The 72089-nt window shown below is 44.3% G+C and overlaps 1 long non-coding RNA gene across 2 annotated transcripts; it reads left to right on the forward strand.

Annotated features, from left to right (window-relative positions):
* The first annotated feature begins 428 nt into the window (after window positions 1–428).
* On the forward strand, window positions 429–39306 carry LOC140472390 (uncharacterized). Of its 2 annotated transcripts, none has more exons than XR_011957608.1 (6): window positions 429–529; window positions 3403–3507; window positions 20072–20644; window positions 25541–25647; window positions 31480–31664; window positions 38701–39306. It is a non-coding gene; the product is annotated as an uncharacterized lncRNA (long non-coding RNA). The 2 variants fall into 2 exon arrangements; XR_011957609.1 differs by having other exon boundaries at window positions 31480–31597.
* The last annotated feature ends 32783 nt before the right edge of the window (window positions 39307–72089 follow it).

The following is a 72089-nucleotide window of genomic DNA, read 5'->3' on the forward strand; positions in this document are numbered from 1 at the left end:
CCAGGGAGCACCGGGCAGTGTGAAGCATGCTGAGTTGCTGTCTTTTCAGAGAGACTCTTTGGAAGGATTGGGAATATCTTGCTGCCCATTGGTCAGAACTTGCCCATCAAGCTGCATGAGACTTTCACCCTCCATGTCTTATTGATGAGGCACAGCGGCAGCACGGAAGGAAAGAAAAGGAAGAAAATCCTGCTGTCCGCATCTCACTGACTCTTGGAACATTCTCTCCCATGTGTCAAAGATCTGCCCTGTTCAGTCACATGAAGTCCCAAGGTGGAAACTCATAGAAACCCACACAGATTTCCCCCTGAGCTGACTACTGGTCTCCACAAGGGGTGATGTGTACAGTCATCCTGGACCAGGAGGAGGGGATGGTGTGAGTTTCTAACCTGACCTGACAGTGACAGATTTTATAAACTTGTATTACAGGATACTACAGGTGGATATTCAGATGTCAATCTCAGTAATTGTAACGCCAAACTCTGATTGAATTACTCCATTCATCAGGACCTGGATATTTGCACTGTGTGTGAGTATTTTGTTCCAGCTCAATTCCATTTTCTGCATAAAAATTCTCCTTTGAATCAAACCGTCCTGTCAATCGATCTCCCCGAAATCTTCAATATGTGTCCAGTAATCCATTTATGATGAATTGATGAGTGTAAGGTTTAACATCCTGATGTATATGTTTTGTAAGCACTTGTCTCTCAGCTCCCCTCAATTTCCTTTGCTACAAGGAGAACAATCTCAGTTTTCCCAAACCCCTGATTCCCCAGTGTCTGTTTGCTCTCTATAAGGCACGCATCAGGATCGTGTTGGAACATTCTCCACTTGCCTGCATCAGTGCAGCCCTCAACAGTATGAAAGAAAGTTTTCTTTCTCACAGACCCAATGTACCACTAGAGCGTTTTTCTGTCTTGTAGACCGCTGAGATGTTTATTATAGGAATATGACAGGCTCCATTGGACATCAGGTCAGAAAAGGTGATACTAGAATAGATGGCACGTGATTGGTCAATGTTTTTGGGAGAAACGTGAGATGCAGAGTTTTAAGAGGAAATTCAGAAGCTCAGCGCAGGAATTGGAAAGGGCCATCATCAAGTGAGAAATAAACATTGGGCATCCTGAAAGCTGGAAATAACGAAAGGCAGATATAGCAGAGCTTTGAGAGACTGGAGGGGATTAGACATGGGGATGATAATGAAGCTGGAGGAGATGCAAGTTGGAAAGGATTGTGAGGATGGGGGATATTACAGAGATAGAAATATTTGTGATAGAGGTTTTTGGATTTTGAGGCTGGAGTGGAATTATAGAGATGTGGAGGATTTGTAAGGCTGGATGAGGTGGCACTGATAGGGAGAGTTCCAAACATAGAGGAATTTACAGAGATAACGAGTCATAAAGTTACACAGCATCGACACAGACCCTGTGGTCTAACCAGTCCGTGTCGACCATAAATTCGAACTGAACTAATCGCACCTGCCTCCACTTGGTCCAAGTCCATCCGAGCACTCCCTATTGATATACGGGTCCAAATGTTTTTTTTCCTATTAGAATCCCATTCCCCTACCCTCTTGCTCTACATTTACCCCTGACTAATTCACTCAACCCAATCATTCCTGAACACTATGGGCAATTGAGCACGGCCAGTTCACCTACCCTGTACATCTGTGGATTGTGGGAGGAAACGGGAGCACCTGGAGGAACCCATGCTGTCATGGGGAGGAATATGCAAACTCCACATGGACAGTCACCCAATACAGGAATTGAGCCTGTGTCCCTGGCGCTGAGAGGTAGCAGCACGAACCATTGAGCCACAGTGCCACCCTGAAATTGTAATTGTATTCACATCTATCACGTCCTCTGCAAGTTTGTTCCACATGTGAACCACTCTCTGTGCAAAAACAAAATATAAATCCGGAACTTCTTTTTAAACCCTTCCTTTTCTCACGTTAAAAAGTATGTCCCCAGTCTTGAATTGCGTCCCCTCCTGGAAAGGGCACCTGCTGTTCACATCACCGAAACTCTTCAGGATTTTATAAACCTCTAATCAGGTCACCCCTCAGCCTCCTGTGTGCTCCAGTGAAAAGGGACCCAGCCTATCAGGACTCTGTTTATAATTCAATCCCTCTGTTCCCATCACCATTCTGGTAAATCTCTTCTGAACCTGCTCCAATTTAATAATATCCTTCCTATAACAGCACAACCAGAACTGGGCACAGTATTCCAGAAGAGGCCTCCCCAACATCCTGTAATACCTCAACATAACGTCCCAACTCCTATATTCAAAGATCTGAGCAATGAAGGCAAATGTGCTAAAGCCCTTCTGAACCACCCCGTCTGCATGTGACACATACTTCAAAGACCTGAACCCCTCGGTCTCTTTGTTCCATATCACTATCCGAGGCCCAACTTTTAATCAGTGTAAGTCCTGCCTTCGTTTGTTTTACCAAGATGTAATATTTTGCATTTATTCCAATCCAACAAATCACAAACATCCTTCGAGTATAAAGGCAAGAGGAGTATACTTAAGGGTAAAATCAGTAAGGCTAAAAGGGGACAGGAGACCGCTTTGGCGAATAGGGAAAGGGTTTTTACAAATACATTAAGAGCAAATGGGTCACTAGAGAGAGAATAGGCCACCTCAAAGATCAGCAAGGCAGCCTATGTGTGAAGACGCAGGAGATGGGGTTGTTGGGGGGATACTAAACGAGTGGCATCAGTGTTTACTGTGGAGAAGGACAGATTTGTGGAGGTTGTCAAGATTAGAGATCGTGAGGGTGATGAGACAGGAGGAGATTGGAGGATGTTATAGAGATTGACATGTTTGTGATACCAGAGATAGTGATGGTTCTGAGGCTAGAGAGGACTTCTAGAGATAAGGAAGAGTTAAGTCTGGATGAGGTGACAGAGATCTGGGGAGTTGTGAGGATGGAGGAATTCACAGAGATAGCGAGAATTAGTCATAAAGTGATACAGCATAGTAACAGACCCTGTGGTTAAACCAGTCCGTGTCGACCATAATTCCCAACTAATCTAATCGCACCTGCCTCCGCTTGGTCCACATTCATCCAAACATTTCCTATTTATGGACTTGTCTAAATGTCTTTTAAACATTGTAATTGTATTCACAGCTGCCTCTTTTTCTGGGAGTTCACTTCACACATGTAAAAGTAAAAACAAATCCCCAATTAGTTTTTCAAACCTTTCTCATCTATTTTCAAATTGTATGCACCCAGGTCTTGAATTCCACCCCCCCCCCCCCACCACCTCTTACGCTTGAGTGAAAAAGCATCCCAGCCTATCCAGCTTCTCCTTGTGACACAATCCCTCCATTCACAGCAACATCCCGGTTAGTCTCTTCCGAATCCGCTCCGATTTAATAATATCCTTCCTATAACAGCACAACCAGAACTGGACGCAGTATTCCAGAAGAGGCCTCCCCAACATCCTGTACAGCCTCAACCTAAATTCCCAACTCCGGTACTCAGAGGTCTGAGCAATGAAGGTAAGTGTGCTAACCACCTTCTTAACCACCCTGTCTACATGTGACACAGACTAAGAAAACCTGAACCCCTCGGTCTCTTTGTTCCATATCACTACTCAAAGCCTTACTTTTAATTAGTGTAAGTCCTGCCCTTGTTTGTTTTATCAAGATGCAATATTTTGCATCAGTATTTACTGTGGAGAAGGACACGGGAGATGTAAAATGTGGGGAAATAAATGGTTACATCTTGAAAAATGTCCATACTGCAGAGTTCTGGATGTCTGGAAATGCATAAAGGTGGATCTATCCCCAGGCTTTGATCAGGTGTATCCAAAAAATTCTGTAGGAAGCGATGGAAGTGATTTCTGGGCCTCTTGCTGAGATTTTTGTATTATTGATAGTCACAGCTGAGGTGTCAGAAGACTGCGGGTTGGTTAATATGGTGCTACTATTTAACGAAGGTGGTTTGGACAAGCCAGGGAACTACAGACGCTGTGCTAGACTAGGTGTTGGAGGGAGCCCTGAGCGATAGGATTTGCGTGTATTTGGAAAAGCACGGACTGATTAGGGATAGTCAGCATAACTTTCTGCATGGGAAATCATGTGTCACATACTTGATCTGGTTTTTAAGAAGTAACAAAGAGGATTGATGAGAGAAGAGTAGTAGATGTGATCTATATGGACTTCAGTAAGGCATTCGACAAGGTTCCCCATGGGAGACTGGTTAGCAAGGTTAGATCTCATGGAAGTAGCCATTTGGATATAGATCTGGCTCAAAGGCAGAAGACATAGGGTGGTGGTGATGGATGATTATTTTTCAGATTGGAGGCCTGTGACTAGTGGAGTGCCACAAGGATCGGTGCTGGGTCCACTACCTCTCATCATTTATATAAATGATTTGGATGTGAACACAGGAGGTATTGTTAGTAAGTTTGTAGATGGCATCAAAATTGGAGGTGTAGTGGACAGTGAAGAAGGTTACCTCAGATTTCAATGGGATTTTGATCAGATGGGCAAATGGGCTGAGAAGTGGCAGATGGAGTTCAATTCAGATAAGTGCGAGGTGCTCTATTTTGGAAAAGCAAAGCTTAGCAGGACTGATACACATCATGGTCAGGTCCTGGGGAGTGTTGCTGAACAAAGAGACCTTGTTGTGCAGGTTCATAGCTCCTTGAAAGTAGAGGCGCAGGTAGATAGGATCGTGAAGGTGTTTGGTATGATTTCTTTTATTGGCCAGAGTATTGAGTAAGAGAGTTGGGAGGTCATGTTGCGGCTGTTCAGGACATTGGTTTGGCCACTCTTGCAATATTCTGCGCAATTCTGTTCTCCACCTGTCAGAAGGATGTTGTGTAACTAGAAAGGTTCACAGAAGATTTATAAGGATATTGCCAGGGTTGGAGGGTTTGAGATATAGGGAGAGGCTGTACAGGCTGGGGCTGTTTTCCCTGGAGTGTCAGAGGCTGAGGCGTGATCTCCGAGATTTATAAAATCATGAGCATGGATCGGATAGATAGACAAGGTATTTTCACTGGAGTGGGGGAGTCCAGAACGAGGGGGCATAGATTTAGCGCGAGAGGGGAAAGATATAAAAGGGACCTAAGGGGCAACTTTTTCATGCGACAGTGGTGCGTTTATGGAATGAGCTGCCAGAGGGAGTTGTGAAGGCTGGTACAATTGCATCATTTATTAGGCTTCTGAATGGGTATATGAATAGGAAGGGTTTAGAGGGATATCGACCAAGTGCTGGCAAATAGGACGAGATTAGGTTCGGATATCTGGTCGGTATGGACGAGTTTGATTGAAGGGTCTGTTTCCGTGCTGTATGTCTGTGACTCGCAGCCGGGGATCAGCTCAGTGGGTTTCAGTCTCTTAAAAGGTAAATCTTACTCTGTTGCGGATTGTAAAAAGTAAAACATTCAGTAGGGTGAGTGTTTACTAGTTTAAATGCCTCTGTTATGATCTTTTGGTTGAATGTTTTAAATATAAAATACAGGTACCAATGTATTCGAGAGTAGTCTTTTGTAAAGCTGTAAGACTCTGCCTTTTTCTGGATCTACAGATTAAGGTGCAGAGATGGCCATTCGTACAGTGATGTGCACTTCCTGGAGGAGAGTAGGGGGAGTTTGAATGATCCTGATGATAGCCTGCAGGAAGTGATGCAAGTCCTCTTGGATCACATGGATCAGATGGAGCAGTACTTAATGGTAATGAAGAATTTACAAGAGTCAGGATGTGTGATAGGTGGCAGTTTCAGGCCGGAAAACTGCCGATACAGTCAGGTAGATGGGTTACCTCTCGGAAAGGTAGGAGAGGGAGGTAGGTAGAGCAGGAGTCTCCTGTGGAGAAAGTGAGGACTGCAGATGCTGGAGAACAGAGCTGAAAAATGTTTTGCTGGAAAAGCGCAGCAGGTCAGGCAGCATCCAAGGAGCAGGAGAATCGACGTTTCGAGCATAAGAAGGGCTTGTGCCAGAAACGTCAATTCTCCTGCTCCTTTAATGCAGCCTGACCTGCTGCGCTTTTCCAACAACACATTTTTTCAGCCATGAGTCTCCTGTGGCTATCCCCATCTCAAACATGTTTACTGTTTTGGATAATGTAGGTTGTCATAGACTTCCAGGGAATGTTGCACTGACAGCCAAGTTACTGTTACTGAGATTGGCTCCACTATAATGAGAGGTCTATCAGATTCCAAACGCTCAAGGATGATAAGGGACTTTCTAGTCGGGCACAGACTGCTGTTTCTGCAGCTAACAGTGAGACATCAGAATGGGGTGATACCTCCCTGGTGCCAGGGTCAAGGATGTTTCGGACAGGTAGCAGAATATTCTCAAAGGAAAGAATGACCAGTGGGAGGTCATTGTACATTGGTACCAATGAAAAAGGAAGGGGAAAAGATAAATGGCCTGATGAGAGAATATAGCAAATTAGCCTGGAGTATAATAAACCAGGTCCTCGGTCATAATATGTGGATTACTCCAGGTGCTCCATGCTCGTGAGACTAGGAATAGCAGGATGGAGGAGATGAATGATTGGCTAAGGAGCTGGTATAGGGCAGAAGGATTCACATGTTTTGATCATTGTAATCTCCTCTTGAGTAGAGTTGATGTGCATAAGAAGGATGGATTGTACCTGAATTGGAAGGTGTCTGATATCCAAGCAGGGAGATTTGCTCGTGCTACTCAGGAGTCATTAAACCAGTGAGGGAGTGTGGGTAAACTCAAAGAGATAGTGAGAAAAGAGGTAAGTCTGAGGCTGGTACAGTTCAGAAGTCAGGCGGTCAAGGCAGGCAAGGGCAAGGCACAGAACCAGGTAGAACTGACAAGTTTCACTGCATTTACTTCAATGCAAGAGGCCTGACAGGGAAGGCAGATGGGCTCAGGGTATGGTTTTGAATGTGGCACTGGGATATCATGGGTATTACAGAAACGTTGCTCAGAGATGGGTAGGACTGGCAGCGTAATGTTCCGGGGTATCGATGCAAGAGGAAGGATAGAAAGGGGGACATGAGAGGGGGCGGAGTGGCCTTTTTGATTAGGGATAGCATTACAGTTGTGCTGAGGGAGGATATTCTGAGATTACGTCCAGCGAAGTTACTTAGGTTGACCTGGGAAATAAGAAAGGGATGATCACCTTGTTGTTATTACCTGCGTGGGTTTCGTCTGTTTGCTGTGGTTTCCTCCCACTATCTAAAGATATACAGGTTGGGTGGATATTCCAGGCTGAATTGGCCATATTGTTCAGGGATGTGCAGGCTAGGTGGATTAGCCGTGGGAAATGCAGCGTTACAGGTTTAAGGTAGGAGGCTTTGAGGGTCAGTGTGGATGTGATGGGCCGAATGGCCTGCTTCCACACTGTCAGGATTCTCTGATAATTCTACTAGTTTTAAAATAGTTACAGAAAATAATAAACCAGATCTAAACGGTGTTCTAAATTGGACAAAGGCGAATTTTGACGGTACAAGGCGAGAACCTTCAATATTTCTTTGCTATTCCCAGGTAAAGGGATGGCTGGAAAGTGGGAACAAAAGAACAGAAGGAAGAGGAGCAGGAGTAGGCTCCCTGGCCCCTCGGGCCTGCTCTACCATTCAATAAGGTCAGGGCTGATCTTTTCATGGCCTCAGCTCCACTGTCCTGTTCTCTCACCATCACCCTTAATTCCTTTCCTGTTCACAAATCTACCTTTTGACCTAACGATAGTCAAGTTGATAACGTCAACTGCTGCACTCAGCAGCAAATTCAACAGATTCACAGATTTATCTGAAGAAGTCCATCCTGATCTCAGTCCTAAATCTGATATCCCCTTATTTTGACTCTCTGCTCCCTAGTTTGCTCTGTCCCCAGTGGAAATCACCTCCCTGCTTCAAGTTTATCTACTCCCTTAATAATTTCAATTTTTTTCCTATCCAACCCCCCGATACTTCGAAATTCCAATGAGTATAGAACTAGTTTTCTCAATCTCTCTGCATACGCCAACCCTCTGAAATCCTGACTCAAACTAGTGATCCTCCACTGCACCCTCTCCAGTGCCAGTACATCCTTCCTGAAGTAAGGAGACCAAACCTGTACACAGTACTCCAGGTGTGGCCTCTCCAGCACCCTGTACAGCTGCAGCATAACCATCCCTCTAGCAATGAAGGACAATATTCCCTTCACTGTCTTATTTACCTGCTGCACCTGCAAACCAACTTCCTGTGAATCATGCACAAGAAAACCCAGCTCCCTCTGTACAGCAGCCTGCTGCAAGTTTTCACCATTTCATCAGTTAGCTGTTAGTCCGACCAAAATGGAGGACCTCACATTTCCCAACATTGTCCTCCATCTGTTCGACCCTTACCCACTCACTTAACCTATCCGTATCCCTCTGCAGACTTACAGTGGCCTCTGCACACATTGCTCTACCACTCAGCTTAGTGTTGTCTACCTTTCATGAATCGATGCTGTGTCTGCTCTGAGACAATTTCTATCCAGATAGCTCACTATTTCTTCCTTGAGAGATCGAGCATTTCCCCCACTACAGATGTTATGCTAACAGGTCCATTTAAAAATATTGGCATCACATCTGCAGCTATCTAATCTGTCAGAACCGTCCCAGAGTCCAGCACATTTTAGTGAATTATCACGAGTGCGTTTGCTATTTAGCCTCTGCCATCTGTTATAGTCTCCTGGGATGCACTCCATCACGGCCAGACGACCCATCTACCTTTCGGCTGTTATCTTTCCCAACACTACCTCTTTACTGAGAATGCTTCTATGTCCTCATCTGCCATTGCATCCATAGGCCTGCAACAACGAGAGTACACAGACAGTATGTTCCTGTTAAGGCCAAGGCTGGGAGGTGTAAGGAATGCTGCCTGTCGAGAGAAATTGAGGGCCTGGTCAAGAAAATGAAGGAGGGATATGGCAGTTACAGGGTTTGCGTGAATCCCTCCAGGAGTAAAAGGGCAGTAGGAGTATAGTCGGGGGAAACCATGAGGGCTAAAAGGGGACATGAGATAGCTTTGGGAAATAGGTTTAAGGGAGAACCCAAAGAGATTCGACAAATACACCTAGGACAAAAGAGTAACCAGGCAGAGATTAGGGACCCTCAAAGATCAGCAAGGCTGTCTGTGGAACCATCGGAGGTGGCAGGATTTCATGTCAGCTTTTACTTAGAGGATGTGGAAGTGAGACAGTTTGGAAAAATAAATAGTGATAACTTGACAAGTGTCCATATTACAGAGAATGAGGTACTGGATATCTTATAATACATAAAGCTGAATAAATCCCTGGGACCTGATCAGGTGTGTCCCAGAACTTTGTGGGAAGATAGGGAAGTGATTGCCGGGCCCCTCGCTGAGATATTTGTATCACCAATAACCACAGGTGATGTGCTGTAAGACGGGTGCCATTATTTGAGAAAGGTGATGAGGAAAGTCCAGGGAACAATACACCGATGAGCCTGAAGTCAGGCAAGTTGCTGGAAGGGTTCTCAGGGACAGGATTTGGATGTAATTGGAAAGGCAAGAAATAATTACGGATAGTCAGCATGGCTTTGTGCATGGAAATCACTAACTTGGTCTTCAGAAAGACGTTCAACAAGGTTCAACATAACAGACTGGTTAACAAATTATACAAAATTGGCTGGAAAATTGGAGACAGAGGATAGTGGTGAAGGGTTGCTTTTCGGACTGGAGATCTGTGATGAGCAATATGGTGTAAGGATTGGTGTTGGGTCCACTGCTTTTCATCATTTATATAAATGATTTCTATGTGAATATAGGAGCTATGATTAGTGACTTTACAGAGACACCAAAATTGGAGATGCAGTGGACAGGGAAGAAAGTAACCTCAGAGAACAATGAGACTTCAAACAACTGGGCTGAGGAGTGGCAGATGGAGTGGAATTCAGATAAATGTGAGGTGCTGCATTTTGGAAAAACAAATCAGGGAAGGGCCTGGGGAGTGTTGCTGAACAAAGAGATGTTGAAGTGCAGGTTCATAGTTCTTTGAAAGTACAATAGGCAGGGTGGTGAAGAAGGCATTTGGTTAACTTGCATTTATTGGTCTGTGCATTATGTATAGGAGTTGCGACATTATTTTGCAGCTGTACAGGACATTGATTCAGCCATTTCTGGAATTCTGATTTTAGTCCTAGGCTCCCTGCTATCGGAATGATATAATAAAACATGAAAGGATTCAGAAAAGGTGTGCAAAGATGTTTCTAGGGTTGAGGGTTTGACCCATACAGAGAGGCTGAATAGGCTCGGGCTGTTTTCACTGGAGCATCGGATGCTGAGAGGTGACCTTCGAGGTTGATAAATCGTGAAGGACATGGTTAGGGTGAACGGCCAGGGTCTTATTCCCAGGTTAGGGGAGTCCAAAACCAGAGAGCACAGACGTGAGGTGTGAGGGAAAAGATTTAAATGCGATCTAAAGAGCAATGTTTTCAAGCTGAATATGGTACGTGTATGGAATGAGCTGCCAGAGGAAGTGTGGAGGCTGGTAGGATTACATTTAAAAGGCATCTGATTGGGTACGTGTTTAGGAAACGTTTAGAAGGATATAGGCCGAGTGTTGGCAAATGGGACGAGATTAATTTAGGATATCTGGGCGGCATTGACTAGTTGGACCCAAGTGTCTGTTTCTGTGCTGTGCATCTCTATGACACTAATAAATTCAAATTAAGATAGATTTCTCTTTTATGGAGAGCTAGCAAAAGACCTGACAATTCTCCTTGGAGCTGAGAAGCTTAATCAGTCATTTCAACCAGAAACAGATTTGTTTCCAGGATATTTAATTTACAGAAACACTGAGAGAATTTATTGTCACAATTTTTAGTAACTACTTTCAGGTAATTGGCAAATAATGCAGGTTAAAAATGTGAAGGTTATTTTACTCAGTAGGTTCTGAGCATCTGGAAAAGCTTGAACCACAGCTAGATGCAGCTTTTGTTATTTTCAAAAAAGATTTGGAATTTAACTATTTGAGGATAAATGTGGAGGACTGGTAAATGGGAGTGGAGAAAGGGCAGATTGGCAGCATCTCCAGATGGAGAGAGTACAGCCCCAATGGGCTGAATAACCCCCAGGCCCTGGGCTCTGTGATACTGCCCCATTCACTGAATGATGAAGCTCATCCCAGGGCAGAGCCACAGTCATGTACAGCAAGGAAACAGCCCCTTTAGTCAAACCTGTCCACACCGACCAGATATCCCAATCTAATCTAGTCCTATGTGACAGCAGTTAGCCCATATCACTCTACGCCCTTCCCATTCATATACCCATCCAGCTGCCTTTCAAATGGTGGAACTATACCAGCTGTCACCACTTCCCTGACAGTAGATTCCATACACGCACATGAAAAAAGTTGCCCCTTGGGTCTCTTTTATATCATTCTCCTCTCACCTTAAACCTATGCCCCCTCGTTCTGGACTTCCTAACCCCAGGGAAAAGGCCTTGTCTCTGTATCCCATCCAGGCCCCTCATGATTTTATAAACCTCTGAGGTCACCCCTCAGCCTCCTACCACTCAAGTCACAAAGGGACCCGGCTGATTGATGGCAGCTTCAGACCAATAGGGGAGTTGGTGTAATCCTCCCGCCAATGGGAGTGAATGAGGGGTGTGGCCAGCAGGCCAACACGTGACCATGAGCTGTGCAGGTGCAATGTCACTGTGAGGGGGGACCCAGTGAGTGTGAAGAGAGTGGGAGAGACAGCAGAGACTGGGAGAGAAATTGAGTTTGTGTACTGGGTGGGTTGATAAACCCACGATGCAGGCTGCTAGACCTGAATTATAAACTCCCAGTAAATGAAAACCAAAGGAATTGCGGATGCTGTGAATCAGAAACAACAACCAGAAGATCCTGAAAATGCTTAGCAGGTCTGGCAGCATCTGTGAAGAGAAGTCAAAGTTAACATTTCTGATCCAATGACCCTTTGTCAGAACTGATGTTCCTGAGAAACAATGTTGGTTTATATGCAGAAGGTAGGGTTTAAGGTGTAAATGATAGGTGGTGATAGATTCCAAAGAACGTGATGGGAGCAGTTGGACAAATGAGTGCATAACGATCTGGCTGGGGGAGGGTGAATAGCTGTTTATGGAGACTGTTAGTGACTAACCATAGGTAGTGTGTAATTGCAGGCGATGTAATAACAGGGCCTGGTCTATGGGATGGGGGCTAGGACACTAGTACGTAGGAGGCTTAGGACTTAAAATTATGGAATCCAATATTGAGGCCAGAGGGCTGAAGGGTCCCCAGGTACAAGATGAGGTGATGTTCTTCCAGCTTGTGTTAAAGTGTGGCGCTGGATGTGCACAGCAGGTCAGGTAGTATGCAAGGAGCAGGCGAGTTGACATATTGGGCCTAAGCACTTCTTCAGGAATGTGAGGGTGGGGAAGAGGACAGATAATAGGATGGGTGTGTAGGGCTGGTGGGAAGGTCGTTGGGAAGGCAATAGGGAAATGCAGGTGGAGGTAATGGTGAGAGGGTGGAGTGGATATTTGGGAAGGAAGATGGACAGATGGGACAGTTTGAGGGCGGTGAAAAGTTGGAGGGTTGGATCTGAGATAAGGTCGGGGAGAGGAGATGAGTAAATGTTGACAAGTTGTTGAAGGGTCGCTCCATCCCACCTATTATTTACTCTTTTACCCCTATCTCCTGCAGTCCAAAGACGTGTAGGTTAGGTGAATTGACCAAGCTAAATTTCCCGTCGTGTTCAGGGATGTGTAGGTGAGGTGCGTTGTTCAGGAGAAATTTAGAGTAACAGAGTAGCGGAATGGGTCTGGGTGGGATACTCTTCGGAGTGTCAGTGTGGATTTGTTGGACCGAATGGCCTGTTTCCACACTGTAGGGAGTCTAATTTTCCCAGCTGCCATCGGTTCTGAGGAAGGGTTACTGGACCCGGAATGGCCCTTGTTGTGTGCAGGAGCCGGAAACTGGGAAGGGGGATTGGCAGCGGAAACCGGGAGAAAATGATTCAGTTTAGACTGGGAGGTTTTATTTACACGTCTGTACAGGATGTTAGTCCTGAATTAGAAACTCTTGGTCCCATGTTTACAGCAAATGGGAAAACGGTTGTGGGCCTCAGTCAGTGATAGGTCCTGGGTTATGGCCGCCATTTTTACTGGGGGCACGGTACAGCAAGGTGCATGGACATGTCCTCTTCCTGGGTGGGGGAGGGGTGATTTGAAAGAGGAGCATTTACACATCAGACACATACCGGAGAAATATTTGTCTTTCCAATTCATCCTGCACTGGCTGAGATTTGTTTTGTGAATTCTCTTTATGGGATATTAAATGAGAATAATTGAGGACGGGATTTCAAAAAAGCAGATTTCTGCACTCAGCGGAGTCATCAGGCTCTGAATATCATGAGCATTTTACTGTGGAAGGAGAAAGGGTTGTCTGTTCTGTCTCTGGTAAAATATCTTCAATACTTTTGTAAAGCAAAATGCAGAAAGATGTTCACATTTGTGGTTGAATCCCCCATGGGCGATTTGGCCTGAGTGGGAGCACAGAATTATCTAAATTATACCTAGTCTCTTTGCAGGAACTGTCAGATTTAGTCCCAATCACTCACTTCATGATGTTAACCTGTAAACTCCTAATTTTCAACTCCCTGCAAAATTCTCATTAAAATTCTTTGTGAACTCAAATTCCAGCACATTTTCAGGTGGAATGTTCCAGGTTCTGACAACTGTCTGTTCATCCAGAAATTGCTGAGGTCCATGTTGACGCTGGGGTTACAAAGGGCTGAGCTGAAAGATGAGATGCAGTTCCTGAGCTCCCATTGCGATGCATAGGGACAGGACAGGATGCTGAGGGCAGTGTAGGTGTGAGCAGACAATGAAAATGACAGGGCTGCACTGAGTGTTGCTTGACTTAATGAGTGCGTTTTGGAGTTGGGTGTAAACAGAGGGAGGTGAGACAGGGAGAAGTTGAAGCTGAAACTCTGGTTTAGTTCAGGCCATTGAGAAATTCACATGGTCCCAATGGGAACAGCCAATTTGTAAGTGATATCTGCAGAGTATTTGTTAAGTTTTTGAAATATGATGTATGAGCTTAAATAAAGATCGGGGCTTTTGATGTATAATGGAAATGTTTGAAGTGAAGGAAGGTTGAAAGTTCTTTTAAATTCTCTTAATGGGAGTAATTAGCTGAATCTAGAGAGACGTTGTGACAGGAGCCCTCAGACCTGTGGTGTGCTCCTCTTGTACAATGTGGGAAATAAGGGATACTTTCAGTGTCCCTGATGGCTATGTGTGCAGGAAGTGGGCCCACCTACAGCTGCTGGGAAACTGCTTTTCAGACCTGGAGTTATGAGTGGACTCATTGTGGAGTCATCTGAGAATATTATGGACAGCACGTTTAGTGAGTTTGTCACACTGTAGGTGAGGGTTACACAGGCAGAAAGAGAATGGGTGACCATCAAACCAAATAAAAGGCTCAGGAAGGCAGTGCAGGAATCCCCAGTGATCATCCACTTCTCAAAAAGATACTGAATCCTGCTTGGGATTCTGTTGGGGGTGAATGCGTGGAGTGGCTTCTCGGGAAATCAGCAACAGCCAGGTTCATGATACCACAGATAGCTCTGCTGTACAGAACCGGAGGAAAGACAGTGGCAGGGCTATAGTGACAGGGGATTCAATGGTCAGGGGTACAGGCTGGCACTTCTGTGGCCACAGACATGAATCCAGGATGGTATGTTACCTCCCTGGTGCCAGGATCCGCGATTATCATGGAGCAGCTGGAGGGTAAAGTCAGTGGTTGTGGAACACACCGATACCAATGACATCACTTAACAAAGGGATGAGATCCTGAAAGCTGGATATAGGGAGATCAGGGATACAGTAAAATGTAGCTCCTGAAATAAAATAATGTCAGACTTACTCACAGTGCCATGTGCTCGTGAGAGCAGGAATAAGAGGACAGATCAGTTGGACGTGTGACTGGCGAAATGTTGGACCAGAGAAGGGTTTAGATTCTTCCGGCACTGGGACCGTTTCTGGGTGGGTCCTGTACCAGCCTGACCGGTTACCCCTGGGCAAGCTCGGAGAAATCTCCTGGTGGAGTGTTTTGCCAGTCCCATTGGTGTCGTTTTAACGAGTCTAACAGGGGGATGGGAACTAAAGTGTAGGCTTAGATGGGTCAGATTCAGGACAGGGAATGGGAGGTAGAAGATTAGTGATGTAGTCAGCAGCTCAGAAAGCCAAAGGAAAGGAGGATGAAATGAAGATTGAGTCCCTCTTCATCCATCAGTCCTGACATCCCAGGAATTATAGTCAGCAAAATATGGAGCTGTACAGCTCTCTGACTCGAAGTGCTTGAGCAAAATGGGGGAAATCCACAATAAAAATAAAAAGTGCTGGAGATCCTCAGCAGGTCGGGCAGCATCCGAAATGGTGACAGATGCAGGAAACATTGCAGCCTTGAAGAAGTGTTGAGATGATCACACCAGGCACTACAATATCGGTTACACGCTGAGTGCCAGAACGTGGGACGAGAATTAATAGGTGCTTGATGACCAGCATGAATAAGATGGGGCTGGAAAGGTGACGTTTCAGGTCAAGACTATTCATCAGGGCTGACAAAGGGTTCCGACCCAAAACATCAACCATCCTGCTCCTGTGATGCAGCCTGACCTGCTGCACTTCCCCAGATCCACATTGTATAAACTCTGACTTCCAGCATCTGCAGCCCATAACTATCTCCACATCCCAGGACTCAGGCTGGTGACCCTACTTTACTGTCTCAATAACCAGGAGAGCCTTCCTTGCGAAAGGGGAACAAAGGTATACACTGTACTTCAGGTGTGGTCTCACCAAGGCCCTTCCAGAAAGGGATCCCTGCTCCTGTACACGAATCCTCTCACTGGGAAGGTCACCCATCATTTACATTCTCCACTGCTTCCCACTCCTGCCTACTTCCGAAAAAGAGGGAATCGCAGAGAAACATGGAATCAAATGAGGTCAGAGTCTCTGGTATAAAACTGTTGAACACAATGTCCCCATCTTCTACATACTGGCCACCAAGCGCACATGCCTGGTGTGATAATCTAACCACTTCTTCAAGGCTGCAATGTTTCCTGCATCTGTCAGCGTTTCAGATGCTGCCAGACCTGCTAAGGATTTCCAGCACTTTCTGTTTTCACTGCTGTAGAGTACTGAAAGGGGGGATTTGCAGTTGAGAAATTCAAATTGAACTTCATGTTCAGTTTTGATAGTTACTTGATCCGTGCTGATCTGAATATCATTGGCCTTTTCATCTGGATGGAAAGGTGGTGCATTCTGTCCGTGGGCGAATATTTCAAATCTCAGTGTGATTGGGGAAAAAAGTACTGAGACAGTGAAGTCTATGTTAGCGTGGGGATTGTGGAGAGAGATTTCATTGGTTCTTGAAAGTCTAAAAAATCATGGCACATTTCCCTGGAAGAGGTAAGCCATAGATTGGTTTTGTATGAGGGCAATTAACCATGAAACCAGAAAGACAAAAGAATACCTGCATCATGGAAAAAGCTATGAAAATGGGATTGTTGTAACGGGGTAAGTTATTGATCATTGATTGTAATCCATTGGCGTTGTCATGTCTGTTCCAGCGCCATGGGGAAACACTGGAAAAGTGATGAACGCAATGTTATTAAACTATTATTATTCAGTTATTAAACTGAAAAAGGTGCAGAAGAAATTTACAAGGGTGATGCCAGGGCTCAGGGATCTGAGTTACAGGGAGAGGTTGGACAAGTGAGGGCTTTTTTGTTTAGAGCAGAGGAAACCAAGGGGGAATATTTTATAGAAGTGTATAAGATCATGCGAGGCGTGGGTAAGGTGAATGCACTCAGTCTTTTTCCCAAGGAACCAAGGACTGGAGGGCATCAGTTTAAGGTTAGAGGAGAAAGAATAAAAGGGAAGCTAAGGGGCAACTGTTTTATACAGAGGGTGGTACGCATATGGAATGAGCTGCCAGTGGAAGTGGTTGAGGCGGGTACACTAACAACATGTAAAAACATGGACAAATACATGGATAGCAAAGTTTCAGAGGAAGGTGGGCCAAGTGCAGGGAAATGGGGTTAGCATGGATGGGCATTCTGATCGGCATGGGCCATTTTGGGCCAAAGGGCCTGTCTCTGCTGTAGGATGCAGTAAGTAAGTGCATTTGCTATTTGTCCCCCTAACTCTGTTGGTATCCTGGGATGTATTCCATCAGGGCAATGAGACTTGTGTACCTTTAACTCCATTAGCTTGCCCAGCTCTAACTCTTTCACGATAATGGTTATTATCTAGGTCCTCACCTTCCTCAGTTTCCTTATCAATTACTGGCATGTTCTTCGTATCCTCCATTGTGAAGACTGACTGCTGTGTACTCATCTTCCTGAACCCTGCTGGATAGGAATTACAAGGCACAGAACTCTGAGAGGTCTTCTTTGAGTATTTATTGATGAGACGTGGTCGTTACCTGGGTATTTTACGTGCAAAACGCCTTTAGGCAGCATCAGGTCCGATGTACGGCTCCCATTCTTCTTCCTTTGTGATTTGTGACTTTACATAGAGACTGTCTCTCAGGATTATCTCCATGGCAACAACAGTTAAAAATTCTAGTTCAGTTCAACTCTGTGGTTAAACCACACACCACTCCACCCCATCCCCCCACACCCCCCGTGGCTCCCTCAAGTACCTGACAGGCGCTTCAGTTTCAGTGGGGCTGTCTGTCAGGATTCTGATGTGGAGGAGCCGGAGTTGGGGTGGGGTGGGCAAAGTTAAAAACCACACAACACCAGGTTATAGTCCGACAGGTTTATTTGGAAGTACAAGTTTTTGGGGTGTGCTGTGATTTTTAATTTGATCAGGATTATCTCTCTGGTAACTGTTAAATGCTTCAACAATTACAGAGGCCATATGTTCCCCAAACAATAGGTTTCCCTCTAACAGTGTAAACTGCTATTCTGGCCCTGGGCATAGCTACTCATCACTATTTATACCCAATCCCATTAAGCTTTCAGTTGACCTTTGAAGTTTTTCTAATCTCCTAATTTCTCCTTGGTTTTGCCAATTTGTATGCCTTCTATTTCAATTTGATAGACTCCCTTATTTCCTTAGACACCCCCGGCAGATTACTCCTTTTCCGACAGTCCTTCCTTTTCACTGATATATACTTTTGCTGAGCACTTCGAAAAATTACTTTGATATTCCTCCACTATCTGTAAACTATCTCACCGTAAAGTCTTTGCTCCCAGTCTACATTACCAACTCCTGCCTCGTCCTATTGTAGTCTTCTTTGTTTAAGCACAGGATCTTAGTACTGGATTTAATCTACCCGCTTTCCATCTGTGTTCTAAATTCAACCAGATATATCACGCGTCTTTTGTTAGATTACGAGGTGAGGCGATGTTTCCTGGGTGTTTTGGTTTTCATTATCAGTGACCTTGGCTTTGTAATAAATTGCAGAATAGATATTCACAAAACAGTATTCTGGACAGTGTGAATGTACCACACAGTCTATAACCATAAATCACTGTTACCCCTCAGTTTAAAATTGCAAAATCATTATCTTCTACACACTTCCTCACTATCTCAGTTTTGAATACTATTCCACTTGACTATCCGACATTTTCCGAAAATCTCCTTTGGTGAAGTTGGTGAGTTTTGATTCCGCTTTCCAGTTATTACCGTAAGAAGATAAGCCCTGGGCACAGGAGAGGCAATGCAGCCCTTCGAATCAACTCCACCATTTAATACCATGATGATTGAGCTCACCTCGGTCTCAGCTGGATTTTCCCGCCTTCTCTCTGTCTCTCTCACCCTTCAGCTCATTGCAAATTAAAAATCTGTATCTGTCCATTAAATTTGCTCATTGTCTTGGCATCCACTGCGTATTGAATAGGGAATTCCACAGATTCACAACACATCGAGATAGGTACATTCTTCTTCATGAGAATAGAATAGAATCCCTACAGTGCAGAAGCAGGGTATTCATCCATCGAGTCCACACCAATCCTATAATGAGCATCCCATTCAGAGTCACCCATTCCCAGTATTTCCCATGGTTAATGGCTTAACCTGCACATGCATGGACACTGTGGTTTAGCATGGCAAATCCACCTAACCTGCACATCTTTGGACTTTGGGAAGAAACTGGAACACCGAACAAAACCATGCAGCCACTGGGAGAACGTGTAAACTCTACACAGTCACCTAAGGGTTGAATCAAACCAGGATCTCTGAAGCTGTGAGGCTGAGGTGCGAGTCACTGAGCCACCTCTGCCTAAAACTGCTTCCCCGTATTGACCCCTCCACCCTGCAATTGACTGAATCTATATTCCTTACGTCAGAAATTGGGATGTCTAACCAGATGTCTCAGTAAAACCCAGTGACAAGCCATATGTCCTTGTCTGTCTGAATGGGGATCCTATACATAACACCCTTCCACCCCACACATTTCATTCACTTTCCAGAGACAGGCCTCCAGTGACTTCATGGGGACTGAAACTCCCACAATCCCTGAGGCAGGGACAATACATGTGTGGGGAAACCCGGCACTGTACATGTGCAGAATGTTGGCAGGTTTTGGAGCACGTGTTTTGGGGTAATTAGGGGAAAGTATTTCACACTGTGATTGGCTAGAGGAGGAACGTATCTGCTTGTAGTATTGATCAGTTGGGGGGTCAGAGTGTCACTACACCCTCGTGGGACCACTCTCCATCCCCAGTTCATTGTAATGCTGGGAATAAACTAATGGGAAACAAGGAAGAATCTGACTCATTCTCCCAGACTTAAGGTTCCTCTTCTGTCCAGGATGTGCCACCTCCCTTTCTGTTTCTGTCTGTTTCATTCTGTTCTTATATTATTGTCTTGCAACAACTGAAGGGAAAGGAAGTGAACCCAGAAAGGGTGCAGAGTCTAACCAGGGACAGGAAGTGATGGCATGGATCTGTTTATCAGTAACTCCATGAGAATGGGGAGGGTGTTCATTAGGGGCAGCAGAGTCAGAATGGTAGGAGAGAGTAAGTGGACTGGAGGGTTACAGCTTCGGGGGAAGAAAGGGGAAAAAGATATTCCAGAGAAACTAGAATAGTCTGTTCTGAATTTCTAATCTGTGCATATTCCTTTACACAGGGTGCGAGACGGTGAAGATTTGCAGACTGAAATCTCAAAATCATGTGCAGATTGTGATTAAGTTGACCAGTATTTGAAGAACCAAAGATGGAGAATCACTGGACCAATATCCTGCAACACTCTCCCTCCCAGCATTGTCGGTCTATCTGCGCCAAATGGACCGTGAATGGTTCAAGACAGCAGCTCACGACCATCTTCTCAATGGTACCTAGAGATGGGGAATAAATGCTGGCTGAGCAAGTGATGACCATATCCTGGAAATGGGTTCTATCTCTAATTGCTGAAACCCAGTTGATGTTACTGCAGGATGATGAGGGACGCTGAGTGTGTCCTCCAGGAAGCAGCACCATCACATTACCCCTGCCTACACCCAGCAATAACACAGCAACATCACTGGTATATAAGGCAGTGAAGCCCAAGGAGGACTGAAATATAGTTCTTCGTGGTAAAGTCATGAAAGGGGATTGGAACAGAGCAGGAACAGGAGACTGATCTGGATGGTCAGCTGTTTCCCATTGAATGGTGGAGCCAGATTCAAAGGTCGAATGGCCTTCTCCTGCTGCTATCTCCCAGGTACGCATATAGCCAATGGCCCCAGGTAGGAAGAAGTAGTCAGGGCAGGGATTCTGCAGGAGATTGCACTTCCACATCTGTTTTCAGTGAGGGATAGTTTGATGGATTTTATTTAACATTTGTCTTTAACGCCAGGTTTGTGAATTTGTTTTTTTTTAAAAGTACAAGTTTATTCCATAATAAATAAAACTTAAAGAATCGAAACTATCTGCATATAACAGTTTTTAAAATTTCAAATGCCCTTTAAACAAAATCCTGCCTACTCCCGGACCCCATCACTTTTCAGTTACTCAAACTCCAGGGAAATATTCCTTCCTCTCTGGTTTGATTTAACTACTTTCAGTTCTTGTTCTGTGAGCTGTAAAGCATTTTTCTCCCATTTCTCTTACCCAGAAGTGTTATCTCACACAGCTGAGCAACTTTCCCACCATCAACATCATTATTCCATTATTTTGCTTTTTGTTAACATATAATCACCATCAGTAGCACACCAGTGTCGTCAGTTGAATATTTACAAACAAAACCCATTATGGGCAAAGCAAACCATTACAAGTGACAGAGTGGGAAGGGACTAAATCAATGTAGAGTTGGGGGTGAGGGGGTGGCGGTGGCGGTGGAGATAATGCACTGTATCCCCTGCGGTGCCCACCTCTATCTAATGGCATAGAGAGCATTGATACACTCCACATGCTCCTCCTCCAAGGAGACCCTGAGAATATTCTTTATCCTCAATCATAGAATATAATCCCTACAGTGTGGAAGGAGAGCATTGGCCCATCAAACCCCACCGACCATTCGAAGAACATCCCGCCCAGAGCACTCCATCCCTGTAACAGTGTATTTCCCATGGCTGATCCACTTAGTCTGCAAATTCTGAACACTGTGGACAATTTATGACGACCGATCCACCTAACCTGCATATCTTTGAATTGTGGGAGAAAACCAGCGCACATGGAGGGGACCCACACTATTATGGGGAGAATGTGGATACCCCACATAGGCCGTTGACCAAGGCTGGACTCTAACCTTTTACCTGGTGCTGTGAGACAGCAGTGCTATGATCACAATTTAAATCAATACAGATGAACCCTGCTCCTTGTCACATTGCTGTTTGTGGTGACCTACTGCCCAGAGAGACACCCAGAGGTTCAGAAAGTGGCAATATAAATTCAGTCAACTCCAGCCCAGTTAATGTGGTTAACAACAACATCAATACTCCAGCAGTGTCATCATGTACAAGGTCCACTCCTGACTCTGATGGACAGTAACATCAGAATCAGAGTCCTGCAGTCCACACGGAGCAGGGGGATGACCACTTCCCTGTGAGCACTCACTGGGCCCTCAGTCGTGTTGAGTCTCAGCAAATCCCTTGTCACACAGAGAGGGAAACAGCTCCTACCCAGTGTGAACCTGCTGGTGTCTCAGGGAGTCAGGATGAATCACAGAATCCCGTCTCACACACTGACCATCTGAATGGCCTCTCCCCCTGTGTGGGCTCACTGGGGTCTCAGCAAGTGGTCCATTTGAGTGAATCTCTCCCCACATTGGGAGCAAGTGAATGGTCATTCTCCAGATTGAGCTCGCTGGTGTTTCAGCAGATCAGAGGACTGAGTGAATCCTTTCCCACACATGGAGCAGGTGAAGGATCTAAATCCATTGTGCCCGCTCTGGTGCCTCAGCAGATTGTAAGATCGAGTAAATCCCTTCCCATACGTGAGGCAGGTGAACAGCCTCTCCCCAGTGTGACTGTGTCAGTGAGTGTCCCACTGGGAAGGGTAAGTAAATTTCTTCCCACAGTCCCCACATTTACACAGCTTCGCCCTGGTCCCGTTACATTGGTGTCTTCCCAGATCACATGACCAGTTAAATATTCGACCAGCTGCCTAACATGGGAATGATTTCTCTGAGCTAGGAATGCTGCTTTCCCTTTTATATTACTGATAAGGACCAGGACCTGCAGAATTGGACGACTCTGCAGTTGATGTGATGTTAAAGCTGAGTTTTCCATCTGTGAACTCTCTCTGTCTGTGAAACAAGTTTTTCCCTATCATTACTACAACTGCCAACACCAGCTCTCCCTTCAGCTCTCCTGAATTTCTAAATTTTAACTAATGTAAAGGCCTCAGTAATGTGCTTTTCTCTCACTTGTTTCTGAAAGTAAATTGGAGCCATTTTGAATAAATTTATACACTTTACCAGCAGAACTCATGCCTACTCTGTCATTTACGATTTGTAACCTCTGGGAAATTTGTTACCATCTTTGATGACCGTTATAATGCTCTGACCACTTCTCTGGAGCCAGGATAAGTCAATTCTAACAATTACCAATAGATTGTATCCAAACAGAATGTCCCCACAACAGTAGGCACTCTGACACTCAGTGCCCATCATTTAAGTTCTTTTTCTAAAGCCCCTCATGTGTCTGGCAAGCTGGCAATACAATTGAAGATATTTTATACAGTAACCTTTCAGTCTCAATTGCCAGTTCCAGTCCTTGAAGCAGCCAGTAACACACCATAGCGACTTGAATTCTAACAGCAGCATTGCCTTGGCAGAAGACATTGAGGAGAATGAAGCTGTCTTCTCTGGACTATCTAAACATGAAACACTTCAAATGAACAAAAATCTTAAAGAGATCAATATGGTAGACACAGCACGGAAGTGTGCCCTGGCCGGTGTGTCTGGAATGAAATCAGCACTAACTGTGGTATCTTTACCCAGTATCCCCTTTAGCTGCATAAATGTTTAAGATTTATTTGCTGCTCTAATTCCACTCTCTTGATCAGTCCCATTTGTAACTTCTGTAATGTTGGCAGCCGTGCAAATTGATAACATTTGATTCAATCCATCCCAAAACCTCTCTGTATTTGTGTCTCACTTTTGTTCACTGAGACCCTCATTCAATCTGACCTCTTTACAAACCCTGCCCTGATTTTCCTTCGAGGGCTCAGAATGAAATGTTCACAGAATTGTAAATGCTGAAAGGAGGCTGCTTCACTCATCAGCTCTCCAAAAGTAAGAGGGCTGAGAGGTAAATAAGAGGGGTGTGTGGGGTTGGTGGGATGGGAACTCGGAAGGCAATAGGTCGATGTAGATGGGAGGTAATGATGAGAGGTTGGAGTGGATAATTGGGAAGGAAGATGGACAGGTGGGACAGTTCAAGAGGCCAGTGTCGAGTTGGAGGGTTGGATCGGAGATAAGGTGGGGGGAGGGGAGGTGAGCAAACCTTGATGCCGTGTGGTTGAAGGATCCCAAGGTGGAAGATCAGGTGTTATTCCTCCAGACGTCGGGTGGCTGGGATTTGGCGATGGAGGCAGTCCAGAACCTGCATGTCCTTGGTGGAGTGGGAGAGGGCGTTGAAGTGGTCGGCCACAGGGTGGTGGAGTTGTTTGGTGCATGTGTTCCAGAAATGTTCTCTGAATCAAGTTGGCGTTCTGATTCCCCAATGTAGAGGAGACCACATTGAGAGCAAAGGATAAAATAGGTGAGGTATCTGGACGTGCAGGGAAATCTCTGCTGGATGTGGGAGAATCCTTTGGAGCCGTGGATTGACGTTGAGGTGAAGGTGTGGGCACAGGTTTTACACCTCTTGAACTGGCAAGCAAAGGTGCTGGGAGTGGAGGGTGGAGGGTGGGTTGGTGGGGAGCATGGATCTAATGAGGGAGTCGCAGAGGAAATGGCCTTTGTGGAATGCTGAAAGGAGTGGGAAGAGAAATATATCTCTGGTGCGGTCTGATCGAAGGTGGTGGAACTGTCAGAGGATGATGTGTTGTATCTGGGTGGAAGGTGAGGACTGGGGGGTTCTATCCTTGTTGCGTTGGAGGTGTGGGGTTCAAGAGTAGAGGTGCAGGAAGTGGAGGAACTACACTGGAGAGCATTGTTGACCACATGGGAGGGGAAATTGTGAATCCTTGAAAGAGGAGGCAATTTGGTATGTTTTTGGAGGGTTCTGCCAGCTTGCATCAAGTTTCACTGGAACACTGCAGTAAGCTTGAGATAGAGATGTTGGCCAGGGAACAGGCTCGTGTGTTAAAGTGGCAGGCAACTGGAAGCTCAGGGTCTGTTTTTGCAGCAGAACGTAGATCATCAGCCACCATTTCCACCACCTCCACTGAGATGCTGCCAGACACAGGTTCCTGTCCCCTCCATTAACAGCTGTGCACCCTTCCAGCAAGATCATTATCCACTCTTTTGTCTGTCCACATGTTCCTGTCTCTCTTTGCACTCCATCTCAACCTATTATTTACTCTTTATCCCCTATCTCCTGCAGTCCAAAGATATGCAGGTTCGGTAAATTGGCCCAGCTACATTTCCCGGAGTGTTCTGGGATGCATAGTTTAAGTGCATTAGTCAGGGGAAATGTAGAGTAATAGGGTCGTGGAATGGGTTTGGGTGGGATAATCATCGGAGGGTGGGTGTGAGCTTGTTGGGCTGATGGCCCTGTTTCCACACGGGAGCTGGGAAAATTCAGAATTCCTACAATCGGATCTAAGGACGGGTCACAGGTACCAGAATGACCCTTGGTGTGTGAAGGAGGTGGAAACGGGAAAGGGGAAGTGTCGGCGGAAATCGAATGAAATGTATCAGTTTAGACTGGGAGAGGTTTAATTACACTCTGTACAGGTCGCTAGTCCTGAATTAGAAACTCCTGCTCCCACGTTTGCAGCAAATGGGAAAATGTCTGTGGCCCTCCGGCAATGATCGGTCCTGGGTTATGGCCACCATCTTTATTGGGGGCAAGGTACAGCGAGGCGCATGGACATGTCCTCTTCCTAGGTGGGGGCGGGGCGATTTGAAGAGGAGCATTTACACATCAGACACATACCAGGGAAATATTTGTCTTTGATATTCATCTTGCACTGACTGTGACCTTTGTCTTGTGATTTTTTTTATCAGATATTAATTGAGAATAATTGAGACCGGGATCTCAAAAGCAGGTTTCTACAGTCAGTGGAGTCATCAGGATCTGGATATCATTGGCATTTCACTGTGGAACGAGAAAGGTTTGTCTGTTCTGTCTGTCGAAAAGTAGCTCATATTTTTAGGTAAAAACAATGTCCTGTGGCCCAACACTTAAACTCCCCTCCCACTCAGCCGAGGACATGGAGGTCCTTGGCCTCCTTCACCGCTGCTCCCTCACCACCCGACGCCTGGAGGAAGAACGCCTCATCTTCCGCCTTTCAACACTTCAACCCCAGGGCATCAATGTAGACTTCACCAGTTTCCTCATTCCCCCTTCCCCCACCTCACCCCAGTTCCAAACTTCCAGCTCAGCACTGTCCCATGACTTGTCCTACCTGCCTATCTTCCTTTCCACCTATCCACTCCACCCTCCTCTCTGACCTTCATCATCACCCCACTCACCTATTGTACTCTTTCCTACGTTTTCTTCCTCTCATTTATCTCTGCACCCTGCAGGCACCCTGTCTCTATTCCTGATGAAGGTCTTTTGCCCGAAACGTCGATTTTACTGCTCCTCAGATGCTGCCTGAACTGCTGTGCTTTTCCAGAACCACCCTATTCCAGACTCTCATATTTTTGTCAAGCAAATAGCAGAAAGATGTACAAATTCATGGTTGGTTCACCCTTGGGGTACGTGCTCTGTTCTGGGCCGTGCAGCCCGGGAAGGAGATATTGGTCTGAGAGGGAACATAGATTTATCCAAACTACACCTCGACTCTTTGCAGGAACTGTTATGTTTAGACCCAGTCAACCACTCTATGACTTTCACCTGTGAACTCCTTACTTTCAATTCCATGTAAATTTCCCATTACAATTTCTTATGGACTCAAATTCCAGTAACTTTTCAGGTGGAATTTTACAGATTCTGACAATTATCTGTTCATCCAGAAATTGCTGAAGGCCATGTTGACGCTGAGTGCTGCTTGGCTCAATGAGAATGTTTTGGAGTTGGGTGAAAACAGAGGGGGATGAGACAGGGAGAAGGTGATGCTGAAACTCAGTTTTAGTTCAGGCTATTCAGAATTTCGCATGGTCCCAGTGGGAACAGCCAATTTGTAAGCGACACTGTGGAGTATTTGTTAACAGTTTTTAAAGTATAATATATCAGCTTAAGTAAAGATTAGGGCTATTGATTATAATGGACATGTTTGAAGTGAAGTAAGGTTGAAAGCTCTTTTAAATTCTCTTAATGAGAGCAACTAGCTGAATCTAGAGAGACATTGAGACAGGAATCTTCAGACCCGTGGCGGGCTCCTCTTGTACAATGTGGGAAATAAGGGACGCTTCCAGTGTCCCTGACGGCTATGTGTGTAGGAAGTGTGTCCATCTGCGCTACTGGGAAACTGCTTTTCAGACCTGGAGCTGTGAGTGGACCATCTACGATACTGAGAATATTATGGACAGCACGTTTAGTGAGTTCGTCACACTGCAGGTGAGGGTTACACAGGCACAAATAGGTGACCATCACATCAAGTTAAAGGCTCAGCAAGGGAGTGCAGGAGTCCCCATTCATCATCCCCTTCTCAAACAGATATTGTATACTGGTTGGAATTCTGTTGGGGGTGAATGGGTGGGGTGGTCTCTCGGGGAAATCAGCAACAGCCAGGGTCATGACACCACAGATAACTCTGCTGCACAGAACAGGAGGAAAGACAGTTGCAGGGCTATCGTGACATGGGATCAGTCGTCAGAGTAAGGGCAGGTACTTCTGTGGCCACAGACATGAATCAAGGATGGCATGTTACCTCCCTGGTGCTAGGATTCGTCATAGCATGGAGTGGCTACAGTGAGTTCTGCAGCTGGAGGGTTAATAACTAATGGTTGTGGAACACACAGATACCAACAACATCGCGAAACAAAGGGATGAGGGCCTGAAATATGTATAAAGGAAAATCAGAGATATATTAAAATGAAAAGAAATAATGTCAGATTTACACCCAGTGCCATGTGCTAGTGAGACCAGGAACAAGAGGATAGATCAGCTGGATGTGTGGCTGGAGAAATGGTGTACCAGAGAAGCGTTTAGATTTTCCAGGCACTGCGACCGTTTCTGGGCTAGGTGAGACTTGTACCAGCCTGACTGGTTACCCCTGGGCAGGGCTGGGAGAAATCTCCTGGTGGGGTGATTGCCAGTTCCATTGATGAGACTGTAACTAGTCTGGCAGGGGGTTAGGAGCTAAAGAGTGGCTTAGATGGGCCAGATTCAGGTCAGGGAATGGGAGATAGAGTATTCGTGATGCAGGCAACAGCTCAGAAAGACAAAGGAAAGGAGAATTAAACGAGGTTTGAGTCCTCTTCATCCATCAGTCCTGCCATCCCAGGGGTGAGAGTCAACAAAATATGAAGCCTTTTAAATGTCTATGACTCTAAGTGCCTCAGCAAAATCGTGGAAATCTGAAATTTAAAAAAAAAAATTACTGGAGCTCCTCAGCAGGTCTGGCAGCATCTGAAATGGTGATAGTTGCAGGAAACATTGCAGCCTTGAAGACGTTGTATAATGCCATCCCACAACGTCCACTACTCCAGGCAAAATGTCCTCAGCCCCTCCTTATGGGTCACATGTTTCAATACTGGCAGCACCCTTATAAATCTTTTCTGGACTTTTTCAGGTTTCCCAACATCTTTCCGATAGCAGGGATACTAGAATGTAAAGCAGTCTGGGCATTCCAAAAGTGGCTGAGCCAATAAACTGTACAACCGAACCATGATCTCCCAACTCCTATACTCAATGCACTGCCAAATAACAGCTAGCATACCAAACACCACCTTCACCGACCTGTCTACCTTCAGCCCTACTTTCAAGGAACGATCAAACCACTCTGCACAGTGTATTTATTTGTCAACACTTCCCAGGAACTTGTTATTATGGCGCTGAGTCCTATCTTCCTGAAATCGGGGAGACTAGAATTGAATGTAGTATTCTAAAACTGGCCTCACCAATGCCCTGTACAGCCACAACGTGACCTCCTAACTCTTATACTCAGTGACAGAATCCATACAGTGTGGAAGCAGCCCATTCAGCCCATGAGACCTTACCAACCATCGGAATACCATCCCACCAGAACCATGTAACCCAGCATTACCCACAGTTAATCCACCTAACCTGCACCTCTTTGGATTGTTTGAGGAAACCAGAGCGCCCAGAGGACGCCCGTGCTAACACACAGAGGGAGAATGTGCCAACACGACACAAAGTGGAATCGAACCCAGGTCCCTTTATTGATGAGTGCACAGACCAATAAAGGTCAGCATGCCAAATGCAGTCTTCAGCACCCAGTTTCCCTGAAACTCGACTTTCCAGGAACTATGCAGTTCTGAGCTCTTCAGGGGGGTTGAAAGTGAGGAGGCGAAAACAGGAACAGGGTTGAGTTGTAGATCCATAAAATAACTCTGTTCCCCCCCACTCTGTTTCCCTCCCCCTCTGTTCCACTCCCCGTTCTCTGATTCTCACCTGCCTCTGTCTGTCCTCCCCTGCCCCCATCTCTGTCCTCACCCGTGCGACCACTCTCAATCCCCACATCCTCTCTTTCCCCCCACCCTCAGCCCACCCTCTCTGCCTACTCTCCCCTCCCTCTCCCCTAGTTCTGTATACCCCAACCACAGGGAAAGGACCTTGTCTATTTGCCCTACCCATGACCGGCTGATTTTATAAATCTCTATCAGGTCACCCCTCAGCCTCCGACGCTGTAGGGAAAACACCCTATCCAACGCTGCAACATCCTTGTAATTCTTTTCTGACCCCTTTCAAGTTTGAGAACATCCTTCCGATAGGAAGGATACCAGAATTGCTGGAATATTTCAAAAGTTGCCTAATCAATGTCCTGTACAGCCACAATACGACATCCCGACACCTTTCCTACAGTCTCTGACCAATAAAGTAAAGCATACCAACTGCCTTCTTCACTATCCTATCCACCTGTGACTCTACTTTCGAGGAACTCTGAACCTGCACTCCAAGGTCTCTTTGTTTCGCAACACTCCCCAGGAACTTACTATTAACTGCAAAAATCCTGCTAATGTTTGCTTTCCTAAAATGCAGCATCTCACATTTATGTAAACTGAGCGCCTCAGCCCATTCGCCCATCTGATCCAGATCCCGTTTAACTCTGAGGTAATCTTTTTCACTGTCCACTACACTGCCAATTTTGGTCTCATCTGCAAACATGCTAACAATCCCTCTTATGTTCACATTAATATAAATGGCAAACAGTAGTGGATTCAGCACCGATCTTTGTGACATTCCATTGGTCACAGGGCTCCAGCCTGAAAATCATCACTCCACCACCGCTCTCTGTCTTCGACCTTTGAACCAGTTCTATATTCAAATAGTTAGCTCTCCCAGTATTCCATGAGATCTAACCTTGCGAACCAATCTCCCATGAGGAACCTTGTTGAACGCCTTACTGCAGTCCATGAAGATCATGTTCACCGCTCTGCCCTCATCAATCCGCTTTGTTACTTCTTCAGTAAACTCAGTCCACTCCATGAGTCATGATTTCCCACGCACAAGGCTGTTATTGATAGCCAGGACTTAACTCTGTACATTGGGGTCTGCGTCACCCAGTTATAGGAGTTAATATTCTGGATAACGTTCACGTACACCAGCTTTGTGTTGGTGACTGCGTATTGAGTCTTGTTAATAACACCAACACAGGTGAGTTCCTTTTGAAAGGCAGTCCCTATATCCCTACCCCCTACCCCCTCCCACCTGCTCTGTCTCCTCCATCTCCACGGTAGACTGTAAGTACAAGGAACTCGCGGAGTTTCCATGTGAGTGAGGTTGAGCAAATCTTCCTTTCTTTCCACAACCCCACTATGAAATGGTGGTAGTGTCCTTTCCTCTGGACCAAGAGGATCGGGTTCAGAGTTTGGTAACAGTGGCTTTGAAGAAGATGATTATAAAACATGCCCAAGCCACCAGGCCATACTGTCTCCCAACTGTCCCTGCCTGAGGCTCCAAACAGAACCTTCCTGTAGTTTCTCTCCTGTCAGACTCTCCCATTACTCAGTTTGTCTAGTATTCCCTCCTGCTGCTGCACTGATCCTGTCCCTCACTGACCTGTCCATCCCCCAGTGTCCTCCACATTCATTCATTGGTTACAATCCCATTATTTCCCGTCCTCCAGCCCCGCCCCCTCCACTCTATTGGGCAGCAGCTGATATCAATCCTCCAGGCTCCTGTGTGATCGAGAGCATGTTCCGTAGGAAGGGAGATCAGTGCACGGGCGCAGTGCTGGCCAGTTGTTGGCGGATGTGCAGGGCGGGTCAGTGCCAGGGAGGGAGGCTGTGGATGTGTGGGATTAATCTGTCATTAGCAGCTCCCTTCCTTCTTTCTTCTGAGGACACGACCCAGGGGAATAGCCCTTTGCCTGGTGTCCTGACGATTGGTCAAAGTATCACTGGGGGAGCATTTTGCAGCAAGTTGTCAGAACTCTTATGAATAGTCAGGATTGTTATGGAAAATGACAAGGATGGGCCTCTAATTAGAGTTCTAATTTGGTTAATTTTAGTTCAACCAGATATGATTTGGCCAGTGTGTGCAGAATGGTTCTCATCAGAGAATGGGTGTTCTGGGAGATTGGGGGAGGATTCACCAACACCCTGGAGGCTCCAAGTCAAACTCATTGATTTGGTTCTTAGTCTGCAGACAGCAGCTCGGAAACTGAATTCAAGACGAGGAGAGAGATTGCGAGAACTGAGTGTGGAGGAAAGGAGGGATGAGATTGGTTTGGATTTCAGTTAACAAGAGAGAGAAATTGTGAGACTGAGATTTAAAGTTTTGGGGGAACAAGGAAACTACAATTTAATACTATCATTGTCTTTTAAAGTTCCATCCTGTATTAACAATGTTGACTTGTTTTTTCCTATTGTAGGGTACTGAAAGGGTGGATTTGCGGATGAGAAATTCAAATTGAACTTCATGTTCTGATCTGATAGTTACTTGATCCGTGCCGATCTGAATATCATTGGCCTTTTCATCTGGAAGGAAAGGTGTGTATTCTGTCCGTGGGCGAATATTTCAAATCTCAGTGTGACTGGAAAACGGACTGAGACACAGGCAAGTCCATGTTAACGTGCTTTGTGGCTTTGAATGGAAGCTGGTTGTCAGGATTATCTCCGTGGCAACGGCAGTTTAAAAATACTAGTTCAATTCAGCATTTTTTTTTTAACAACACACCCCTCCCCAACACCTCCGTGGCTCAGTCAAGTACTTGACAGGTGCTTCATTTTCGGTGGGGTTGTCTGTCAGGATTCTCATGTGGAGGAGCCGGTCTTGGAATGGGGTGGACAAAGTTAAAAATCACATGACACTAGGTTGTAGTCCAACAGGTTTATTAGGAAGCACTAGCTTTCCAAGCACGATGTAATTTTTAACTTTATCAGGTTCATCTCTATGCTGACAGACTTCTTCAGATAAGTACTTCAACAATTAAATAAGCCATATGTTCCCCACGCAATAGGTTTCCTCGAGCAGTGTAAACTGCTATTCTTGCCCTGGGGATAGCTACTCATTTGTATACCCAGTCAAAATCCCATCAAGCTTTTTGTTGATCTTTAAAGTTTTTCTAATCTCCTAGTTTCTCCTTGGTCTTTGCCAATTTGTATGCCTTCTATTTCAATTTGATAGACTCCCTAATTTCCTTAGATACAAATGACAGATTACTCCTTTTCCTACAGTCCTTCCTTTTCACAAATATACATAATTTTGTTGTGCACTTTGAAAAATTACTGTCTCATCCTGTTGTAGTCTACTTTGGTTAAGCACAGGATCTTGGGATTGGACTTAATCTTCCAGCTTGACATCTGTTTTATAAATTCAACCAGACTTCTCACATATTCTTAAAGTGCCTCTTTGGATTCATCCTAATCTTCTCAGCCAAGGTTCTTTCATAACCACTTTGTCTCCTGATTTCCATCAAAGGTTAACTCCTATATTCCTTATTGTGCGCCAGGGACTCCCATGATCCCAGTTGCCTGTGCCTGAGTCACACATCCCTTTTTTCCAGTCAATGCCTAAATATCTCTTGTCATCCTGGCTTCCCCATTCCTGCCAACCTTGCCCTTCACCCTCACAGAAACATATAGACTTTGAACTCTAGCTATCTCACGTTTAAAGGATTCCCACTAGCCAGCGAGCCATTTACCCGCAAAAAAATTACTCCAGTCGACCCCTGCAAGATCCTGTCCAATCCCATCAACATTCCCCTTGTCCCAATTTAGAACTTGAACCTGTGGACCAGCTTTGTCCCTCTCCATAGCTATTTGAAAATTAATAGGATGATGGTCACTGGTCCCAAAGTGCTCCCCCACTGTCACCTCAGTCACCTGTCCCGCTCTGTTTCCCAAGAGTTGTTTGAGTTTTGCCCCTTCCCAAGTAGGACACTCTCCATCCTGCTGGAGGAAAGTTTCCTGAATTCACTTATCGGATTCCACTCCATCAAATCCCTTCACACTCTGGCAGTCTCAGTCTGTTACAAATTAAAATCCACTCTTCTGACAACCATATTGCTCCTGCATGTCTACTTTCCCCCTGCATATTTGTTACTCAAATTCACGTTGACTATTTGGAGGCCGATAGTACAAACCCAGTGACATCATCATCCACTTCCTACTTCTTAGCTCCACCCGTGAAGCCTCACTGGATGATTGGTCAGTTATTTTATCTCTGATTACTGCTGTGATAATCCCCTTAATCAAAAGTTCAACTCCTCCCCTCCTTCCACCATCCGTGTCCCGCCTAAAGCACCAGCACCTGATGCGTGAAGCTGCCAGTCCTGACCCTCGCTTAGCCATGTTTCTATAAAGGCTACATTATCCCAATCTCATGTTCCTATCCACGCCATTAGTTTATTGGTCTTACCTGCCAACCCTCTTGCACAGAAATGAAAGTAGTTTAATCCAACAGGCATTCCTTACTCCTTATCATGTTCCAGCCTGTCCTGTCTCTTCACTTTATTGTTTCTGATTACTGTATCTCCTACCAGCCTCGTTCTTGCCTCCCTGATCATGACGATATTGCTCCTCGCCAATATAGTTTAAATCCTCCCTTGTAGCATGAACAAAATTCGCCAACAAGATCCTGGTCCCATTCCCAGTGCATGCACCACCTGTCCCTCCTGATCAGGTCAACTCTGTCACAGAAAAGACAACAATGTAAAAATCTGAATCTCCCTGCCCCCCACCCCTGCACCAATTCTTTAGTTACTTATTTATCTGCCATATCCTCCTGTTCCTACTTTCACTAGCTCATTACAATGGAAGTAATCAGGAGATGACCATGGTCAAGGTCCTGGTTTTTAACTTTTCTCCCAGCTCTCACTAATCACTGTGTCCGACCTCATTCCGACATCGACCCGTGTCATTTGTGCCAACGTGCATAATGATTTCTGGCTTCTCCCCCTCCCCCTTGAGAATGTTCTGCAGCCGCTCGGAGACATCCTGGACCCTGGCACCTGGGCGGTAACTCAACATTCTGGATTCCCATTTGAAGCCACAGAATCTCCGGTCTGTCCCTCTAACAATCGACTCTACTATCTCTAAGGTCCTGTTAACTGTTACCCTTTCCCACTGTGCCCCAGAGTCAATGGTAATGCCACCAACCTTGGCGACTGCTGCTTTCCCCTGGATTGTATTTACCCTGAACAGGTTCCAAATCGGTGTACTTGTTTTTGTGGAGAATTGCCATAGGGTATTCCTGCATTCTCTGCCTACTCCGTTCCCCATTCCAGGTGGTCGCCAACTTCCTCTCTGTCTTGAACACAACAGGGAGCAAGGACTCATGTTGGATTAAATTGCCCTTATTTAAATGCAACAGGTCAGATAGGTAAACCTAATGTACTCACAACATGGATCTTAATGCGGGACTGGGATATTATAGTCATTACAGAAATATGATTGGGGCGAGTCTTGGGTGTGACCACAACACGAAAGCTCTTATCGATGAAGTTCTCAATATCTCAGATGATCCTGAGTGCATCCAGCTCCAGCTCCCGAACACGGTCTCCCAGGAGTTGCAGCTGGGTGCATTTTCCACACGTGTAGTTACCAAGGACTGTGGGAATTTCTCTGAGCTCCCCACATCCCGTATCAACAGTCCTAACTGCCATCTCCATTGCTGCAAGACTAAAGTTTAAAGGACTTTTTTTTGAGCTTGCCTGTAGTTTTCGCTGAGCTGCTGTTGTCCAAAACCTCTTGAGCCAAACATTACTCCTGACTCTGCTACCAACCGCATGTCTCTCTACCCCTTCACATTTAGTTTTGGTTAGGGAAGGAGGGAGACACTCAGTGATGTAGCACTTGGGCATTAAGCACTCCTTGACACCTGGCCACTAACTACCTGCTCTCCATCCAAGATCACTGATTGGCCTTGGAAGATGTCTTACTGAGATTTTCCTTCTGGTAGTGCTAACTGCGCTGATGCTAATCTTGACCCCGGCAGCCAATCTGCGTTGTCACAGTCCCTTGGTCCTTTCTGTCTAAGAGTACTGCATTTATTAATTCCATGAATCTATCGACTGCATTCCAAACTGTGTCTCACTCCACAGCGAGAGAGGTTGATGTTCCAGAGAATACAAGGCGATTGAAAAAATGATACAATTCGACACAGGGCCAACAATATGTCTATCCGCTCACTGAGTCTGCTTTTCCACTCAATTAGGTGAGATCGATTTTGATAATCCCCCATTCCACTTGTCTGCATTTTCCCCATAAACCTTGTATTAGAATGTCTGCCTCAATCCTAAAGATATTTAATGAGCCAGCCTCAACAGCCCGAAGAATTTTCGAACATGATTTCCCTCTCACTGATGTGAGACTTGGTGGTCTTTAACCCCATGCGGTATTTCTAGCACTCTGTTTGAAAGTTGTATCAATATTAGATATTATCCTGTCCTATCACACCTTCTCTGTGGCCAGAGGCAAAACAAAAATGAAAAGTTAAGAGACAGTATTCTCCTCACGTCAGCCTAAGATACAGCGCATTCTGGTCTGTGCATTTGACTACTCTCTATCCCACAAAAACTTCCAATTCATTGCCAGCTTCTGTATCAATTCACTCAAGGATCACACGGTCACTCTCCTTGAATCCAGGAACTCCTTCTTCAAACTGAAGACCGAAAGAAAGTCAGTGTTTAACATATTCTCTGGCTCCGTGCACAGGCTGCCCCCTTGGTCCTTAATACTCCCCATTCTCTCCCGCGTTATCCTCTTCCCCTTAATAACTCGAAAGAATGTCTTTGAATTCTTGCTCATCTCTACCCTCGAATGTTTTAACTCCCCGCCAACATTTCTGCTCTTCTACTGACTTTTTAAGTTTTGCCCTACACTTTCTATATTCTTTTCGGACCTCCGTGGACCTGCTCACTTTGTAACTGCTTTAAGCTTCTTTTTCCTTTTTAATTCTGTTCGGAAATGTGTCGACACCCGAGGTTCTCTGGGCTTGTGTTCCTAAAATTTATCTTCGGTGTAACATGCTGGGCCGATACTGTCATCAATTACATTTTGTTCAAGTGACCCCCTAACTAGCGCCCCACGCTGTTCTGCTACAGTTGCACCCAGAAGCATCTGCACTTTGGCCAGATCCTGTCATATTTTTTTCATAAAATCGGTCTCCAAAATCCAAGAAGCTTTTATTTTTCAAACATTTCTGGGTCTTTTCCTTAGCAAACTCAAGACATAGGAGACACGGTCACTGGTCCTTTCATGCTCACCCCAATCCTGCCTGCAACATCTGACTGGCGTCGTTCCCCACGGTGAGGCCCAGCACAGCCCCGCCCATTGTTGTATCTGCTACACGTTGACATAACAAGCTCCCAGGAATAAATTTCAAGGCATCTGTCCCCTCTTAAAAATGTTATCACTGCCCGAATGAATGTTTGGAATCGAAATGCCTGAATATAATGACCCCATTGTTGTATTAGCACACCTCAGTAAATTGGTTCTATATCAGCTCCTGTACTTTGTTTTGTTTGGGAGTCTATAATATATCCCCAGCGGTGTGTCTTCATGGTTTTGATCCTGAGCCCTAACCACCAAGCCTCATTAGATCCTTCTTACTGCAGTAACTTTCTCCACAATTAGTAATGCTACCCCCTTTCCTCTTTTACCACCTCTCCTGTCGTGCTTCGAGATCTTGTACGACAGGACATTGAGTTGTCAGCCCTGACCTCCCTCAAACACATCTCTGTGATGGCAAAAATGTCACAACTCTCCATTTCACCTCATTCCGTTATCACATCTGTTTATCCGATAACATTCCCAGCATTAAGGTAAACAAAATCCAGCCTGGAATGTAACACCTGGAATACTCTATAACGCGGAGTTCGTTCGTCATTCATTGTTTGTTCTCAAGCTGCCCAATTCATGAACCAATCCTATACCTCTGGGAATGAATGAATATTTGTTGAATTGTAATTTCTCTTTTAATAAATGTATTCATCAAATGCAGCTTTCCAGAACTAAACAGTCAGCTCCACATGCAACGGGTTTCTGCTGATTAATTCCCTGTTCAGTGTGCAGAGGGGAGAGCTCGAAGTAATGGAGAAAGTGAGAACTGCAGGTACTGGGGATCAGAGTCGAAACGTGTGGTGCTGGCAAAGCACAGCCATTGGGGCAGCATCTGAGGAACAGGAGAGTCAAAGCTTTGGGAATCAGCAGTTCATCAGGATCTGCAGTTCTCACTTTCTCCATTACTTAGTTCTGGAAAGTTGCATTTGATGAATACAAAGAAGTATGAGAGATGACTTGATAGAGGTTTATAAGATGACGAGAGGCAAAGATAGAGTGGATAGCGAGATACTTTTTCCCATGATGCAAATATCTATCACAAGGGCGAAAAACCTAAAGGTAAGTGGAGGAAGGTTGAATGGAGATGTCAGAGGTAGGTTCCTTTCATAGAGAATGGTGGATGGTTGGAATGTACTGCTGGCAACTGTAGTAGAGTCAGCTGCATTGGGGATATATTAAGAGACGATTGGATAGGCAATTGAATGATAGTATAATGAAGGGTATGTAGGTTAGTCTGATGTTAGAGTAGGATAAAGAGTCGGCAGGATGTCAAGGCCAAAGGGTCTACACTGTACTGTTCTATGTTTCACTCAGCATGTGGATTCTTTTCAATTGTTGAATGTGTGAGGGAGTGATGTGTGTGAGATCAGGAAGCTCTGTAGGGGCCTTGGGCCAAGGCGTCCACTTCTGGGGTGCATTTTTACAGTCACCTGAGTACCAGTACAACATGTGTGTGATGACCTACACCAGACAGAATCTGTCAAGTTCTGTTATTAAGGTGATTCTGGACTTGTCATTTGCTGCTGTTTTCTTCAGATAGATTTTGTTGGTTGACCCATGTATTATTTTTTTGTCCATCAACAGAGATGTACAATTTTATTTGTATACTGGTGAATGTGAAGGTGACATTTATTGGACACGGGTTTGGAGCTTTCTTTGCGAGACACAATGTGCTGCAGAATACTGTCAACTTGTCTTTACCCAGTGTCTGGTCCAGATAGCAGATGCTTGGAGTCTGGGAGGCAGGCCAGATATAATCACCATAAGTAACTTGTGCGATGTGATTCTGAGACTCCATGTCCATTCATCTGCCCCCAGTCAAGGCTCAGACCGAAGATGGAGTCGAAATAATTTGTTGTGAAATAATGTTTGAATGACTGCCCTGACCCAGGTGGAAGCTCTCTGGATTCATTTAAGAGCAGACAAATGTCTTACCCAGTATCACAGGCAGCTGTGCATGAATTCAAATCTTTTAAAGTCTTTTTTCAATGTAGGTTATGATTGCAATCTGATCTGATAAAATCAGATATTTGCTATGATCGTGAACTGTGATTCACAAAAGTGTGAAATATCATTATTTAACCAAACAATAATTGCATCACCTCTGAAAATAATTAGGTTGATGTTATATTTATGGAACTAAAATATACTTTCCTGCCAACATTTTATGATACAAAAATAAAGATTGTATATTTTATTTAATACCGAACAAAGAACATGTTATCTGACTATAGTGGTGATCACAATTACATGCTTTTGCATACATGAACATCATGTAACCACAAAAATACATCATCCTCTCTCACTAGTATTCTCACATACGGATGAGGAAGGACACCACTTCAACTGGGGCAACACATCCCTCCTAGGACAAACCAAATAGAGGCACGCACGAGGATTCCGAGAAGCATTGCATTTCAACTTGAACTCTATCAACAAACACACCGAGTTAGACCTCAGCCATCACCCCTGAGAAAAAGAACAGGACGTGACTTCACCGCAGGAAATAACATCACCACAGGAAATGACATCACAAACCCAAAGAAACTCAAACATATAAATAGAAAGCAGGAAGTTTCAGCGTTGGTTCCCCTGAGGCCCACTGAAGATGAAGATGGTAAAACATCTCGAAATGAACCTCCCAGCTCAGCGAAGAAGCCTACATCCAAAATTTCAACCTGAGCTAAAAATCTTCTCAAAACTCGCTGCAATTGCACACTCATTGTCAGTATTTAAATGAATACATCGTTGCTCCAACATTTGGAAAGTCGTTGGCTTCTGAATGATTGTATTTTTCGAGTGAGAAAACTATTGAACAGTAATATAGAAATTGCGTTCTTACATATTTATGCATAATCGATCAGTTTAATTTCTCACCAAATGTGCGAGCTTCAGTTATTTTCCAACAATTGAAAAATGACAATAATTCAGAGAATATTAGATTAAATAAATGATTTATGTTATTAAATTGAAGTGAACAACAATTTGAAACCTTGCAATTTTCAGAATGAATGGTATTTAATGTGAAATGTGAAAAAGAATGAACAACATACATCCGTGTGAGTAAACAGTCAGACATTTTCGAAAGAGTATTGTGGCAAAGCAAAGGAAATATTTGTTGGGATACAAAATTTAAAATATTCGTGTGCTGAGTACTAATTAGACTTCATCAGGAAGCTGAACTTGCAATACTTGCATTATAAATGGTTATGCTACAGCAAAATGATCAGATATTTGCCAACATTTACAGCTGGAAATAATCTGATACTGGCTTTGACTTGCATCTGTACCTGATAGAGAACAGAACTTTAATGTACACAATGAGGCTATTGGAACAGTGTGTATGCATCAGCTGAGGAAGTGTCTCCCAAATCCTCCCATTTGCCACCTCTATCACTGTTGCCCTTTAATTTGGGAAGGTTAAATTATATATCCATTTCCCTCTTGAGTCTTCATTCACAAATCTCCCAGGTAGGGCATTCCAAATCCTAACCACTCTCTCAATAAAGAGCTTTTGACTTATCTCACTCCAACGTCTTGTGCCGATGATCTTGAAACTGGGATGATGTAATGCCAGCTAAGAGAAATGAAGTATTCTTATTTTACCCTGTTTTTTTGCCATAATTTTGATCACTGCAATAAGTTCACATCCTAGTCTGTTCTGATCAATCAGGAGTAAGTTCATTACTCTAATTTCTCACATCCTACCTTTAACTAATTTCTTCATTCCACTTATCATTCTGATTATTTATAAGGTTCCAGGTATTCTTCTTCAAAGTAATGAAGGGTGTGTGTGTGTGTGTGTGTGTGTGTGTGTGTGTGTGTGTGTGTGTGAGAGAGAGAGAGAGAGAGAGAGAGAGAGAGAAAACAATTCTCTGTAATGTCTGAATTACACCCAATGCCTGGTGTAAAAGAGGTAAGGATTAGGTAACGATTAACATATGGTAAAAGAGCTACTTCAGGGGCGATGATTTCAGATTTCTGGATCATTGGGCCCTCTTCCACGACAGGTGGGGGCTTTAAGAAATGGAGAGATTGTATCTTAACTGGAAGAGCACCAACATCCTAGTGGGGAGGTTTTCTCGTGCAAATTGGGTGGATCTAAACTAATAAACCAGGAGGCTGGGAAACAAAGCAGCAGGTCAGCAACGGAGCAGAATGTAGAGGTGAGTCTCATGACGATGCTGCGAGAAGGAATCAAATCAGTCCAAAATGTTAGTTGGAGATTGGAATAAATGATCGAGATGTATGTCAACGATTAATAAATGAAGATGGAATGTATGGGGTTCGTGAAGGAGTGCGGTGTGTGAGATCAAGGAGCTCGTACTCAAGAAACTATTAAAGGGGAAAAATAAATCGAAACAATCTTATTTAAAATCCTTAGGCCTAAAAGCACACAGTATTTCGAATAAAATTTCTGAGCTGGCAGTAGATACAGACATAAATGGGTATGGCCTGGTAAGGATGATTGTAACATGGTTACAGGAAGATCAGGACTGGACAGTGAACTGCCCATGGGTACTCCGTATTCCGAAAGGATAGACATGAAGGTAAAGGAGGTGGAATTGGTGTGTTGGTTAAGGATGATATCAAGGCTATATTAAGAAATGATATTGGCACTAGGGAGCAAAATTAAAATCAGTCCAGGTGCAAATAAAAAGCAACTGAAGAAACCTCTTTGGAAGAGTAATTTTCAGCCACCGTCTCCCTAAAATACTTCTGAGGTCGGAAATGATGAAGGTTCGTGACAAGATAACAACGGTGGGATACACGTGCATATTGAATCAATTAATCAACTTGGCAAAGGGTAGGCTCCAAGAACAAATCGTAGATTATATGAAGGATAGTTTCTAAGAACACATGTCATGGAACCAACCAGAGAGCAGGGTACTTTAGTTTTGATATAAGCAAGGAATGAAAAACGATCTTGCAGGAAAGGATCCTCTTGAAAAGAATGACCACAACATGCTGTAGTTTCAAATTTAGATCGAAAGAGTGAGGACAGAGTCACATACGAGAGCCTTAGTGTAGGGTAATGATACTTACAGTGGCCTAAGGAAGGTGTTGGTGGGGTGTGGGGGAACAGTCAAAGGCAGGACAGATGAAGAAATTTGGCAAATACTTAAGGGGATACTAAATGCCTCTCAATTAAAGTATATTTGTGAGAGAAGAGGAATTGCATGACAGAGAAAATTTATCCATGTCTTGATAAGGAATTCAACGACAACATGAGGGCAAAAACTAGGGCAAATCATACTGCACAAGTTAGTCATGCTCCGGGAGATTGGGTAAGGCGGTGGCCTAGTGCATTACAGCTAAACTGCTCATCGAGAGACCCAGACAATGCTCTGGCGAGCTGTGGTCGAATCCAGCCATGGCAGATGGTGGAATTTGAATTAAAATTTGGGATTAACAAACTGATGGTGAGTTCTGGATTAGTGATGCTGGAAGAGCACAGCCGTTCAGGCAGCATCCAACGAGCAGCGAAATCGACGTTTCGGGCAAAAGCCCTTCATCAGGAATAAAGGCACTGAGCCCGAAGCATGGAGAGATAAGCTAGAGGAGGGTGGGGTGGGGAGAGAGTAGCATAGAGTACAATGGGTGAGTGGGGGAGGAGATGAAGGTGATAGGTCAAGGAGGAGAGGGTGGAGCGGATAGGTGGAAAAGAAGATAGTCAGGTAGGACAAGTCAAGGAGACAGTAAGTGAGCTGGAAGTTTGAAACTAGGATGAGGTGGGGGAAGGGGAAATGAGGAAACTGTTGAAGTCCACATTGATGCCCTGGGGTTGAAGTGTTCCGAGGCGGAAGATGAGGCGTTCTTCCTCCAGGCGTCTGGTGGTGAGGGAGCGGCGGTGAAGGAGGCCCAGGACCTCCATGTCCTCGGCAGAGTGGGAGGGGGAGTTGAAATGTTGGGCCACGGGGCGGTTTGGTTGATTGGTGCGGGTGTCCCGGAGATGTTCCCTAAATCGCTCTGCTAGGAGGCGCCCAGTCTCCCCAATGTAGAGGAGACCACATCGGGAGCAACGGATACAATAAATGATATTAGTGGATGTGCAGGTGAAACTTTGATGGATGTGGAAGGCTCCTTTAGGGCCTTGGATAGAGGTGAGTGAGGAGGTGTGGGCACAGGTTTTACAGTTCCTGCGGTGGCAGGGGTAAGTGCCAGAATGGGAGGGTGGGTCGTAGGGTGGTGTGGACTTGACCAGGTAGTCACGGAGGGAACGGTCTTTGTGGAAGGCGGAAAGGGGTGGGGAGGGAAACATATCCCTGGTGGTGGGGTCTTTTGGAGGTGGCGGAAATGTCGGTGGATGATTTGGTTGATACGAAGGTTTGTAGGGTGGAAGGTGAGCACCAGGGGCGTTCTGTCCTTGTTACGGTTGGAGGGGTGGGGTCTGAGGGCGGAGGTGCGGGATGTGGACGAGATGCGTTGGAGGGCATCTTTAACCACGTGGGAAGGGAAATGGCGATCTCTAAAGAAGGAGGCCATCTGGTGTGTCCTATGGTGGAACTGGTCCTCCTGGGAGCAGATACGGCGGAGGCGGAGAAATTAGGAATACGGGATGGCATTTTTGCAAGAGATAGGGTGGGAGGAGGTGTAATCCAGGTAGCTGTGGGAGTCAGTGGGTTTGTAAAAAATGTCAGTGTCAAGTCGGTCGTCACTAATGGAGATGGAGAGGTCCAGGAAGGGGAGCGAGGTGTCAGAGATAGTCCAGGCCCCAGCTATGCCTGTCTCTTTGTTGGCTACGTAGAACAGTTGATCTTCCGTAATTACACCGGCACCACTCCCCACCTCTTCCTCCGCTACATTGATTACTGCATTGGCGCCACCTCGTGCTCCCGGGAGGAGGTTGAGCAATTCATCAACTTCACCAACACATTCCACCCTGACCTTAAATTTACCTGGACTATCTCTGACACCTCGCTCCCCTTCCTGGACCTCTCCATCTCCATTAGTGACGACCGACTTGACACTGACATTTTTTACAAACCCACTGACTCCCATAGCTACCTGGATTACACCTCCTCCCACCCTATCTCTTGCAAAAATGCCATCCCGTATTCCCAATTTCTCCGCCTCCGCCGTATCTGCTCCCAGGAGGACCAGTTCCACCATAGGACACACCAGATGGCCTCCTTCTTTAGAGACCGCAATTTCCCTTCCCACGTGGTTAAAGATGCCCTCCAACGCATCTCGTCCACATCCCGCACCTCCGCCCTCAGACCCCACCCCTCCAACCGTAACAAGGACAGAACGCCCCTGGTGCTCACCTTCCACCCTACAAACCTTCGCAGCAACCAAATCATCCACCGACATTTCCGCCACCTCCAAAAGACCCCACCACCAGGGATATGTTTCCTTCCCCACTCCTTTCCACCTTCCACAAAGACCGTTCCCTCCGTGACTACCTGGTCAGGTCCACACCCCCCTACGACCCACCCTCCCATTCTGGCACTTACCCCTGCCACCGCAGGAACTGTAAAACCTGTGCCCACACCTCCTCACTCACCTCTATCCAAGGCCCTAAAGGAGCCTTCCAGATCCATCAAAGTTTCACCTGCACATCCACTAATATCATTTATTGTATCCGTTGCTCCCGATGTGGTCTCCTCTACATTGGGGAGACTGGGCGCCTCCTAGCAGAGCGATTTAGGGAACATCTCCGAGACACCCGCACCAATCAACCAAACCGCCCCGTGGCCCAACATTTCAACTCCCCCTCCCACACTGCCGAGGACATGGAGGTCCTGGGCCTCCTTCACCACCAGACGCCTGGAGGAAGAACGCCTCATCTTCCACCTCGGAACACTTCAACCCCAGGGCATCAATGTGGACTTCAACAGTTTCCTCATTTCCCCTTCCCCCACCTCATCCTAATTTCAAACTTCCAGCTCACTTACTGTCTCCTTGACTAGTCCGACCTGCCTATCTTCGTTTCCACCTATCCGCTCCACCCTCTCCTCCTTGACCTATCACCTTCATCTCGTTCCCCCACTCACCCTTTATACTCTATGCTACTCTCTCCCCACCCCCACCCTCCTCTAGCTTATCTCTCCATGCTTCAGGCTCGCTGCCTTTATTCCTGATGAAGGGCTTTTGCCCGAAACGTCGATTTCCCTGCTCGTTGGATGCTGCCTGAACTGCTGGGCTCTTCCAGCACCACTAATCCAGTATGTATTTTTCAGCATCTGCAGTCATTGTTTTTACCAAACTGATGGTGAACATGAGTAGATTGTCAGAAGAAGCTCACCTGTTTCACTAATGTCCTATGTGGAAGGAAACTGCCATCCTTACCTGGTCTGACCGATATGTGACTCCGGACCCACATCAATGTAGATAACTCCTAACTGCCCTCTGGGAAATCAAGGATGAGCAATAAATGCTGGCCTACGCAGCAATGCCCACTTCCTGTGAATTGATGAAAACAAACAAAAAAAAATCAGCAAAGGGTTAACACACAACATTAAAAGAAGCTATGACAAGAAATGAACGGAAATATAAATACTGATACCTGTAGCTTTCACTAGTACATAAAAAAGAATCGCAGAGTGAAACTAAGTGATGGCTCTTTGCAGGATGAAACTGACAAAATAACGATGAAAAACTCAAAAATGGCAAAGGCACAAAAGCAATGTTTTCTGTTTTCACAGACTACACTAAAAACTATAGTTCCTACAGAGGACCTTGTTGGGATTACTGCTGTTTGTCATTTTAATAAATTACCTAGATGAGGGCATAAAATGATGTGGTAGTAAATTTAATGATGATACTAAGGTTGGTGAAGTGTGGATAGTGCTGAACGATGTTGCAGGTTACAGAGGGACATAGATAAGCTACAGAGCTGGGCTGAGAGGTGGCAACTTCAGGTTAATGTGCAAGAGTGTGAGGTGATTCATTTTGGAAGTAGCAAAATGAATAAAGAGTACTGGGCCAATGGTAAGATTCTTGGCAGTGTCCACGAGCAGAGAGATCTCGGTGTCAATGTACGTAGATCACTGAAAGTTGCCAATCTGTCTAATAGGCTTGTTAAGAAGGCGTAGAGTATGTTAGCTTTTATTGTAAGAGGGATAGAATTTTGGAGCCACATGATCATACTGCAGGGGCACAAAACTCCGATGTGGCCGCACTTGGAGTACTGTATATTTCTGCTTGCTACATTACAGGAAGGACGTGGAACGTTTGGAAAGGGTGCAAAAGAGATTTACAAGGATGTTGCCTGTTTTTGAGAGAAGGTCTTATAAGGAAAGTCTGAGGTAGTTGTCGCTGTTTTCATTCGAGAGAAGAAGGATGAGAGCTGTCTGAATTGATCTAGAAAAGATAATCAGAGGGTTAGATAGGGTGGATAGTGTTATGAATCTTTAAGTGTATATACCTTCAAGAGATTTGAAAGGCTGGCCAGAGTAGTGGAAAAATTAAAAATGTAATATTTGGTCAAACAGCTAGCATTATCTGGGTTGCTATGAAACAAATTCAAATTTAAATTCAGCCAATCAGTTTAAATAATGTGCCAAGACGCCAAATGCTAATCAAGTTTGTATTTAGTGTTTGTACAATAATAAAACCAATAAAACAATCCAATTTTTGAAGGTATAAATATCAAACATTTTGAACAGTTGGCCAGAGCTGCAAAGAGCAGCAAACCGCTAACAAGTCCAGCCTGGCAGCAGAAAGATCTGCTCTCAAGGGCGGCACGGTGGCACAGTGGTTAGCACTGCTGCCTCACAGCGCCAGAGACCTGGGTTCAATTCCCGCCTCAGGCGACTGACTGTGTGGAGTTTGCATATTCTCCCCGTGTCTGCGTGGGTTTCCTCCCATAGTCCAAAGATGTGCAGGTCAGGTGTTAGGTGCTGGGGTAAATGTAGGGGTATGGGTGAGTTTCGCTTCGGCGGGGCGGTGTGGACTTGTTGGGCCGAAGGGCCTGTTTCCATACTGTAAGTAATCTAATCTAATCTGACAGGGACCTTTATCAACCAAAGACCTGGGAAGCAGAATCCCCAATAATAAGAAAGGAATATCGAGAAGATTCGACAGCTGCCTGGTTTTGAAATAAGAGTTTTAAAAAAAATCTTCATCAGGATTTTTTGATCGGGCTATTATTATAGAGGTGGAGGTATCAGTGTGCATATCAGTCTATTGGTTAGTGAAAGCGGCGAACTTGCAAAATTTTTGGCAATACCATGATGACTTTTAACAAGGTAAGGTGCTTTTTGGTGATTCAACAGAAGAACAAATGTCTGTGGTAAGCAGTTTACAGGTGCCCAAATTGAAAGAATGGATCAAACCCGTTCAGTTAGCAGGCCCAAGCAGCATTTTTATCCAGGCAACAGTTCGAATGCTGCCAATTAACTTCAAACGGCACTTGGAGATTAGGAACCATTTTTGCGTTAACAATATGAAACTAATCATATACTAAGAATTTATTGTGTCAAGGAGATATATATAACAGAGAGGCAATTGGACAGAGGGGGGGAGTCCACTGCTAGCTGAAAAAAACGATGACAGGGAAGTGTCATCTGTGAAAGAAATATTGGGGTCTCACAAAAAATCTCCATGCCCTGCCTAAAAACCTCTATCCATCAATAAAGGTACACAACACGCTGAGCAAATATTCTTGAAACCAGAAAACAACTGAGAAGGCATTTCAGGCAGAGAAAGACGACGGAATAAGATACAGAAATTTCAAGAGATTCCATTCTGGATGAACTTTGAGAAACTAAGTTTTAATTTTACTCTTAGTACTACTGGATTTATGAGTGGAATCCGCATTAATGAAACTGCATATCATGAAAATCTTGTTTTTTTTCCGGAAAACGTAATTAGTTACAGACTGCTCGTTCAGTTTGTTAGTGATTTGTTCACTGTTCAAGTTAGAATCATAGAATACATAGAGTAGGGAAACAGGCCCTTCGGACGAACAGGCCCTCCAAAGAGTAAACCACTCAGATGCAATCCTCTACACTATTGACTATATTTACCCCTGACTAACGCACCTAACCTCCACATCCGTGAATACTATGGGCAATTTGGCATGCCCAATTCAAGTAACCTGCACATCATTGATTGTGAGAGGAAACAGGAGCACGTGTTTGACCCCACGCAGACACGAGTAGAATGTGATAACTACACATAGACAGTTGCCCGAGGTTGGAATCAAGCCTGGGTCTTTGGCACTATGAGGCAGCAGTGCTAGCCCCTGAGCCACGGTGTCACCCTTAGACAATCAAATAGTACTTGTTAATTACAAAATGCGTGAAAGGATTCCATTTCATTGAACCATTCCTTTATAACAAACTGGGTTGTCAAAAAGGAAGTGGGTTACATCACTTGTCACACTCTCTTCGCTGGGTGCATTGCTTTTAATTATCAGATGGATGTTGACCTCCACTTCATTATATTATAGAGAGTTCGAAGTGGGTCAAGTGAATGATATATTGGTATATGGGGCATAGCAGGAAATATGTGTCTGTGTTTGAATAGATTGGTGATTTGAATGAAAAACGGTGCATTAATCCAATGGAGAGATTGCAAAGCTGAGGCACAGAGGAATCAGACACCTGGATAACAAAAAAAAACACGTTGCGTGCACATCATAGGGAGGCGATATAAATTTTCAAACCTTTTGAAAGAGAATACATTCAGGAGTAGGGAAGATATCCTACACTTTTGTAGGGTACGGTGAGACCACATTAGGAGAGCTGAGGGCCCAATGACATGAAAAGCAGTCCAGAGAAGATTCACTCAACTGATTCCTGTGAGGAGCATTTATCTCTGAAAGAACGTTGTCAGATTGGCTTTGGATCAGTTAGGGTATAGGCAAATGACGCATGATCCCTTTTAAACCCATAATATTCTGAGTAGTCTATTCAAGTTGAATGCTGAAACAATATTTCAATTTGTGCGAGAGATTTCCAGAAATGGATGGACTCCTGGAAACTGGAGAATATCCCAGTGAAGGAGTTTGTGATTGTTTTAACCATCTCAAAGGGTTCTGCGTCTGTGGGAACATCCCTCCCAGAGAGTGATGAAACGTAAGACAATGAATATTCTAAGACACAGTCAGACAGTTTATCGGCTATGAATTATGAATTAAAGTTATAGGGCATAGCCACAATCAGATCATCCATGATCTTATTACATGGCAGACTTGGTTCAAGTTGTCCAATCACTTACTCCTGATCTTAGTTTCTTTGTAGCTATTGCCTTTAGATACTGACAAATAATGAAAGCATTCTCAAGTGCAAAAAGGCTCTCCCTTTCAGAATGATGAGCACAACTTGCAAATGTGTTTTTTAATCAGCATTGCAAAAGCGCTCGTGGAAGTTTCATGGAGTTACAGAAAGATCAGATGCTTAGGTCAAAGTAAAAGCCTCATTAAAACGGCGTTAGAAATCAGATAGTTTAGAATGGATGCCGTTAATTGAGCAGATTCCTGTCAGTTGTTCTTGTAAGGTGAATTCCGTTAACAAGACCAGCATTTATTTCCTATGTTTAATTTCCATTCAGAATATGGTGGTGAACCCCAGTGATCCTCATGGTGCAGGGACACTAACTGATATGTTTCAAAGAGAGCCACAGAATTCTAAACAAGTGACAGTGAAGGGACAATGATATTGATTCAAGCCAGGATGCTGTGTAACCTTGGAGATTGTATTCCTCCCCACATGATGCTCACAGCGATGGAAATAGTGGGACAATCTCTTGTTGTTCTTATTTTGGGGAATGTACAGAGTGGTGTAGAAAGGTCATTTCTGAGGGAGCCTGAAGTAGCATTTTGAACACAGAGCTGCACTCTCCTTTTACGTACGCGCTGCCAGTTTTGCATGTTTTATTTATAAACCTTGTGAATAATTTAGGATGAAAATGTGTTGCTGAAAAAGCGCAGAAGGTCAGGCAGCATCCAAGGAGCAGGAGAATCGATGTTTCGGGCATACGTCCTTCAGGAATGAGCAAAGTGTGTCAAGCAGGCTAAGATAAAAGGTAGGGAGGAGTGACTTGGGGGAGGGGCGTTGGAAATGCGATTGGTGGAAGGAGGTTAAGGTGAGGGTGATAGGCCAGAGTGGGGGTGGGGGCGGAGATATCAGGAAGAAGATTGCAGGTTAGGAAGGTGGTGCTGAGTTCGAGGGTTGGGACTGAAACAAGGTGGGGTGAGGGAAATGAGGAAACTGGAGAAATCTGAGTTCATCCCTTGTGGTTGGAGGGTTCATAGGTGGAAGATGAGGTGCTCTTCCTCCAGCCGTTGTGTTGCTATGGTCTGGCGATGGAGGGGTCCAAGGACCTGCATGTCCTTGGTGGAATGGGAGGGGTAGTTGAACTGTTGAGCTACGGGGTGGTTGGGTTGGTTGGTCCGGGTGTCACAGAGGTGTTCTCTGAAACGTTCCTCAAGTAGGCGGCCTGTCTCCCCAATATAGAAAAGGCCACATCAGGTGCAGCGGATGCAGTAAATGATATGTGTGGAGGTTCAGGTGAATTTGTTGCAGATATGGAAGGATCCCTTAGGGCCTAGCAATTGGACTTTCTCATTGCTATGACTAAATCCAAAGTTGCCCAATCTCTAATGGATTGTGCTAAGTTAAACTTAAACTGGGGAGTTGTGGGTGGTATTAATTGCACATTTGTCATTGTACATTCCCACCTTTGAACTTATGATGGAGGGAAGGACATTGATGAAGCAGCTGGAGATGGCTTGGCCTGGGATATTTCGCTGCAGAACAGGGCCATTGTAATGTAGGACTTGCAGGTGCATCGTAAAATAGGGCTGAGTCAGCATGACTTCGTCAAGGAGAGGTCTCGCTGACAAGTCTGGCAGAATTCTTTCAGATGAGAATGTGCAAGTTTGACAAGGAAGGATGTGATTTGATTGGCTAATTGGGACTCTGCGAAATATGAATCTGTCTTAAATTGAATTTTGTTCATCTATTGGTTACAAGTTGCATAAGTAGAGATATAAAAACATTTAAAAATTTAAAAAAACAAATTCAGCACTAGCTAAATACAATAACGATGGTGGGTCGGGGGATGTGTTATTTCTGCATCATGTGGTAGCTGGAGACATTCACTGTCTCGCTCAGCAATCCTAACCTGCGGTGTGACCAGTTCACGAAATGTGCTATCCACTCCCTCCTCAGCATCGCGGATGCTCCACAGTGAGTCCATCCGCAGCTCCAGGGCCATCATGCGGTTAAACAACAGCTGCAGCTGGACACATTTCCTGCAAGTGTAAGAGTCAGGAACGACAGACACATTCCTAAGCTCCCACATCAAGCAATAATCACATGGCACGCGTCTGAGGTCCCCTGCCATTGTAAGCTTACCTTTATATGAACTAACTAAAACCAAACAATGCACTTAAATAAATGAAAAAGATGGATAAGATATAAAAGCCTTACCTTACAGGATCGTTTTCTTCTGGTTAGTGGAGGGGGGCGTTAGGGAGATATACGTGTGGTATCTCGGTATAACAACAGCCCAGATATAAATTAAGCCCTAACCTTCCCAGCAGCCCTCGCTTCACTCTTCCTCCTCTCCCCGCCGCTCTGAAAAAATGGAGTTCGTTGTCAAGCAGGTTTGGTGGAGGTGATGGATATCAGATCCTGTCATCACTGGACTAATTCAGAGGACTCCTCTTTCCCAGTTAATGAACTCACTCTTAAGTATTTATTGTCAAGTCTGTCCATTTTAAAGAAAAAGTAATTGCCGGAGTTGTGCTGAAATGATATGTACATTTTCATGCGACAAGATTATTCAATGCGCCAATGAGGTGAGGAATAGGATGGAGGTAGAGTTAAATACATGGGCAAAGAACTGGTAGAGGAGGCAGAACTTCCGATATGTGTATCATTGGGATTCCCGAGTCCCTCTCTCAAACAAATATCTATAATATTGACATAGCAGTGATATATACTCACCCAAGCTCCAATTTCACCCGTCTTACCTGTCATACTCCTCACATTATAATCAGTGTACTTCAGACTGCCAGGCTCATTGTGTTCAGTAACCTCTGTCTGTTTGTTGTTGGTCTTAGCTGTACTGGGATTAGTCACCAACCCCGCCTCAGTCGTGTACTTGTGGACCGACAGCTCTGGTTCCCACTGTTCCCCCCTCCCCCAACGACCACACTAGTTTAAACCCTCCTGTTTGACAACAGCAAACCTGCCTGCCAGGAGATTGCTGCCAGTTCAGGTCCATCCCGTCCTTCTTGCGAACATCCTACCGACCTGCAAATCCCAATCATCCACATATCGGAGATTGCTGCCAATTAAGGTCCATCCCGTCCTTCTTGTGTATATCCTATCGACTCAGGATCTGATGACATTGGGCTGAAGTGTGTTTATGTCAACGCAATGATTATTATGGATAAGGCAGATGAGCTTCCAGCCTGATTCAATACGTGGGACCATGATGTTGCAGCTATTACAGGCATTTAGTTTGGAGAGGGACAGGACTGGGCGTTCAACATTTCCGGGTATTGTTGTTTTAGGTGAGATATAAAGGAAGGTAAAAGAGGTGGAGGAGAAGTATTACTAATCAGGGATCATGTTGCATTTGCACTCAGAGAGGTAGTACTGGAGGGCGCATCCACTGAGGCAATATGAGGAGAGCACAAAAATAAGATTGATGCAATTGCTGTGTTCGGATTATACTATAGTCCGTTCAACAGCCACCGAGACTTTGAGAACAAATGTGTGGACCAGTTATGGAAAGGTGTAATGAAAACAGAGTTGTCATTTTGAGTGACTTCAAAATCCCCAATATTAACTGGGACTCCCTTAGAGCAAGTGGCTTAGACGGGGCAGAATTTGGTGCATCCAAGCGGGTTAATTGAATCGGTATGTGGGTAGCCCACTACAGGAAGGGCCATACTGGACCTCGTATTGGCTAATGAGCCTGGACAGTTGACTGACATTTCAGGGGGACAGCATTGTGGAATCATTTTGGAAACTCCTTCAGTTTTAAGATAGCTAGGAACATGGATAAGTCAGGATCTTTTGATAAGCTATGGAATTGGAGTAAGGCAAGTTATGTCAGTATCAGGCAGGAGCTAGGGAGTGTTAATTGGGAGGAGTAACTATCAGGCAAATCCACATTTTGTATGTGGCAACTGTTTATTAAATCCTGATTGCAATATCATCTGGCGAACGTCCTCTTGACTGTTCGAATTTCAATCTATTTTATTTGAACAGATATTTCGAAGTCGCTGTATACCAGAGAACAGAAAGAGATAATGGATGATTGTGACCTGTGTCCTTCACTGAATCAGATTGTCTCCACAGGCACCTAATATTTTTATTGTGGGTCAGAGCACCACAGAATTAATAGAGCACAGACGGAAGCCATTCAGTCCTTCGTACATTCACGAGCTCTCCAACTATGCAATCAGAAAGCAGAGAGAGTTATTGGAGATAGATAGAGAGAGAGAGAGAGAATGAAATAGAAAGAAAGAATGTGAAGGGAGATGAACAGAGAGGAGAGAAAACGGAATGACAGAGTGATTGAGAAATGAAGGGGTGTGAAATGGGGATGAAATTCGGTAGATCAGGAGACAGCATGAGGAGACATAGACAGAAGATGGAAGCTTTATTTAAACATTTCCCCTGAACCAAAAGCTCTTTGTTTGGGAGCCATGCCCTGTGAGCACCATGCTGATTCTGGTTATGATCCCAGATCATTTATCTCCTATAATATCACAGAGTTGAGTGGCTGACAGCTAAACAGAAACCAATAGACCAATTGACTGGCTCCAGAGAGAAGGTGGATTAATTTAAATAGACTGTGCCAATGGTAGCAGGAACTGATAACCCCCTGAGAATCTGTGCGAGTGACTGAGCCAGAGAATCTCAGTGAGGGGGATCACTGTCAGAGGGGAAATCAGCATCTCAGCTATGGGTCAAGTAATGACTGAAAAGGTTTGCACCCCACTTCCATGGTTTAGTAATCCACATTTCACTTCATACAGCTCGATATCATGAGGGTATTTGAACAATCTTATCTCTTTGTACATTTCATATTTTGGTTTGTCGACAAAATCATTTTGTCCCTGTATTTTGTGTTGAATAAACGCATATCATTTCTGGGGAAGAAAGGACCTGTTCTGATGGGACAGCCTTTATCAGATCCATGTTGGTACCAGAGTCCAAATGAATCGCTTAACTAGGGCGATAGACAGAGATGTAAATGGAATAGGAGTGGGGGAACGGGAATCAGTTATAGGGGTAATTAGAAACCTGAATTAAAAGAGGAGGTAAGAGTGCAGAATTCAGGGTAGATTATTAACATCTCCATCACAGACATAAATAGGATAGAGTATCGAGAAATGATTAACAAACAAACTTCAAGCACACTGGAATACGAATGACAATGAGAGGAGAGATGGTGAATACAGGACTGACAGCGTTATATCTGAATGCATGCAGTATGAGGAATAGGGTAAATGAATTTGTGACCCAGATCGAAATTGGCAGGTATGGCGTGATGGGCATCACGGAGATATAGCTGCAAGGGCATCAGGATTGGGAGCTAAATATTCCAGGATATGCACCCTATCCAAAAGATACGCTGGTGGGCTGATGAGGTGGGGTTGCCTTATCGGTAAGAAATGAAATTAAATCAATAGCAAGAAATAACATAGGGTCAGATGGTGTAGCATCTGCATATGTAAAATTGAGGAAGCACAATGTTAAAGCAACGACAGTTGGAATCTTATACAGGCCTCCAAACAGTAGTGAGGCGGTGGGCCATCAGATATATCAGGAGATAGAAAAGGTGTGTAGGAAAAGCAAGGTTGCAGTGATCATGGGTGATGTCAATATTCAGGGGAACTGGGAAAATCAGGTTGATAGTGGATTGTAAGAAAAGAAATTCATGAAATGTCTACAAGATTTTTTTTTGAGTAGCTTGTGGTGCAATCCATGAGGGAACAGGCAATACTGGATTTATTGTTGTGCGAAGAGGCAGACTAGATAAGGGATCTTAAATTGAAGCAAGCCGTTGGAAGCAGCGATCATAACATTTATACTACAATTTGAGAGGCAGAAGATAGAATCAGAGGCAACAGTACTTCAGCAGAATAAAGGCAACTGCATAGGCATAAGGGAGAAGTTGGGTAGAATTGACTGGGAGAGTAGCCTTGCAGAAAAGACAGTAGTACAGCAATGGCGGGAGGTTCTAAAAGTAATTTAGGAGACACAGCAGAGATACATTGCAAGACAAAGAGGCATGGTACAGGGAGGATGAGGCAACCATGGCTGACGAGGGAAGTTAGGGATAGCATCAAAGCAAAGCAGAGAAGTATATAATGTGGTGAAGGGCAGTGTGAAACCAAAGTTTTGGGAAGCTTATAAAGACCAACAGGGGGCAACAAAAATGTTTCAGGAGGGAGAAAATTTAATAAGGAGGTAAGCTAGCCACTTAGAGATATAAAGTGCAAAAGAGAGGCAAACGTAGATATTGGAAATGATGCCAGAGAGGTCGTGGTGGGGAACAAAGGACTGGCTGAGGAACTTTGCGTCAGTCTTCACAGTGGAAGACAGGATTACTTTCCCAAAAAAACTCAACAGAGTGAGGGGAAGAACAGAGTATGGTGGTCATCACCAAAGACAACGGGTTAGAAAACTGAATAACCAGAATGCAGATAAATAATCTGGAGCAGATGGACTACACCCAAGCCTTGTAAGGGAGATAGCTGAAGGTGTAGTGCAAGCATTAGTTGTGATCTTTCAGGAATGACTAGAATCAGGAAAGGGCAAAGTGGACTGGAAAATCGCTAACGTGACACCCCGTTTAACAAGGGAATAAGGCAGAAGACCGAAAATTACAGACTGATTAACCTAACCTCAGTTGTGGGTAAGATTCTGAAATCCATCATGAAGGATGCGATTTCTGTATCATTGGATGTCGATTGTAAAATAGGGCAGAGTCAGCATGGTTTCATCAAAGGGCGGTCATGTCTGACAAACATACTAGAATGTTTTGAGGAAGTACTGAGTAGATTAGGAGAGCCAATGGATATTATCTACCTACACCTCAAGACGTCCTTTGACAAATTGCTACACTGGAGGTTATAGAGAAGGGGCACCCATGGTGTCAGAGGCAACGTGCTGGCATCGATTGAAGCCAGCAGAGAGTAAGCGTAAAATGTGCCATCTCACGATGGCAGTCAGTGACAAGCATTGCCACAATGCTCAGTGTTGGGAGCACCAAATTTCACCTTATACAGCTAACGATCTAGATGAAGGAACAGAGGGCACGTTGGCTAATTTTTAGTATTAGAATGACTAGAGTGTGGAAACAGGCCTTTTGGCAAAATAAGTCCTACACCAACCCTCCGAAGAGTAATCAAAGCAGACCCATTTTCTGCTGACTAATAATGTAATATCTGGGCAATTTAACATACCCATTTCACCTAATCTGCACATGTTTGGACTGCAGCAGGATACCAGAACACCCGCAGGGAACCCAGGCAGATATGGGGAGAATACACAAACTCCAAACTAGCATTGACCCGAAGTGGTAATCGAGCCCGTGTCCCTGGTACTGTACTAACCACTAAGCCACCGTGCCACCGACAGCCTGATGTTCAGACAGTACAAAGATATGAAGAGGGTCAGATAGTATTGAAGAGGTGGTGAGCTTGCAGAAAGTTGCTCCACCGATTCTCCTCAGCTTCCCAAACCTCTGTACTTGAACCCCACCCTTCCTACAACAACAATGATAGACTGCCATGGTCCTTAACTTCCACCCCACCAACCTCCAGATAGAATCATTATCCTCCACTATTTCTGCCACCTCCAGGCAGACCCTACCACCAGAGATATATTTCCCTCCCCACCCCTATCAGCATTCTGCGGAGACCATTCCCTCCACAACTCCCTCATTAGGTCCACGCCCCAACCCCCCAACCAAGCCATCATCCACTCCCAGCACCTTCCCTTGCCATCCCAAGTTGTGTAAAACGCACGCCGACACCTTCCCCATCAACTCCATCAAAGGCCCCAAAGGATCCTTCCACACCCCGTAGACATTGTGCTTTGTCCATTGTTCCCTGTCTCCTTTACATTGAGGAGACACGATGTCAACTTTTGGACCGTTTCAGGGAGCATCGCTGGGACACACACACACACACACACACACACACACACAAACATACACGCACACACACACACACACACACACACACACACACACAAACATACACGCACACACACACACACACACACACACACACACACACATACACACACACACACACACACACACACACACACACACACAAACACACACACATACACACACACACACACACACACACACACACACATACACACACACACACACACACACACACACACACACACACACACACAATGACCCTACCATCCTATGGCCGAAAACTTCAACTCTCCCTCCCAATCCGCCAAAGACATGCCAGTCTTGGGTCTGCTCCATTGCCAAACCCAAGTCACCGAACACCTGGAGGAACAACATCTCATCTTCCACCATGGGACCGTGCAACCACACGGTAACAATGTCAATTTCACCAATTTCCTCATCTCACTTTCCCCACCTTATCTCACATCGAGCACTCCAACTTCACATTGTCCCTTTGAACTGTCCAATCTCTCCATCTTCCCTGTCCTTCACGATCACAATCCACCTTCATCGAACTATCGCATTTCACGCTACCATCCCCCCAGCCTCACCCTCTCCTATTTATCTTTCAGCACCCTTTCGCCCACCCTTTTCAATCCTGACAAAGAGCTCATGCCTGAAATGTCGCACCTCCTGCTCCTCGGATGTTCCCTGACCGGCTGTGCTTTTCTAGCACCACACTTTTGGGCTGTGATCTCTTGCATCTGCAGTCCTCACCTTCGCCTGCAGAAGGATGTGGGCAGTTTGGGAGATTGGGTAAAGAACTAGTCAATAGAGTACAGTGTGCAAACGTGCGTGGTCGTGCTCTTTGCCAGAAAGACAAGAGGCATGGACTATTTTCAATATTAAGAGTAAAATCAGAAGTCTGAAGTGCAGAGACTTGGGAGTTCTAGTCCAGGAGTCTCTCAAGGTAGACTTGTAGGTTGTCACTAGTCAGGAAAGCGAATACAATGATGCTATTCATTACAAAAGTGTTTGAATATAAAAGCAGGGATATACTTCTGAGGCTGTATAAGGCTCTGGTCAGACTACATTTGGAGCATTGTGTGCAGTTTTGGGCCTCCTATCTCAGGAAGGATGCACTGACACTGGAGGATGTTCAGAGAAGATTCATAGGAATGGTTTTCGAATGAAAAGCTTAACATATGTGTAACATTTGAGGACTCTGGGTCAGTATCTGATGGAGTTTCGAATTATCTGGGGCATCTAATTGAAACTTACCAAATACTGAATGACGTGGAAAGAGAGGATATTGGAAAGATGTTTCTATTGATAGGAGAGACTAGGACTCGAGAGCCCAACATAAAGGGAAGACGTTTTAGAACAAGATAAGGAGAAACTTCTTCAGCCAGAGAGTCGGGGATCTTTGGAATTCACGGCCACAGAAGCTGGAGAGACAAGGTCATTATATTTAAGACTGAGTTTGATAGGTTCTTGATTGTCAGGGAGACCAAGGGTCATGGGGAGAAAGCGGGAGAGTGATGTTGAGAAGCTTAACAGATATGATCAAATGGCGGAGCAGACTCAATGGGCAGAAAGGCTACATTTTTGCTGCTATGTCTTCTGGTCTTATGGTCAATGTTGGCTGTCCTCATCCCTTACTATAGCTGCATCATGATTCTGACCTAATGATTTATAAAGAGACACATTCCAATACTGATGACTGGCAATATCATAATCTCTCCCTCCAGTCGCAGCAGCCATTTCCTCCGATTCTCTCTGATTTCTGTCTCCTCCCCAATGTCATAATCACACAGTAATTGAAGTCTAATAAATGATACTTTATCAGAGTTCATTGACATCAATAACATCAACAGCATGACCCTTACTTGCCCCTTCTCATCCTCAAATAACAATCTGAATTGTATTTGTCATGTACAATTCTCTGTTAACATATCCATGCAGTTTTCCTGTTATAATCCATGTTTTCCTAAGCACATTTTCCCATCAGATTTTGGACTATAAAAGTTAATTCATCAATATAATCACTGATCAATAATTTCAGGCTATAATTTTCATTTATAAATGGAGAAAATCGTTTATGTTCCAATAATTCTCTGTCATTGCTCTCATATCCAGGGCAGATTCAATGATTACTCACAAACAATCTGCATCTCCAACATCCCTTCCCTCAGTCACTCCAACATATCCCATGCGGACTGTGAAAATTTGAAACGTTATTTTGAATTTTAATAAAATTAATATTGAACTGAAAGGGTTTACCTGGAGCTAATTGTTCACCAACTGTGATTATTATCAATCTCTGTGGATTCTAATTATCCCAGTGGAGCGTTTCCATCGTTAAACGATAAATGGGCTCTGTCAATGTATTATGACATAGTGTGAGAGGGAGTATCACCGACAGCACTAACAGGGATCAGCAGCTCCAAAGGGAAGGGAGGAGAGATTAGAATCTGAGAAAATTACACTCGAATGTCCCAACAATGGATCAGAATCTGTGCATATTAGACTGGAATTTTCCAACAATGGACAGGAGTTTATCCTTGGGTCTTTACTATCTTTCTCAGCCTTGGATATCATTAGCATGGCGGATCCAGGATATCCTTTGGATTATTCAAGGTGGTTACTATCCCATCCTCAATATATTTGGTGTTCCTAGTAAATCATTTTCTTTGACTGTTAAACTGGGTTGAATTGAAATTCTGCTCATGATATGTAAATAATAGGAAATGGCAATCAATGTCTTCAGTTCCAATCAAAAATTCCTTTCCTTATAAAATATATAAAGCAAATTACTATTTACAAATTACTCACAGATATGCGAGAAGTAACTCAAACTCCATAATCCTTTCTGTCCTGCACAAATTTACATTTCCATATCCTCCCTACCCACCACTCCTGTCTAATACCACCATTATGATATCCCAGTCGCCTCCTCAGCCTCAGTGCAATTCCTGAATGAACCATCGTTTGTGTTTTTGTTAAATCCGATACAGCTGTTTCTTCACATCTCTTCAAACCACGTGTCCACTACAAAATAATTGCATTTGAGATGTTTAACTTGTTCTCTGCACAGAATCTGTCAGATGTAAGACAGTGTATAGTGCTCAAGTCCATGACGCTTCACCTACTGCCATCGAATAATAATCCATTGACATCTCATGAAAGAAATTGATATAATTAAAATGAAACCATTATCATTTGTGAGAAAAAGTCCATCTGCTTGCCTCATGTCCTTATGAGAAGACAATGGGTCATCCTTGCCTGGACAGGTCTCAGTGTGACTGCAATCCCACAGCAATGTAGTTTACTCTTTACTGTCCTGTGGAACAGTTGAACCAGCCACTCAGTTTCAGATCGGTATAACATGCTGGTCTGACCAGGGCTGCACACATCCCGTGAGGGAAGAACAAAGGAAAGATAGCTCCTCCCTCTGCCTGTTTACCATATTCCCACAGCCCATTTCCATTGGGGGAGGTGACCATTCCTTGTTTTAGGTGTATTCTATATCTTTGAAGTTCTTCACAAGAGTGATGTTCATCTCCATCTCTGGTGGTGGCTTTATTGATGTTGATGTACAGACGTAAGGAACTTGTAAATTTCACGTCAGTCTCAGGGCATAGAGAAGGAATGGCTTTTTCACACCACAGGAAAGAAACAGAGACGGCAAAGTGAGGTAAGGGAATTATTATGATCATCTCTGAGAGTGTTGTTGAGGCAGTATTTAGGGTATTTTGGGGCAGATTTTCTCTCCTTTATCGGGAATGATCTTCTCGTCACAGAGAGAGTGTGAAAGAGTGTCAACAGACTAATCACTGGGATCATGGTACCATGAGGAGTGAGTGAAGATTAATCTGTAGCGCTGTGAGAGAATAAGAGGTGATTGCATTGAAACTTGAGGGGAATGGACAATCACTCATTATGTTCTAAACAGACACTAAGAAAGTAATAAATTCCATTGTTTGGTTTTTTTTATGCGGGTTATAATTCTCGATAGTTTAAGTGCCTCTGAGAACGTTTCTCCTACTTCAGCCCCACTCTCCATGTCGATTGACAGAGACATGTTCAGGCTTTGCATACAGTCTCCGACATTAATATAGTGCATTCGGTATGTGTGATTCTGCACAGAACGTCATGTTACCCACAATCCCGAGAGCAGCCAAAATACCTTCACACTAAAACAGTTAACTATTCCCAACTGCTTCTGTCCTGGATGGAGAACATGGGTCTGTCTTCTCGGAGGGGGAAGATGTGTCCTTGAGACTTTGCACAAAATATTTGGCTTCTCTCCGCACTGACAAGAAACTATGTTAAAATGGCACACGTTCCACATGCAATGGGGCTACGAGGAACATCATGGAGCCGTCTCTGAGTGCAGTCTCTGCTCCTTTTGTTTGTCGCGTTGGAGCATCAATGACATCCTCCTTTTTCTGCATAAGCCCTTGAGGGGATGAATGTTCTCGTCCATGTCGCATGGAACACGCTCAAGGGTCTGATTGGACTTTTCACGTTCCTGTTTAGCAGTTAGATACACTGACGAGGCTGCTTCTTTTCTTGTGGAACAGGCAGAAGGATTGAATGGTTTGTCCCTCTTCTTGTTCATTCGTTTCAATGGCCTGAATTACTTCCTCATATCCGGGTGCAACCACATTGAGATGCTGAATGAGCTCATATTTTAACTGTGGAAATGTGCAGTATCTGGCCTTGCTGTATCATGAATGTTACCGACACTTTAACAGCACAAGCCTGAATGTTGTCCGGGTCTTGCTGCATATGGACGCAGACTGGTTCAGGAGCTGACAGTGTACAAAATATTCTGAATATTGTCTGATCTTCAGTGACCATCACATCTTCTGATCTTATGGTGGTGGAAAGTATTGATGCAGCAGCTGGAGCTGTTTGTGCTAAGGAAGCTCCCCTGAGGATGTCTTGAAGTGATGTCCTGGAACTGAAAGGATTGATGTCCACAAATCACACATATCTTCCGTTGTGCTATGGATGACCCCAACCAGAAGAGATATTGTGGCTGATGCCCACTAAGTTTAATTTAGTCAGCGTTCCTTGATACCACATTGAGTCAACTCCTGCCTTGATATCAGGGTCTGCCACTCTTAGCTGGGCTCCTGTGTTCACCTCTTTTGAACTCAATAGGTCATTGTGTCTGTGTGGGGTGTGTTTTCTTCTCACTGATGGTAATGCATGTCAGGAACTATCTGGATGATAGAGTTCGGGGATCTAGATCACTGAAAGTAGTTACAGTGGAGGTAGATTGGATTTTGCCCACTTTCATTTTGTTGCAGGGTGTGAAGAATTGGGAATTGAATGGAATTGCTACCAACAGTGGATCAGCCATCATGGTATACAATGGCACAGCAGGATTGTCTGGCCGAATTAACTAATCCTGTTCCTTATGTTGTCATATCCTGTATCTGGAAAGTTAACGGTTGTAATTTTCCTGAATGTTGCAGTCAGCGAGCGCAAATTATCTTGTGTATCATCTCTGAGTGATGTCTGTGGGTTGTATTCACAGTGAATCTGGGTCCACGACATGACCAACAAATGAACCACAGGTTGCAGAGTGGAAACGCTCTGTAAAGAGACCAGAGGCCTCTTTCAAACCCAGCTTGTATTACCCAATAACATTTTCCAACCCACACCATACTGTGTGTGTGTCAGTCTGGAGGAACTGAATGATATCCTATGTTACTGTGAACCAGGTATTTGGCGCAAGTGGCCTCCATATGTTCCTGTGAGGGGCTGAATAGAACATTGGAACATTTGAGTGAGGAGCAGGAGTGGGTCATTAACCACTTCGCCACTGCTGTACCAGGTACTAAGTTCGTAGCTGATCTGGTTGTGACCTTAGCAGCACTTTTCTGTATGTACCATTTCCATTCATTCATTTCTCTGTTCAATACAAACACCTAGACATCACATACTTCTGGGAAAGGGAATTCCCACTTTTACAGCTCTTTCAGAATTTCTCATTCGTGTTCCAAACAATGTTACAGGGTCACTGATTCCTTTTGCAGTCACACTCATCCACTGGTTACAAGAAATTTCAAAGTTTACTGATAAGGCCAATGATATAAGTATCAGCCTGGATCACCTTCTAGAGAAATGTGACAAACACACAAACGTGCCGCTGCATGCACACATGAACACACACATTTTAAGACAAAACAAAAAAGAAAGCTTTCCAGAGTTCTTTAATAGCTGACCTCTTAACAAATGGAAAGATGACAGAATGTCCCAAATGTTGTTCGGTCCGCTGAAGTTCTTCCACTCACACAAGCTGCTTGTAATGGGCTATCTCCCTGGAACAGTTGGATTTGGTTCAATTCACTTTACATCAGATAGTGGAAAGATGCCAAAGAATCTTTCATCAGGAAACCTACGCGATTGGTAAAGATGACGCAGGATTTTTTTCTCGTCAGGTGGAAGAAAATGAGGGAGGGGGGCACGAGGCTGCTGCTTCTGTGGCAGGTAACATTTTTATCCCTCCCTGTGTTAAAATATGCAATAATGCCAACTGAACACCAAAAAGCACCACGTGTGATTTCCTTGAAAATTCTGTGCAATGGATGATAAGATCCTGTATACAAATGCATCATTACTGCTGTTGGACACAGTGCCTTTTCTGGGCAAAAAAAAACAACAAAATCCCAGCTGCATAATTTCATGGCATGTTTACATGTGTCTGCATAATTTTAAGAAATCGGTTGATGTCTTCATCATATCTGCTTAAAATAAATGTTACGACAGAGTGTGAAGCCCTTCTGCTAATTTAAACCAAACAGAAAAAAAATCACCTCGCCTCATAGTCTTTAAAAGTGTGAGTGAGAAAGAATGACCAAATCTCACTGTCTATCGAAAGCAATAATAGTTTATTCTTTCACTCCAAGAAAAAAAAAGAGAACATTAAACAACAACTTTCTACACTGTACTCATCCTGGTCTGATCAGTTTATTTACTTCCTACTCGACAGCAATATACTGATCCAATAAAACCACCCGATTAAGATTTACAAAAAAAAATCGAACTTCAAAACCCCAAGTGAGTTATGTCGATTTTCCTGTGAATCTTCATCTGTAGGTTTTCCCGGGTCTTTTCTTCGGTCTTCAACTGCACAGATTTCATAGAAACAGGTACCTTTCAAAGAGTGATTCTGCAGGCAGTCTGCATTTATTAGTGCTTTTTGCCGCCCTGGCTAACTGTTTAAAATGCCCGATTTTATACCACAAAACACCAGAATGTCTCATTGGTTTTATAGCATTAAAATTCAAATTCGTTTGGATTTTGGTTTCTTTGGGCGTAAGTTAAACTGATCGGCCTAAATCGAATTTGTTGTATACCATAGCACTCAGCTCAACTGTTTCTTTGAGTCAAATGTTACTTTTTAAAAAAAAATTTCAGCATGCTCTGTGTTTGTTAAGTCCTTGCCAACTTTTACTCTCTTTAAAAGGTGCAGTACACGCCTATGCAATTTTATCAATCAACACATTTTATTCTTAACATTTATTCTGTAGTTTCAAACGTCTAACAAGGTAAAATATGTATCCAGTTAATTTTTTCACAAAATCGTGGATGGTTCTAAAAGATTTCGCATCCAATACCTAAACTGGTAATGCTTCTTATCAAAAGGCCTCCCAGGAACGTGTGTACAGGGAGAAGGAGAGGCATGTTTCGGGCACATTCCTGATGAAGGGCTTATGCCCGAAACATTGACTGTCCTGTTCCTCGGATGCTGCCTGACCTGCTGTGCTTTTCCAGGGCAACACTTTTCGACTCTGACCTCCAGCATCTGCAGTCTCGCTGTCCAGATGCAGTAAAACATTTCTACGATTAAACCGGATACCCTTTCCCAGAAACAACACCATTTCATACCACTTGCTACATCTGCAGACTAACTTCATGGATCGGAACAGAAGTTGGTCATTCGGCTGCACCATTGAGAATGCTCATGACTGATCTGAATGTTCTGACCACCTGTCTCTGGTCTGTTCCCAATAAACATTGACTCTCCTGTCCAGGAAAGATCATTCGAGGTCAGCCTTGAATAGCTTAAAAAAATGCGTCTTTAGTGCTCCCTGAGGAAAAGGGCACCACAGATAGCATAACACGAAAGGGAAAGGAACGTCCTTATTCCATTGCAGGACTCATTTTAAAACTGTGTTAAACTAACATCAAATTGTCACCTTTTTTGAAACATAAGGACAGAATAATTAGGAATAGACTTATACAGCCCCCTAAACCTGTCCAACATTACCACTGACTCTTTCCAATCAAATGTGTATTAAACTCATACGCTGCTCCTGTTCCAGGAAGAGAATACCAGATAGCATAACACCACACGAGCATTAAAAAAGGGAGCAGAATTAGGCAATTGGGTACATCGAAGCTGAATGTCATTTAATATTGGCTTCGAGGTTTCTCAACATCATTCTAGTGACTTCTCTCGGTAACCCTTTGTACCCTTATTCATCAAAAACCTATCTATCTCTGGCTTAGAGACACAAGTGCCTGCGTTTCTGTGTATCTGCATGCGTGCGTGTGTGTTTGTTCATGTGTTTGTGTATTTGTGTGTATACATTTGTTCTTCCATGTATTTGCCTCTGCGTTTTATCTGTTTAAGTCTGTTTGTGACTGTGTATGTCTCTGTATGCCTCCACATGTGTGCGGGTCCATTTCATTGCATGTGCTGTGAGTGTTAGTATATTGTGGTGTTTACATATGTCTCTCAGTATTTCTGTGTCTGCATTTTTCTGCAATGAGATATTTGTTGTTTTGGGAGAGAAAGAAGTTGCGGAAAAGACAGAGCGGTTAAAGTGAGAATTGCCATCCATAAAACATTGCTTCTTACTCAGTTGGTAGGATGTGGATATTACAGAATCTCCATACGATTCACTCGGTCCTCTCCAGCTCGTGCAAGGGTCCTACCAACATGGCGAGGAGAGGGGAGGGGGGGAAAGGGAACGGATATCGGACACTCCACCACCTGGCTTGGCCCTTTCTGTCTTGTTCAAGGCTGTTTATCCTGGAATGGGAGAAAGGGAAATGGGGAATGAGCTGTTCGTACTGTTTTAGGTGGTTTTTGGGGGTGGGAGGGTTGCTGAACGGTGAGGTGTCTGGACGGAGTCAGTCCACAGTGCAGAATCCATAAGGTGTTATTGGTGCGGGTGTATTGCATGGGCGACAGACAAAATAATGGAAGAAAGGTGCTGAATTCAACAGTGAGATTGGAAATGCATGAACTTTATTTGGAGATAGAGCGTAAGCCTTGTTCGGGGGTAGGTGCGATAACAGATATACAGTGAGTGTGAGGGAGCAGAGAGAATACGGTTATACTTATCCTGGTAGAACGAGGATACAGAACGTCCTGGACATTTCTTCAGATCATCTCAGCGTCGAGGTGAGCCTCAATGAACGTCTTCTCTAAGTCTGTCACTAATAATGCCACTGACCCTGTCCCTCAGATCCCACAGAATCGGTTTTGGAGGATCTTAGCAATGAGAAACAGGCATTGGTGTGTTCTGCCGTGTAAAATTGTCGTGCAAATTTTGTATATCTTATGCTGTGGAAAATTGGTATTGTTGGTGCTGCAGGAATACTGAATTATCTCACGTTACATCTAAACTGCATAAACTAAGTGACTGCTCATGCTGTGAAAAATAAATTACAGAAGTGTGTATTAGGCAGCTGGAAGAGTATGTTGTAATCCAAACTAGAGACAAGGTTAGTTTGGATTTGCTGATGTGTGCTCAGAAGGACTAATTAATAATCTTGTTCTCAGGAAATGTGAAATTAATAGGTTGCATTTTACACGGCATCTGCATATAATATCGAATGTTGAACATGATTGTCAAACATCAGGGAAGCCTGCAGGGTGGAGGGTCAAGTTCGCTCCAGTGAATTGGGAAAGTACAATATGACATTCAGTGGGAGACAAGCAATGGTTGTGAGAGTCATAGAGTCCTAAAGCACAGAGGCAGACTCTTTGGTCCAAACTGGCCCATTCCAACCAAAATGTGCATTCAGACTAACCCCATCTTCCTGCCATTGCCCCGTAACCTTCTAATCCTTTCCTATACATTAAACTCTATGGAATAGCTCCACAGTAAGCTGGAATTCAAACCAAAACTTTTGGTTGAGACTTTGACACACGATGAAGCACAGTAACAACCAGGCACTTTGTTCCCTTGTGAACTTGCTGTTGTTTCAGTAGGTTGGATTTCACATAAAATCTCCTCCCACACCAGTGCAGGTGAACAGCCTCTCCCCACAGTGAGATGGCGCGTGCACAGAGAGTCCAATTAACCACTTTAATCCAGGCCCAGTTTGGGAGCAAATGAAGTTTCTCATCTGTGTCAACATATTGATGGGTCAACAGATTCTCAGAGATTTTAAGCCGCTTCCCACGTTCAGGGCATTTAAAAGACATTTCCGCTAGGCAGACTTGCTGTTGTTATAACAACGTAGTGGATCAAGTGAATTCTGTCCCACACACGAAACAGACGAATGGCCTTTCCCTCGTCTGACTGTATTTATGTTCTGACTAGGCAGATGATCTGGTGAAGCCCTGCCCACACGTACAACACGTGTACAGTTTCTCCACACGGTGAATGATGCTTTTCCCTTTCATGTTCAAAAGCGAATCATAGTCAGGCAACAATCAACTGGACAACACCATCAGATACTGAAGTGATATTTGGATTTTAGCCTTCGCACTGTAAACCTTCTTCTTCTAATGCCCAGTAAATTCATTGATAAAGGAAAAACAGAAGTAATTGAAAGTCCAGAAAGGAAAGATAATAAGATGCAAGAGCAGAAGTCGTCAATTAAACCTGTGCAGTCTGCTCTCACCATTCAGTGCGACTGCAGCTGATCTGATAATCCTCAGATTCAAGTTCCTGCAATAGCACCTAACCTTTGAATACCTTGCTGATTAAAATCTGTTTCTGACAGTCTTAGAACACAGAACATAGAACAATACAGCACAGAACAGGCCCTTCGGCCCACAATGTTGTGCCGAACATTTGTCCTAGCTTAAGCACCTATCCATGTATATAGCCAAATGCCGCATAAAGGTCACCAATGATTCTGACTCTGCCACTCCCACAGGCAGCGCATTCCATGCCCCCACCATTCTCTGGGTAAAGAACCTACCCCTGACATACCCCCCATACCTTCCACCCTTCACCTTAAATTGATATCCTCTTGTAACACTCTGTTGTACCCGGGGGAAAAGTTTCTGACTGTCTACTCTATCTATTCCTCTGATCATCTTATAAACCTCTATCAAGTCACCCCTCATCCTTCGCCGTTCCAATGAGAAATGATCTCGCACTCTCAACCTATCCTCGCACGACCTATTCTCCATTCCAGGCAACATCCTGGTAAATATCCTCTGCACCCTCTCCAAAGCTTCCACATCTTTCCTAAAGTAAGGCGACCAGAACTGCACACAATACTCCAAATGTGGCCTTACCAAGGTCCTGTACAGCTGCAACATCACCTCACGACTCTTGAAGTCAATCCCTCTGCTAATGAACGCTAATACACCATAGGCCTTCTTACAAGCTCTATCCACCTGAGTGGCAATTTTCAAAGAGCTATGAACATAGACCCCAAGATCCCTTTGCTCCTCCACCTTACTAAGAACACTACCGTTAACCTTTTATACTGCATTCTTATTTGTCCTTCCAAAAAGGACAACCTCACACTTGGCAGGGTTGAACTCCATCTGCCACTCCTCAGCCCAGCTCTGCATCATATCTAAGTCCCTCTGCAGCCGACAACAGCCCTCCTCACTATCCACAACTCCACCTATCTTCGTATCGTCTGCAAATTTACTGACCCACCCTTCGACTCCCTCTTCCACGTCATTAATAAAAATTACAAACAGCAGAGGACCCAGAACTGATGCCTGCGGAGCTCCACTTGTAACTGGGATCCAGGTGGAATATTTACCATCTACCACCACTCTTTGACTTCGAGCGGTCAGCCAGTCTCTATCCAACTGGCCAAATTTCCCTCTATCCCATGCCTCCTGACTTTCCGCATAAGCCTTCCATGGGGAACCTTATCAAATACCTTACTAAAATCCATGTACACTACATCCACTGCTCTACACTCATCCACATGATTGGTCACCTCCTCAAAGAATTCAATAAGACTCGTAAAGCAAGACCTACCCCTCACAAATCCGTGCTGGCTGTCCCTAATCGAGCAGTGTCTTTCCAGATACTCATAAATCCTATCCCTCAGTACCCTTTCCATTACTTTGCCTACCACTGAAGTAAGACTAACTGGCCTGTAATTCCCGGGGTTATCCCTATTCCCTTTTTTGAACAGGGCCACAACATTCGCCACTCTCCAGTCCCCTGGTACCACCCCAGTTGACAGTGAAGACGAAAAGATAATTGGCAACGGCTCTGCAATTTCCTCTCTTGCTTCCCACATAATCCTAGAATATATCCCGTCAGGCCCGCGGGACTTGTCTTTCCTCAAGTTTTTCAAAATGCCCAACACACCTTCCTTCCTAACAAGTATCTCCTCTCGCTTAACAGGCCGTTTCACACTCTCCTCTTCAACAATATGGTCCCTCTCATTTGTAAATACTGAAGAAAAGTATTCATTCAAGACCTCTCCTATCTCTTCCGACTCAATATACAGTCTCCCACTACTGTCCTTGATCGGACCTACCGTTGTTCTCATCATTCTCATGTTTCTCCCATACACATAAAAGGCCTTGGGGTTATCCTTGATCGTACCCGCCAAAGATGCCCTCTCTTAGCTCTCCTAATCCCTTTTGTCAGCTCCCTCCTAGCTATCCTGTATCCCTCCACTGCTCTGTCTGAACCTTGTTTCCTCAGCCTTATCTAAGCCTCCTTCTTCCTCTTTACTAGATATTCAAACTCCCTCATCAACCAAGGTTCCGTCACACGACCATCTCTTTCCTGCCTGACAGGTACATACATATCAAGGACACGTCGTATCTGTTCCTTGAAAAAGTTCCACATTTCAATGACATCCTTCCCTGACATCCTATGCTCCCAACTTATGCTCCTCAGATCCTATCTTGCAGCATCGTATTTACCCTTCCCCCAATTGAAAAACCTACCCTGTTGCATGCACCTATCTCTCTCCATAACCAATGTGAAAGTCACAGAATTGTGGTCACCATCACCAAAATGCTCACCCACTAACAAGCCCATCACTTGTCCCGGTTCGTTACCGAGTACCAAATCCAATATGGCTTCCCCTCTGGTCGTAAAGTGTACATATACTGAGTTAGAGAAGCTTCCTGGAAGCACTGCACAAACACCGCCCCGTCCAATCTACTTGATCTAAAGAAATTCCAATCAATATTTGGGAAGTTGAAATCGCCCATGACTACTACCTTGTGGCTTCTGTACTTTTCCAAAATCTGTTTCCCAATCTGTTTCTCCACATCTCTGCTGCTATTGACGGACCTATAGTAAACACCCAACAAGGTGACTGTTCCTTTCCTATTTCTGACTTCAGCCCATACTACCTCCAAAGGTAGATCCCCCTCGAACTGCCTTTCTGAAGACATTATACCATTTCTAATTAGCAACGCCACACTCCTTCCTTTTTTACCTCCCTCCCTAATCTCAGTGTAATCTTGGATACACTGAGCTGCCAATTTCTAGAGCGGCCTGCAGTAAATATTTTCACATATTCAGTCGGCTCGAAGAGAAAGAAATTCCTCAACATCTGTCTTAAATAGGTGAGTACTTACTCTGAGATTATGTTCTCTGGTCTTCGATTCTCAGACAAGGCGAATCATTCTCTCCTAAGTTATCCTATCATGTCCCTCATAATCTAATGTATCTCAGTAAAGTCTTGCTACATTATTCTACACTCCAATGAGTATAGGGGCAACATTCTCAGTTTCATCTCCCGAGAATATCCTCCCATATCTAGGATGATTTTTGTTAAATTTCCCCGAAACTGCTATTCCTAAAATAGGGGGACTAAATTTGTTCAAATTAATCCACCTCTGATCTGACTAATGCCATGTGCATTTTGGAAAAAAAAAATACATATGTCTCCATTCCGTTTAAATAAAGTGAAACAAAATTATTTAACTTTCCGATTACCTGCTGAAACTGGATGCTAACTTTTCATATTTCATGTGCAAGGAAGCGAAGTGCTCTGTATGCTTATGCTTTGTGCTGTGTATTTCCCCACTTAATATTTATACCTGCCAAAACGCATAAACCTCTTTTTTTTGCATGTTATATGCTGCTACGTTTTTGTCCACTTGTTTATCCTAATTCTGTCCGTCCAAAATGTTGCTGTGCCGCCCACATTACTTGCATCCATATCTATTTTGTGTCATCTCCAAACTGAGCAACAGTCCATTAACTTATGTTGTACAAGTGATTAGTACATGTTGTCAACAGCTGTGGCACCAATATTGTTGGCTCCGGGAATCTGCAAGTTACAACTTACTATCATGAAAATGCCCTCATTACCTCGCCTCTCCATTCATTCCCCAATCCTCTACTAATACATACCCCCAACTGTGTTGGTTCATGGTTCTATGCTTGTGAAGTGCGATCCTATAAAACACCTTTCTGAATATTTTAGAAATTCAGATATATTCCATTTACTGCATTCCCCTTTATGTATTGTGCTTGTGACGATCTGAAAATACTTGGAAACGTGTTAGGTCTGATTTCATCTGCTCAAAGCCATGCGGAATCCATTTTATTCTGTAATGCATTTTTAATGCTCTGTTGTTCCAACTTTAATCACAGACGAACATTTTCCCAGTGGCAGATATGCTGTCAACCTGAGCTGAATTTGTCAGGCTGGTCACTCATAAGACGTGACCATTATTGAAAAAAGGTGTTGAGGAACAAATCAAATCGAAAGAGTATTCTATATTAGACAGACAACAGAGTTCAAGTGAATTTCTTGTAGCGACTTCAATAAAGTGCAGACCAGGAAGGAAAGAGGGGATATGAAATAATTTAATCTGCCAGGGCTGAAGATAATCCAAAGAGGGTCTCCAAGTACATATCTGGCAAGAGAACAACGCGAAAAATATTACCTGAAAGATCAAGGAGGTTGACATTGCTTTTGAGATCAGCAGATGGAAGAGGCATTAAACGAATTTTTCATGTCATTTTTGTATTGTGGAGACAGCGAGACCAAATGTTCACTCTCCATATGTGAAGATGACGATACCTTTTCCGAAACTGTTTGAACAAGCATCAAGAATTTGAGATTCGGTGATATTTCTAGCGGCTGGATAACATTAGACTCTGTCTGGCCTCATGCAATAAAGAGTCTACATGTACTCAGGACTGGATTTTTAATATAACGAGTAGAGACTGTGTCGGCTTTGCCTTGTCGGACTGCAGCTTTGGAGGTCGAATTTTGACTTTATAGAGATTCATAAAATCAAGAGTGTTCTCGATAAGACGAACAGCAAAGTTCTTTTTCCCTTGGATCCGGGAGTCCACACCTCGTAAGATTTACATCGCATGACAAGACATCCTTTTCACACAGAGGATGGCTTGCACATGGAATCCACTGCTAAAGCAACTGGTATGTAGAG

The sequence above is a fragment of the Chiloscyllium punctatum genome, unplaced genomic scaffold (genome assembly GCF_047496795.1).
Source record: "Chiloscyllium punctatum isolate Juve2018m unplaced genomic scaffold, sChiPun1.3 scaffold_309, whole genome shotgun sequence".
NCBI classification, from domain to species: Eukaryota; Metazoa; Chordata; class Chondrichthyes; order Orectolobiformes; family Hemiscylliidae; genus Chiloscyllium; species Chiloscyllium punctatum.